General features: G+C 40.5%; 1 protein-coding gene across 9 annotated transcripts; it reads left to right on the forward strand.

Moving 5' to 3' along the window:
• Positions 1-5645: 5645 nt before the first annotated feature.
• LOC607986 (myelin associated oligodendrocyte basic protein) lies at positions 5646-59882 on the forward strand. Of its 9 annotated transcripts, XM_038570499.1 has the most exons (8): positions 5654-5805; positions 5905-5989; positions 14556-14633; positions 33174-33383; positions 33665-33931; positions 45962-46181; positions 57190-57273; positions 57379-59882. In XM_038570499.1, the coding sequence occupies exons 4-6, from the start codon at positions 33178-33180 to the stop codon at positions 45999-46001; spliced, it is 513 nt and encodes a 170-aa protein (XP_038426427.1). In that variant the 5' UTR covers positions 5654-5805; positions 5905-5989; positions 14556-14633; positions 33174-33177; the 3' UTR covers positions 46002-46181; positions 57190-57273; positions 57379-59882. The 9 variants fall into 9 exon arrangements, 7 of the variants coding, with proteins under 7 accessions (XP_038426430.1, XP_038426426.1, XP_038426425.1 ...); XM_038570502.1 differs by lacking the exon at positions 5905-5989 and having other exon boundaries at positions 5648-5805; positions 33665-33976; XM_038570498.1 differs by lacking the exon at positions 5905-5989 and having other exon boundaries at positions 5648-5805; positions 57354-59882.
• The last annotated feature ends 12207 nt before the right edge of the window (positions 59883-72089 follow it).

Raw genomic sequence — 72089 nt, forward strand, 5'->3', positions numbered from 1 at the left:
ATCCCTCACTGCTACATGCTGACATAAGAGACACTCTCCTTAACCAACTTCAGTCAGGTTCCTCTGGACCCTCTTCCTAATCAGGCCTCAACCTGGGAACTTCTGAGTCCATCTTTACACCAATCAATTTTTAAAAATTTTAAAAGACTTATTTATTTGAGAGAGAGAGAGAGAGAGCCAGGGGAGCAGCAGGAGGAGAGGGAGAAGCAAACTTCTGGCTGAGCAGGGAGCCAGATGCGGGACTCAATCCCAGCACCTCAGGATCATGACCTGAGCCAAAGGCAAGATGCTTGACCACTGAGCCACCCAGGTACCCCCTACTCCATATTTCTTAATTAAAATAACTTTTTATTTTTATTTATTTTTAGTAATCTCTACATTCAATGTGAGGCTCGAACTCACAACTCCAAGAGTAAGAGTCACATGCTCCTCCAACTAAGCCAGCCAGACACCCCTGCACTGACCAATTATTTTTTAAAGACTTTATTTATTTAATCATGAGAGACACACAGAGAGAGGCAGAGAAATAAACAAAGTGAGAAGCAGGCTCCTTGTGGGTAGCTTGATGTGGGCCTCAATCCCAGGACCCTGGGATCATGACCTGAGCCATTATCCCAGATGCACAACCACTGAGCCACCCAGGTGCCCCTTGGTTAAGTTGCTTTAACCAGAAGTATCCTGTCACCCAAAATTACCTCTTGGTAATTTCCTATCCATTGGCTCCTCTGACCTCCTTGTTGGCTATAAATCTCCACTGGCTATGTTGTATTTGGAGTCGAGCCCAGTTTTATACTGAGGTCTCTTTCCCCCTATTGCAATATTTCCTGAATAAAATCTGTTTTTAACACTGTTGTTTGGCTCTGGTTTTCTTTAACACATGATACTGACACATTCTTATTCTGAGTCTTTCTTTTCACTAGGATCCTTGCATCTGGCTACCCTGTGTCCACCTTTTCCTTCTCTAGTGGTAATATTACAAGGGGTAAATCCGCACATGGGGTGCAGGCAGCTGGCCAGCAAAGGCATGTCTTCTACAGAGTGAGTTTTAACACAGCAAGTTGGACAAAACCAGACCCTTAATTAGGGAACACAGTGTACATTCTTACACAGGTCCCCACTGGCCAGAACACAATTGTGACTGGGCCCTAACGTAGTGCAGAGGGAGAGAGAGAGATTGGGTGTAGAGGTTGGGAACACATAGAGGCTTTGTCTGAGCGGCTGGCAGCTCAGTTGGTATCATAATCCTCTGTTCACCATTGAAAGCTGGGCACTGTGTAGTTAAAAATCTATAAGATCAAGGTCAAAGTCTTGGAAGAGACAGATTTTCTCTGAAAGTGAAGATTGAAGGGCAAGTGAGAAACCATTTAGGTTTGTTTCTCTGAGGTTTGATCAACGATTCATTAGTAAATACCATCTTACAATAATTAAATGGTCTTACAGCTATTTATAAAACTTACCCTCTGCCCCTCCGTATTTCTACTGGAAAAACAGTATTATTGTCATGAATCTGAAAACCTCTAGCTTGCCTTTTATCCTATTAGTCAAAAAACAACGTTTACAACACATATTTTGATACATAATTTGTTGGGAAGCAACAATTGTCTCACTGTGTATATGACTTTATGTACATTTCAGTTTTTAGGTGAAATATGGGGATGTCATTATTTTCTATAGATAATTTACTCATTTTATACTAATTTTCAGTAATCCCCCTAACAAAATATTTGCCATACTCTGTAATCCATTGTATGCTTATGCTTGACTATGTGCTAGTATAAAATAGTATTATGTCTGACTGCTAATGAGTCTAGGTTTATTTTTAGAGTGATGAAAACATTACAGAATTAAGTAGTGGTGATGCCCCCATAACCCCAGGGTCCTGGGATCTGGCCCTGAGTCAAGCTTCTTGCTCAGCAGGGAATCTGCTTCTCCTCCTCCCTCCTCCCTCTCTCTCTCTCTCTCTCTCTCTCTCTCAAATAAATCTTAAAAAAAGAAAAGTGACAGGTTAGGGGCACCTGGCTGGCTTAGTTGGTAAAGCATGCAACTCTTAATCTTGGGGTTGGGGGTTTGAGCCTCATGTTGGGTGTAGACATTGCTTACAAATAAAATCTTTAAAAAAATCTATTAAAGAAAAATGGCAGGGTAACTACACATGCTTATTTTATCTAGTCTCCCTTCCAAAAAATTCTTAAATTATAGCAGTAAAATGTGTATTTTAGAAAAGTAAAGAATTAAAAAATATTTTATTTAAGAGGTGTAGTTGAGAATTTTTTAAAGGCTTTAGCCCTTCAAGAGAAGGAGACACCCCAAAAAAAAAAAAAATGAGAGATTATAGCCCACTTTTGGGACATAGAAAGTGGGAAGAGAATGATAAGTGACTTGGCAGAGTGGAAACAATTCCAGTTTAAGTGCTTTCAGAGGCCATGACCCAAAAAGCAGGCCAAATGTATATGCTACCAGCCATGGTAGAAAGCAGGGCAAAGGCTTGGTGAAGCCTACATTCAGAATGGATTTCAAGTTTCACTGCATCAACTTGGTCTGGTCACTGGAAATTTATTATGGAGAAATTTCAAGACTCAGAATCTGTGGAGAGCAGAGGAGAGATGGGCATGGCTTGGAAAGGGGACACATCCATACAGTCATGCGGTCTCTTGCTTCCCTTGACCACAGAATCAGTAGCAAGATATTCAAACTCCCCTACCTTCTCTATTCCTTCTAAGCTTAAAAGCAGACTACTCTTCTCTGAAGGAGCTGAAAGACCCTAGGGGAAAATCTTCCAGCTACTTGGATTTTGTGGGTTTTATTTGTATTAAGATTTTATTTATTTATTCATGAAAGACATAGAGAGAGAGAGAGAGAGAGAGAGGCAGAGACATAGGGAGAAGCAGGCTCCATGCAGGGAGTCCAATGCAGGATTTGATCTTGGGACTTCAGGATCACACCCTGGGCCAAAGGCAGCCACTAAACTGTTGAGCCACCCAGGCATCCCACTACTTGGATTTTGAAGTCTGCTCACATAAAGTCCTATGTGGCTGCCCATTCCACCACTCATCAAGCCCAATGCTTGTACTTGGAGCATCCAGTCACCTCTTGAATGCCTAACAGACACAAAGGGACAGTGAAAGATGACCAGACAAAGGAAAAAGCTTTCAACAAGAAAGGGAGAGATGAAAACAAAAGAAGGTTGAAGGAAACTGGGGTAAACTTACTAATTCAATTCAAGGAACAAAGCTAACAAAGAAGCAAACAAACAACAAGAAGTAAGCAAAGAACCCTAACATAGTATAATTAGTATTTTCTTAGAGTTTAGAGAAAAGACCATGTGCTTTGAAAAATGGAAAGTCAGCAAACAATAATGAGGTGTTAGAATTTAAAAATCTAATTCCAAAAGAAAATATAAAGTTCAATAGGATGCATATAATTAATAAAATAAGAAAACTTCATCAAAGGTAGAACCAAAAGTTAAAGAACTGGAAGCTTCCTAGAGAGAAAAATGAGGAACAATTGGAGGATCAATTTAGTTTTCTGTCATTACTTTTCAATAGCCAACTAATAAAAGTTTTCAGGCAGAAGCAAGAAAATGAAAGGGAATAAATTAATAAAAATAACAGAAGGGGCACCTGGGTGGCTCAGCAGTTGAACATCTGCCTTTGGCTCAAGATGTAATCCCAGAGTCCTGGGATCGAGTCCTACATCAGGCTGCCTGCATTGGAGCCTGCTTCTCCCTCTGCCTATGTCTCTGCCTCTTCTGTGTGTCTCTCATAAATAAATAAATAAATAAATAAATAAATAAATAAATAATAAATCTTAAAAAAAAAAACAAAGCCAAAAAACAACAGAAAAATTACAAAATACAGTGTTGTAAATTTCTAAGGGACAATGATCTACCAAGTAGGGATGAAAAAGACTCATATCAAAGGAATGGGGGACTTCTAGCACATTTGGAGTTGAAATAAGATCATGAACATTTCCAGAGATTTTTTAAAAATTACAAAAGAATGGGAATCTGAAAGGTCTAGAGCTTTTCAACAACAGCAGTGGAAGAAACAAAAAACAGAAAAATAATATACCCAGAGTTCTGTGGAACTCTAATTTTCAACTCAGAATTCTATACCCAGACAAACAGGCAACCAAGTGGTAAGAATAGAAATAAGCAGTTTTCAGCATTCAACCACCCAAAAATACGTAACCACTCATATACATATATATGACATGGAATCCAGGGCACAGGTGATCCACTACAGCAAAGCAAAGAAAGGAAGGCCCTGTCCTACACTGGCTTTGAGAGCATCCAGTTTAAAAACAGAACAAGAGAATAGGGAATTTCAGAAGACAATAGATGGAAATGATCATTTGATGTATTGGAATGCTTGAGAAAATTATTGATGGATATTTGAGAGATCTGCTGGAATGTTTGGGGAAAAATGAGTAACAAATAAAAAACTAAGCAAATTAAAATAAATAAATGAAAGCAAAAACAGGACAGCTATTAACTCCAGGAAAAATAAAGTTGTAAAGAGAGAAATAATCACAGTTGATCACAAGTTTCTGCAGGAAATAGTATTTGCATATTTATAAGACTATAGATACTGACCTAGCTACATTCAGTGGGTGAAGGAGAGAGCAAAGAATAGAGGGCAAAAAACCCACACCCTCTTCAAAAAGCCAAAAGCCTACAATAAATAAATACATAAATGGCTGTTAGTGGAATTATTTAGCAATGTGGAAATAAATATAGAAAAAAATAGCTTAAAAAAGTTAAAAGTTAAGTGCGGTTGCCTTTGGAGTGGGATTATGGAGTGGGATGAGATAGCAAAAAGGGCTATTGTTTTTCAACATAAGCCTTTTAAAAATTGGGGTATAGTTGACACACAACATAAGTTTTTTAATACCATTATAAATAATCTCATGCATGTATTATTTTGATAAATACAAAAACTATTTAAAATAGTACATATAGGGATTATGGTGTATTGGTTTGCTGGGGCAGCTGTAACATAGTACCACCAACTGGGTGGCTTAAGTAACAGAAATGTATTTTCTTACAGTTCTCAAGGCTAGAAATCTGAGATCAAGGTGTTGGCAGGGTTGGTTTCTTCTGAGGCCTCTGAGAGAAGGTCTATTCCAAATCCTTCTCTGTGACTTGTAGACGACTGTCTTTTCCTCATGTCTTCTCATTGTCTCTCCTCCATGCATGTCTCTGTGTCCACATGTGCAGACACTGGGTGAAGGGTGTGTGGGTTAGTAGGGTGAGCTGGCATGTTGGTTTGGTTGGACCTGGCACATCGTTTGATGTGTGGAGTTGGTGAGGGGTGAGCTTTGGTGAGGGGTTTAACATGGAGTGTTGATTATGTTCCAACATAGAGGACCAAAATATGTGACTGTGTGTAGAGATATAGTGTGGATGTGGGGTATGTGTGTATCTCTCTGTGTGTATATATGGTATGGCTGTAGCTTAGTTTAGCTTTTGTTTAGATTTTCCTTTGCCCTTTGTTTTAGTCTTTGTTTTTGTCTTTGTTTGGCCTTTGTTTTGTCTTTGTTTCACTCTTTGTTTAAACTTTCTTTGGCTTTTGTTTGGTCTTTCTTTAGCCTTTTGTTTAAAGTTTGTGTGGCCTTTTTGTAGTCTTTGTGTAGCTTTTGTTTTTAAGTGGATCTTGGCTGAGAAGCCTTCAAAAATACCTTGTGTAATGAAAAACCCGGATATATAATCTCTCCCTATATATTCTGTGTGCATTGAAGTAGGCTCATCACCCCCAGGGACCTGGTGCAGACCTGGAGCCTGTTTCACACGACTGCTACTTGAAGGTAAGGGAATTCCATAGGTTTTCATTTTACTTCAGATTGTACTTCGGTTCAAGTGGTAACTGCACATTTTTGTATGGGCCATTTCATTATATTCCACAGGGAACTTGCTATTATAGCGGTCAAGACTGCGAGAACATAAAATGATGGAGAAAACAAGAGCAGAAGACACCAAGGTTATTCTAATGTGAGCAGAAGGCCCCTTCTGGAATGTTCCAGCTACAGTTTGGGAATTGTCTGAGCCTGGGGAGAGATTCCAAACCCTAACTCAGATTCTTTCAGGTTTAAAGCTTCAGGGACGCCTGGGTGGTTCAGTGGTTGAGCGCCTGCCTTTGGCTCAGATCAGGGTCTTGGGATCAAGTCCCTCATCGGGTTTTCCACAAGGAGCCTGCTTCTCCCTCTGCCTATGTCTCTGCCTCTCTCTGTGTGTCTCTCATGAATAAATTAGTAAAAAATCTTTAAAAAAAAATAAAGCCTCATGTGTCTGGAGCTAGATTTGTGGAGCTATTGGCTTCTTCTTTTTCTATTTCTTCTTTCATTATTTGTCATGATTTGAAAATGAGTTTTTCCTTCTTATCTAGAAGCAACATCTTCCCTCACTTAGCTAGGTTTATGTGTGGTGGATATTAATGGAATAAGAAAGTCTAAGTCTTGTTAGAATTTTGCTCCCTGTAGATTAGAAACCTTAAATGGAAAGATGTTAATGCTCTGTCTTGTGCAGAATCTCTTAGAAACCAGAGTTTTGGGAACCCTGGGTGGCGCAGCGGTTTAGCGCCTGCCTTTGGCCCAGGGCATGATCCTGGACACCCGGGATCGAATCCCACGTTGGACTCCCGGTGCATGGAGCCTGCTTCTCCCTCTGCCTATGTCTCTGCCTCTCTCTCTCTCTCTGTGTGACTATCATAAATAAATAAGAATTTAAAAAATTAAAAAAAAAAAAAGAAAGAAACCAGAGTTTTCCAATGTTGTGGTGGGTAGAACAAAGAAAGAAAAGATTTTGTGTCAAGGCAATAAAGCAATGAACTTGGCTAAAATACTAGGAGAAAAATAGGGAAAATAATTTTTGCTGCTTTGTGGATGAAACAGAAAGGAAAAAACAGATTGGTGTTCGATGCATAGCTTTGCTGTTTTATGTTTATTTAGATTAACAAGAGAATGCCTTAGTGAGTGGATTTTAAAAATTGTTTCAGGGGCACCTGGCTGGCTCAGTGAGTAGAACATGCAACTCTTGATCTCACGGTTGTGAATTTGAGCCCCACATTGGGTATGGAACCTATGTAAAAAAAAAAAAAAATTGTTTTAGATTAGCAGAAATATCACAAACTCTAGGAACATTCCAGATATACCCAGATCACCCAAATGTTGACATTGTTACACATTTGCTTTATCATTCTCTCTCCTCTTTCTCTCTATACACATATACATATTATTTTTTCTGAGCCATTTGAGATTTTCAGATATGATCAAAATCAGAGAGCCAACATTAGAAAACAGACATCTAGGTTTTGTCAACTATTCCAGGTATCAGCCCCAGATCATGCATCACTTTGGTCACCACATGTCTTATTGTCCTTTATTCTGGAAGACACCCGAGACAGCCATTCTCTTTCATGGTCTTTACAAGTTTGAAGAGTATAGGTCAGTTATTTTGTTAAATGTTGCTCAGTTTGGGCTTGATCTGATGTCTCCTCATGATTAGATTCAGATTATGCAGTTTTGGAAGGAATATGCTTGTATTTCAGGCCATACATCTCCAAATTTATACTGGAATCTGATTGTACAGACTTTTTAACTTGAAGTCTGGTTTCTGTAATGGGTAACTAGAATTTTAAATGAATACCTAAAATCTTACAAGAAAACATAAAAAATCTAAAATCCAGAGCTTTTACAGATAATTCCCAAGTATTCACTAAAAGTGTATAAACGGTGGTCTTTTGTTAAAAATGACAACTGCAACAATATGTACATGAAGTTGATAGGAATAAAGTGAAGTATTTAATATTGACTCTTTGCATGTGTTAGATTCATGTCTACTGCTTTATTTATTATTTAAAAAATATTTTATTTATTTATTCATGAGAGACACACAGAGAGAGGCAGACACATAAGCAAGCTCCTGGCAGGGATCTCAAAGCAGGACTCAATCCCGGACCCAGAATCACACCCTGAGCCAAAGGCAGACACTCAACTGCTGAGCCACCCAAGCATCCCATGTCAACTGGTATATGAGTGTTCATTTCATGAATGTGATCATTCTTTTCTAAGCAAAATCATCTGCTGAAAACAGGTATAGTTCACAAAAGAGTGGTCCTGGATAGCCACTCCAGGCTTGCTGACAACCTTTAGCAGGTTGGCAAGGTGTCGAGAAGAGAACAAACTTTTGTTTGTAAGTGGGAAAGCTTCTGTTTGGAGGTAGCTGGCAGTTTTATCGTTCTGAAGGTAGACACCAACTTCCTAGCAGATTTCCTTTGTTTTAGGAAAGTTATTAAAATAGACTCTTAAAAAAATTAAATAGACTCTTAAGATTTCCAAATATAAAACATCTATTTTTTTTCCCTAGAGGAAACAATGAAGTCATCATAAATATAAATGTAGGGCAGTTGGTTAACTTGTTAAATGGTCTTTTTAGTCAAATAAATGTATTATGGTTTTGATGGGACTGTTCCCTGGATGAAGTAGATAAATATTTTCTTTCCTAATATGGAATTAGATAAGAAATTTGGAGTTCTGCTCATGCTACTATTTAATGTTGAGAAACTCAGCTTTTGGGAAAATGTAGCATTAGCTATTTTGATTGCCTTATCTGGTCCATAGGAATCACCCTGGAGTTTGAGGAAGTGACTTTTACTTAAGGATTATACGTTCCCATGATGAACCATTGGATCAGAAAATGAAGGTGTCCTTTGGTCACTCACCCTAAAGAATTGGAAGCTAGGACCAGGAAGGTTTGGAAGGCCAAAAGAACATGTGGATGGAAAAAAAAAAAAAAAAAAAAGAACATGTGGATGGGAATTGAGTTGTTTTCCACAACCTGGAAGTCTGCTAGGCTGGAATTAGGGTCCCTTGTGGAGTCTCCAAAGGTGACCTCTTATTGGCTTGGCAGGCCTCTCTGGTTTCTGTTACTCTGTTACCTCTAACACATTCGGTAAAAACTTGATGGTATTAGCTGTGGTTAAAAGACCAGTCTGTTTTAAATGTACTCAGGATTTTGTTTTCATTCAGGCATGATGAGGGCAGCAGATTAGAAGATGATTGCCATTGAAGATTGACACTCACAATTCCCAAAAGGAGGATGCATGCCTGACCATGCAGAGCCACATGAGGAAACACCTGGATTGACAAGGAGCCAGAGGGAATGAGGGGAAAGCATGGCAAGAGCTTTGTGGGGTTTTTTTTTGCAGGAAGGACTGGGCAAAGCAGGGTAAATAGACTAGGTAAATTTAGGATGGGCTAGTTTGAATAATTTCAGTGGGTTCTGGCATAAAAGGACTGTCCTGGGTTGTCTGGTTCCTAGCCATAAAGTGATTAGCACAGAGGAATGTTGGCTTAATCTGTGGGACCTTGGTGAAAAGGGTAAGTGGCAAGTGTAGGCTCTGGATTGGCTGGTTTAAACATGAAAGTTACATTCATAGGGGAGTCATTTGTTGTCCCTAGGAATTAGCTAGCCTGGGGAAGGGCAATGTATCTGGGATCAATAGGCCTCCAGGTGCCAGAGCATCAAGAATAGAGAAAGGAAAATATAGTTAATACACAACAGCCACATTTGGAGTGAATGGGATTGGCAAAAGTAGGGCCGCATTCAGACTCTGAAGCAACAGCATTTAAGATCCAAGGACATTTGGTGTAGACAGGTCCATGGAATGTGTATCTATTTTTTATGCCAGTTCAAAAATTAATTATGAAGATAGAGGGATGGGTCTTCAGTGATCCACAGCAGTGAGGATATTAGCTTGGATGCAATATTATATTAGTTTGGAGGATATTACACTGTTGTGTAACAAATTACTACAAACTGAGTGTTAAAACCATGCCCATGTATTATTGCACAGTTCTATAAATCAATTGTCCAATAGGCTTGGTACTCTGCTTAAAGTCTCACAAGGCTGAAACCAGAGTGCTGACGGACTAGCCTCTTACTTAGAGGCTCTGGGTGAAAATCTACACCCAAGCTCATTCTGGGTGTTGGCAGAATTCATTTCCCCATGGCCCAGGTCCCTGGACCCCCATTTTCAGGTGAGCAATGGTGGATTGTATTCTTCTGGTGCTTCAAATATTTCTGACCTCTTCCTTTGTCCTAGTTCTCTGATTCCAGCTAGAGAAAATTCTTGGCTTTTAAAAGACGTATGTGATTAGACTGGGCCCACTCAAATAATGGGTAATCCCCCTATTTTAAGGTATATCTGCAAAGTGTCTTTTGCCATGAAAGGTTACATAATTCATAGGTGTCAGCAACTAGGATTTGGAAATTGCTTGGAAGGGTCATGTTGCCTACCACAGAGGGTTTATGATTAAATATTGAACACTTGATAAAGGTGGTATTTGCCAAAATCTCCATTATAAAATTACTATTTTTTGTTTTTAATTAATATTTATTGGGAGGGAGATATTTTGAGGTACTTTCATATTTATAATCCCGCCCTCTGTCTTCCTGTGAACATAATTCAGGTTTCTACCTGAATCTGTGTCTCTTGAGTTGCAATTCAGATTGCCCAAACTTATGCATCTTTGCTTAAATTTTCAGGGAATTCTTTCTTGGTCAACACCTATAAGGAAAAAAAAAAAAACACCTATAAGGGGTTAATATCCTAACTACATAAAGAACTTGTGCAACTCAACACACACACACACACACACACACACACACACACACAAGAATAATCCAATTAAAAGATAAGTGGAGGGTCTGAAAAGGTGTTTTTCCAAAGAAGGCATACAGATGGCCAGCAAGATGCAAGTACCTTGTTTCTCCTCAAACTTTCACCTGCTGTTTTTACCATCCGTTAGTGAATATTGCTTGCAGAAGTTGTTACTGTGGTATTCTTATGATGATTTTTTATTTCCCTCATTGCTTCTACATTTATTAAATGAGAATTATTCCTTTTGCTTTAGAGTGAGGGGAGGGGCAGAGGGAGAGAGAGAATCTTAAGCAGGCTCCATACTGAGCACAACCCTGAGCCAAAATAAAAAATCTTTACTGACTGAGCCACCCAGCCACGTAGGCACCCTAGGATTATTATTCAAGGAAGAGTTTCTCTTCATTTACTTTGATTTTTTTAGATTCCACATATAAGTGAAATCATATAGTATTTGTCTTTCTTCTCCTGTCTCATTTCACTTAGCATAATACCATCACAAATGACAAGATATTATTCTTTCTTATAACTGAGTAATATTCCATTATATGGATATGTACATACTACATCTTCTTTATCCATTCATCTATCGAAGGACACTGAGATTACTTCTATATGTTGGCTATTGTAAATAACGTGGCAATAAACAGGGGTGCATCTATCTCTTTAGATTAGTGTTTTCATTTTCTTCAGGTAAATACCAAGTAGTGGAATTACTAGATTATATGATATTCCTTTTTGAGGAACCTCCATACCATTTTCCACGGTGGCTGCACAAATTTACATTCCCACCAACAGTGCACGACGGTTCCTTTTCTCCACATCCTCACCAACACTTGTTCTTTCTTGTCTTTTTGGTACTAAATATTTCAACTGGTGTGAGGGGATATCACACTGTGGTTTTGCATTTTCCTGATGACTAGTGATGGTGAGCATCTTTTCATGCATCTTGTTGACCATCTGTACACCTTCTTTGGAAAAATGCCTATTCAGGTCCTCCACTTATCTTTTAATTGGATTATTCTTTTTTTGGGGGGGTGGGGAGCGGTGAGTTGTACAAGTTCTTTATGTAGTTGAGACATTAGCCCCTTATAGGTGTTGACCAAGAAAGAATTCACTGAAAATTTAAGCAAAGATGAATATGTTTGGGCAATCTGAATTGCAATTCAAGAGACACAGATTCAGGTAGAAACCTGAATTATGTTCATAGGAAGACAGAGGGCAGGGTTATAAATGTGAAAGTTTACAAGTGCAGTTCTCAGTCAGGGTTGTTGGACAAAACAGACTGAAACTAGGTCAGCTGGAATTGGTTGTGTTAATTTACCAATGAGGGATTGAAACTTGTCAAATCTCATTGGTTCCTTCTGAAGTGAAGAATGGGAAAGAGTCCAGTGTCATGGTGAAGAGGGAGTTAAGTCCAGGCCCAGGGCTTGCAGTTGGCAAAAAATTCACAGTTCCTTGAGGAGAAGGTGCATAAACTCCTCCTTCCATATGACCTCCTGGGCTATTTCATTCTTTTTTTTTTTTGAGATTTTATTTATTATTTATTTGAGAAAGAGGGTGAGAGCACAAGTGGGAGGAGGAGCAGAGGAAGAGAGAGAGAGAGAGAGAGAGAGAGAGAGAGAGAGAAGCAGCTTCTCTGCAGAGCAGGGAGTCCGATGCAGGGCTCAATCCCAGGACCCCGGGACCATGACCTGAGCTGAAGGCAGACACTTAACCAACTAAGCCACCCAGATGCCCCATTTTATTCTATTTTAAAGATTTTATTTTTAAGAATCTCTACACCTAACGTGGGGCTTGAACTCATGACCCTGAGATCAAGACTCTTGAATGCTCTACTGACTAAGCTGGAGGGAGGGGGGCTCCACCCTATTTTAAAAGAGACTCTCCTAGCTAGGTTTGCTTGCTCTATCTTGAAATCTTTTTTACACCAGATATATTATTTGCAAATATCTTCTCCATTCAATATGTTGACTTTTCATTTTGTTGATGGCTTCCTTTGCTGTGCAAAAGCTTTATATTTTGGCGTAGTCACAATAGTTTATTTTTGTAATTTATTTTTAAAAATTAATTTAAATTTCAAAGGAAGAGGCTCATCTGATTTGACAGAGAAATCTTACAATAATTTTTACAGTTAGTGATACAGAGTTGTCAGTTGCATGATTACTATGATTAGCTATTGACTAAGACAAATTATCAACTAAGACAACTGTGGTATTATGATTTATTTATTTATTTATTTTTAATATTTTATTTATTTATGACAGATACAGAGAGAGAGGCAGAGACACAGGCAGAGGGAGAAGCAGGCTCCATGCAACTGGGAGCCCGATGTGGGATTCGATCCCGGGTCTCCAGGATCACGCCCTGGGCCAAAGGCAGGCGCCAAACCGCTGCGCCACCCAGGGATCCCGATTTATAAGGAATATATATTTAGTCATGCAAATGACCAAAATATATTTCTGTCGTGTATTTGGTTTTTGTCTATGGTTTCTGGTGCATAGCTCCTAAAACCTTTGAAATTTCCTACCATGGGGGCATAAAGATATCTTGTGTTATGTTAATTAGATAAGCTTGGAAAACCCTTAGACAACATAAGGATGCAAGGGTGGGGGTAGGGGGCTGAAGGTGATTAGAAGGATGGAACTCTTATTCCTACTTCCTGACCCCTGAGGAGGAGAGGCTGGAGGTTGAATTGACCAATGGCCAGTGATTTAGTCACTGACAACTGTGTAACGAAACCTCAATAAAACCCCAAGGGGTTGGTGAATGCTTGGAAATGCAGGGAGAGCCACATGCCTGGAGAGGGCAAGCTCTGCCTCCTTTCCCTATACCTCATTCACTGTATCTTTTCATCAGGCTGTTGATATGTAACTAGTGTTTCCCTGAGTTCTGTGAGCCAGTCTAGCAAATTAAGGGAACCCAAGGAGGAGATTGTTAAAACCTTCAAGCTGTAGCTGGTTGGTCAGAAGCACAGGTAAGAGCCTGGGATTTGCCACTGGCCTGGAATCTGAAGTGGAGAGTAGAAGGCAGTCTTGTGGGACAGATCTCTTAACCTGTGGAATCTGATGCTATTTCCAGGCAGATAGCATCAGAACTGAGTTGAATTCCCTGACACCCTGCTAATGTCCCAGAATTACTTGGTGTTGTGTGCATGGTGGTGGTGGTGGACACACCCCTCCTGCACAACACTGGAATCTGGTCTAGGAACTTTAAAAGAACCAATCAGAATGACAAGTTTCTTTTGCAGGTTATTTTTCTATCTATAAGACCTCTTTGTTCAAACAGCACTTCCAAGATCTGATATATAGTAAGAAAGGAGGGGGCAAATGGTTATGGATGGTCAGTCACACATCTCCATATTGCATGGGAAAACAAGATTGATGTGAAATTCTCAATTTAATGTCTTATCAAATTGGATTCCTTCCTTGAGTTTTTAATGTAAAAAATGTGTCTCTCTTCCAGAACTGTATAGAAGGAGGACATTCCAACTCCCTTCTTGAGATGCTTTACTTAATTACCATGACTTGCATTTTTAAAGGCAGACTCTGAAATTTCATTTATTTTAGGACTTTCATTCATTAGTGTTATAAGTAAAAATCTGATTTGTAGAGCTCAGATTTACTAGAAGTGACTGAAGAATGTTTACTTAATGGCAATGAATGAACTACAGCATTTTTCCTCTCTAATGATAAGTTAGTCTTTAAAAAGTTTGCATGCGATTTTGTGATTATATTCTCTCCCTAGCCCCCAAAGAACAGATAACATCTAAATTACATCTCACAATCCTTTCTAGGATGGTGAGAGTGAAGTTCTGTCTATAGTACATATGAAGTAACTACAACTCGAATTACCAAAATACTGAATTAACCAGAATACATTCTACTGCTTCACTTTTAGGGAAAAAAGGAGCAAATGATACCAAGACAAGCTCATAACAGAGATCTAATCAGCAGATGTGTACGGATGAAAATACAGGTACAAATGAATTTCTTATATTCTTTTGGATCTCCATCTAAATCGTAGTATAATGATTACTAGTATTCAAAATGTTAAAGTAGAATGTGGAATCAGCAAAAGATTGAGCAATCAAACTTTCAATGAGAGTTAAACACTTTAGAAAAGCTTATTCCAGGTGTTTCACAGTACCTTAGGTTTAGGGAGGTGGAAATATGAAAAAAACCACTTCTCTGCATTCGAGGAATGATGACCCCAGACACTATTTGTCTACTTTTGGCAAACTCATGTACTATGCATGGGGAGAAGAGCCATTCTATGAAAAAGAGACTCCCTTGATCTTTATCTTTAAATTCTACTCAGAAGATTCCTTCTATTTCTTTGTCTTAACTGAATCTAGACAATCTTCTAAGAACAAGGCTTCATCTGTCAGCCTTCCAAATGGGGGGACATTTCCCCTCCAAGTGACTCCAGAATTGAGTGTGCCAGTGTCCTCCCCATTGCCACATTCAGGCCATTAATCCTTTCCTCTCTAGCTAGTTTTCCTTGCTTTGAAGCTTGTGCTCCATTCCTTGTGCTGGTCTTCACCTGAACTCCAGTCATGCCTCCTCCACTGGTGCTTCTCTGGTCAGCTCCCTCACCCCTTCACACCAACCCCATCTATCAGCCCACATGACTTTAATGTCCCTATGAATGAACAATTCACCACTCCAATGAATTACCGACTCTGCCTCATCCATTGCATGTTATGGAACTTGGCAATACTTGAAACTACTCCATTTCTGAATCTAATGGTGCAAACATCTCGTATTCATTCATAATCTTCTTTTCTTTCAACTTGCTTTGTTAAGTACCCTACTACTTCAAGTGGACCTTCCCTTCCATCTCTACATCCTCTAATGAATCTATTCATCAATTGCTCTTTTCTACCTATTTTCTTTCTATTATTGGTAGATTTTGGGATCCATCATGCCAATTACTTTGCGGCAAATTCACTCCTAACCCTAGATGAACCCATGCCTTCTCTTGTCTGCATCCTGGCTGCTGAAAACACCCGAGGAAAAACACAGTGAGGCAGACTGCTACCACTACACATTAGTGGTCAGTGGTGACCCCACCCAGGCCATCAATACTACCTGGCAGCTTGGTCTTCAAATGTCTACAGATTCTCTGTTAAATCTGTTTTATTTTTCACAAATTCCCAACTTTCTCATTCTCAGCTATGTTTGCTTCCTGTTTCACTGGAAAAATGGAGTCCATTAGATAGGAACTTCATACAGCCAACTGCTTTCCCTCTTCCAACAAAGGCTAACCCTTCTGCATGTGCTCTGCAATCCATCTCATCAGGGTTTTCTCAGGGACACTAATTATTTTCTCTTTTATTTTATTTCAATCTCTTCCTCTCTTAGATCCTTCCCATCAGTACTTATGTTGCTATTAGCCGTCACATTATAGTAAAAAAAAAATAAAAAATTCTGGAAACCACATAATCCTCTAGCTACCACCTCTCTCCTGCCCTTCATTCTCAAATCTCTGGCCTGAGTTGCCTACAGTGTCTCTCCATATTCTTAGCTCTAATTCTCTTCACAAATCTTCCCATTTACCTTCTGTCTCATCCACTCCATGGAAACAGTTCTTGTTAAAGTCACGAGTTATCTCCATATCACTTAATTCAATGTACTCTTTTTTTTAAACTTTTATTTATTATGTAATCTCTACTTCCAAAGTGGACTTGAACTCAGTACCCTGAGATCAAGAGTCTCAGGCTCTACTGGCTGAGCCAGCCAGGAGCCCCTCAATGTCCTCACAACACACCACCTCTCAGAATCATTCCACCAAATTGACCACTCACTCTTTTGAAACCTTTCTTCCCTTTGGCTCTCATGATATCACGCATTCCAGTTTCCCTCCCTCATTCTGACTCTTCCCCTCACCCTTTGACAAACACTCCTCTTCCACCTACCCTGTAAATGTGGGACGGCTCCCTGACACAGTTCCACCTTCTCCCCACTCCACATTCTGCCACCAGGCAATCCCCTCCATACCCCTGGCTTCAACTGCTACCTATGTTCCCACCAACTTAAGTTCTATCTTCCACCCAGACTTCTCTTTTGAAACATTCATTTGACATCTCCATCTAGATGTGCCTCAAATACCTCAACCTAAGTGCACCTAAAACCGAACTCATGATTCAGCCTCTTCCCCTAAAACTTCTCTTCCAGTAGATGCTTTTACCACTCACCTAGTTCCTTGAACTATATATACCTTGGGCTCAGCCTTGACTCCCCTTCCTGCTTCTTTGAATAGACGAATGATTTCAACATAATATAGTAAATATGAAGATGGAAGCATATAAATTGCAAAATGGAACAAAGATAAGTGGCATTTCATCCATCTGAGGAAGTCTACCAATGTAGCTGCTAGTGAGTGACTCAGAGTGGCCTTGGACCCAAAATTCAGACAAAAGCTTAGTCAACAATCTGGTGCTTATTTCAGCTTCCCTTATAGCTGGTTCTTTTCTTTGTCTTCCTGAGACTAATGCCCTTGGAGAACCCAAGGCAGTTTAGCAGCTCTCTTTGCCGAGCTGTCAGTGGAGCAATAAATCAGCCCATCAGGTAATCTAGCTTTCCCTTTTTGCCCTCTTGCTGTGAACATAGGCCAAATTAACATTTAGGTTTTTCTGTAAGACAATGCAAATCTGGAAGATTGGTTACCTATACAGGGAAAAGGTGAGCAGGGACCAAATCACTAGGAGTCTTGTTTGACTTCTTAAGAAGCAAGGACTTGCTTTGTAACTGGGAGAAGCCTCTGAAGTTTTAAAGTAGGAAATGGATACATGAGGAGATAAACTCATGCCTTTGGTTCTTTCTCCTGGAACCTCCTGCCCCTTATTTATAGAAAATTGTGGAATTTCACATCCGAATAAAATTCTAGTGTAAGTTCACCAATCCATACAACAGTGTATTGCATAACTTTTAGAAAAAAGAATGTCAGGTTATGAAAATTACATTCAGAAAATTATTGTACTTCTTACATGTTTATCTGGCTCCACTATAATAAGCAAAGTTTTTACTCCCCAAACATTTGCAAAATATATTATCTATGTGCTAAGGATACCAACCTTGGGTCACACTTGTTCCTTTTCCTCTAATAGCTGAATTCAGGTAGAGTTTGTTGTCAGAAAGGGCTCTGCACAAGTCTATGGGATAGTGGCCACTGTACTTTGTCCTTGTCACCTGGCACAGAGCAATGAGGGCTTTGTTCGCTCTCCAGATGGGTTGTCAATCCTTAGACAAATCGAGGCACTTTTATGCTGTTATTTTAAAGCCTCAGCAGCTCCCCAACTCAGTATTGGAGTTTGGCAGGATGCTGCTGTCTGTGGGAAAGTACCCTGATTCAAAATAAATATCTCTAAGAAATTTTCCATTACCTGGAACCGGTTTCTTAGTTCAAGAACCCACTGTTCAACATTCACGCTATTGATATGTAAACATTTTGGTTGCTAAGGAGATAGACAAATGGATAAAAGAGGTCAAATGGATAAAGACATCCTCAGAGAAGTCATGTAGTGACAACCAAAGTTTACTTCCTAGGCATAGTTTTACTGCTGCGGACGATCAACACGGAAGGCACAGCCTTTTATTGTGTAAATCTACACTCAGAGGAAAGCATTGCCCTCGGCCTGGTTTTAGAAAGCATTAAGGGTCTCTAAGGAAGGTGGTGAATGTGAAGTTGAATTTGCGTCGCAGTGATACTTTCTTTCCTGGCGGAGGAGCTGGGGCTGAGTAGAATTTGGAAAGCTATATGGTAGGTGAAGGATGCCCTGGTCTGCAGCGAGCGAGACCGCTGAGCCTCCGGGTTTTATTCCAGAAGCAGCTCTTCGCAGAGCAGTGGGCACCTGCGGGAGGCCCGGGCTCGGGGCCGGGGGCGGGTCCTCGGGGGAGCTCCAGCCCAGCCCAGCCCCGGTTCCCTGCGTTCCCGCCCCCTGCGCGCCTCCGGGCCCGCGGGTCCGCGGCCTTCTGCTCGCCTTTTAGCTCTTCTGGTCCCGTTTTAGCTCTTCTTTTTGGGTCGGTCGGAGTGGGCGTCGATTTACATTTCCTTGCTGTCATTTCCTGGAGTCCTACGGAGTTCAGGATATTTGCATAAGATTACCGGCTTTTAAAGATACTTCCTTTATATTTTTTGTGTGTGCCTGTTTTCATATTTTTAAAAATTTGTCATTTGTTTTCTCTTTAACACTCTGATTATGAAACCTTGTACTTTTATATATTCCTATATTTTTCTCCTATAATGGCACCGATCTTTTACCTTGTAACTTCATGGCATCTTTTGTTCTATAAAATCATAATCTTTATGATTTGTTTTCTTTCTCTTCACATCTGCTGTGTTAGAAGCCCCACAGACCAGCCTACCTTAGGTGGGATCCTGGGGATCCATTTACTAGCTCTGTGTAGGTTCTTTGACTTCTCTGTATCTTTGCTTTCTCACTTGCAGGAAGGGGCTACTGTGAGGTTGTGAGGATGACGTGAGTTGAATGCACAAAGCCCTGGAACAGTGCGTGGCTGGTATCTCTGGACAGGTGTTTGCTATTGTTATTCCTACCCGGGTTATTAGTCTGCTTTCATTTTTCTCCATTTTGAGTAATCTATCATTTTCCAGTAAAAAACAAACAAACAAACAAACAAACAAAAACCCCTCTGTTATGAACTATACTATGTTATACCTATGTGGGTCTGTTTCTAAGCTCTGTCCAATCCCCTTGATCTACTGGTCTATTTCCAAGGGCAACACTCTATTGTGTGTGTGTGTGTTTTAAGGTTTATTTATTTATTTTAGAGAGATAATGTGAGAGCAGGGGGAAGGACAGAGGGAAAGTGAATCCTCAAGGGGACTCTTCACTGAGGGAAGAGCCCAGGTGGTCAATCCCAGGACCCTGAGATCATGACCAGAGCCGAAATCAAGAGTCCCATGCTTAATCAATTGAGCCATGCAGGCGCCCCAATACTCTATTGTTTTAATTAGTATAGCTTATGATAAGAGTCTCTATGTGGTAGGATAAGAACCTACGCTTATTCAAAATTGTCTTGGCTTAACTAGGTCTTTTATAGCTTCATAAGAATGATGAAATCATCTTGTCAATGACATGAACATTTGATATTTATTGGAATAGCATTACGTTTATAGATTTGTTGGGGGATATTCAGCATATTTACATTGACTGTTTCTTTTGCAGCCTTCAAAAAAGATTTGCAAATTTATTCACGAAGGTCTTGCATTTCTTTTATTAGATATATTCTTTTTATCTGAAGTTATCCTGTGGTTTTGTGGTCAGCTTGAATGGATTCTTTTATTTTACATTTCTAATTGAATCTTCCTAATCTATAAAAATGATTTTGATTTTGGAATATTGATCTAGTGTCCAGAAATCTGGTTGGAAATCTTGAAATCTTCTTTTTAGTTCTAATTAGCCTGTAGAGCTTCAGTGTTTTGTTTTGTTTATTGCACTGGTTAGGATTTCAAATACAGTGTTGAATAGTAGTGATAGCATCCCTCTTGCGGTGTCTGATTTAGATGAATGTTTCTAAAATTTCACCCACAGTAAGCTGTTATAGATGTTTTGGTAGCTAGCTTTTAATAATATTAGGACCATCCCCTTCCCCACCTTCTTTGTTAAGAGTATCTATCACGATTGGATTTCGAATTTTAGTTAATGCTATGTTACTGATCTTATTTCTCCCCTTATTCTGCTAATATGGTAAGTCATACTTATGGACTTCCCAAATCTAAAACATCTGAGGTTTACCATCTCTAGTTTGCATTATGAAACATTTTACCTATCAGGTTGGCAAAAATCTGAGGGTTCAATAATCTACTTTTATTGTTGACGTGTTGGGAAAATGGGCTTTATCATACATTGTTTGTAGAATAAATAATAATTTGTACCAATCCCACGGAGAGCAAATTGGAAGACACCTATCAAAATCTGCAGAATTACAAGTGCACAGATTCTTTGATCCACTGATCCCACTTTTAGAGATACATCCCTCAGACACTTGCACGTGTGTGACATGATGGGTGCACAGTTTTATTCAGTATGGCATCACTTGTAATAATAACAGATGGGAAACCATCAAACTGTTTACTTGTAGGAAACTAGTTTATGCTCTGACCTTTAGCAAGTTAGAGGCATCTGTCATGCTTCCTTCCATCCTGCCATGTGTCATCATCAACATTAGATCCTCCTTGGCAACTCAAGATTTAACATGTTTGGTACATAGTAGGTTCTAAGTTAATATGTTGAATAAATGAATGTTCAAAACGGTACCCTTTCTCCCCTCTTTTGGAGCTTTCCCCACCTCAGTAAATGGCTCCACTGGGGATTTGCTCAAGCCATATGCCTGGCAATCATCCTTGCCAATGGACCCCACATCCAACCCATACTCAAGTTATATTTGATTTCCAAGATCCATCTTTGTTCCCCTGCCTCAATTGAAGTCCTTGCCTCTGTCATTGGTCCCTTGTTTCCTTCCTATTTGCCTCCAGTCTATGTTGCAAGAAGCCTGAGTGATCTTCATGGAACATAACTAGGAAGACTTACCTTGGGATCCCTGGGCGGCGCAGCAGTTTGGCGCCTGTCTTTGGCCCAGGGCGCGATCCTGGAGACCCGGGATCGAATCCCACGTGGGGCTCCCGGTGCATGGGGCCTGCTCCTCCCTCTGCCTGTGTCTCTGCCTCTCTCTCTCTCTCTCTCTCTCTCTCTGTGTGTGACTATCATAAATAAATAAAAATTAAAAAAAAAAAAAAAAAGGAAGACTTACCTCCTCCGGTCCAGATCTTTCAATGACTTACATTCTTCCTATCCTTTAGTTCACCTTCAAGGCCCTGCCTGGCCTTTCCGCACCTCATCCTGCCACCTCGTGATGCTCCAGGTGTATCCTTGCTTTGTTTTCTAAGCAAATCAAGTGTCGGGACTTCTGTCTGAATTCTGTCCTTCCCTGTGCATGGCTGACTCCCACTTATCCTTCAGATCTCAGGCAGAGATCTGCCTTAGCCTCCCATCTTAGCTCCCCCCACTCTAAAGGGGTCTCACCACTATATTCTCTCTTAGTACCCCACTCCCTTCCTCCAGACCCCTCATTACATGGCAGTCATACATTGGCTATCCTGTTCTTGAGATGGTCTAGTGAGTCTCCCTCCACATTCCCTGAGCTCTGCAAGTACCCAGACCCTCTCGGTTTTGTTCAGCCCCCGGCACTTCAGCGTTCAACAGCTGTTTGAATGAATGGCTGAGTGTTAGTGTTGTGTTTGGCTGTACTTACTTCAGTCTTGTTCTGTGTATAATTTTTACATGTGCAGCCTGATGTTGCCTGGCCCCTCTCCCACCAGGGTCACCTGGTCCCCTCTGTCATTTATGATCACAGATTGTTTCCAAAATTCCTCCTGATGCTCCAGAGGGAGCTCACCAGCCTGAACATTTGCCCAAGTTTGCTTGAGGACCAGTATCTCATCTCTTCAAGACAGTGTCTGAGCCTGCAGCCACCTTGCTAGGGGCCTTCTGGTTCCTGTACCAACCCTGGCTGAGGCCACAACCACTGGAGATGTCTGGGAGTACCTGAGACACTACCACATGGGCTGTCAGCTGGCTTTAGTTGCAAGGGCCAGCTTCCTCCAGTTGATGCATGCAATAAATAATCCAGCTTCCTGTGCCTTTCACTTTGGTATTTTGAACATATTTTCTATGTTAATACAGCTTCTTTCACTTTGTAAAAGGGCTGCCTAATATTCAGTCAGCCTTCAAATGGCTACTTAATATTTCCATGATTAATCAATCATAAGAATATCAATAATTAAACAAAAATCAAAGCCTTGCCAATTCCATTGTATTTGTACAAAAATACTAAGATTTCCTTGACCACCTTCTCCTTTCATAAGCTAGCCTAATTTAAAAAAATGTATAGAATAATGAATGTTGTACTTTTTCTGTTGTAACAATGTCTTGAAAGACTATCCCTTGTTTCTTGGGGAATATGCAGAAATTAAGTTGGGGATTTTCCTACCATCTCCCCAGAGAATGTCCCTCCCAGTAAGTAAAAAGCCATTTAGTATTTCCCATCCATATTCTTACATTATTACTGGAAAATGTGTTTTACTTCTGTCTCTTCTTCTAGAATGAAAGGTTAAAGATTTTATTACTCTCAAGGTCTTTGCTTTTCAGAGAATAAATGTTAAATTGTAAAATAGAGGCAAGGTTTGACAGAAATTCATTCAAGATTTATAAGTATTTTAAGCACTTGAAGTTTATTCTCCATGCTTTTGAAATAATTTTGTATTTTATTTTTATTTATTTGTTCGTTTGTTTATATTTAAGATTTGATTTTTGAATGATCTCCACATGGGTCTCAAACTCACAACCTTGAGATCAAGAGTTGCACGCCCCACTGACTGAGGTAGACCAGTGCCCCTAACTTAGTATTTTAAAAATTGAACATTTCATGTTGTTCTTGAGACAAGTCTATGAAAATTGCAATTCCTGGTTATTCCCATCTCTTCCTTACTGTTTTCCTAATCACTTGAAGGCAGATAGGGTGGCAGTAGGGGATTTAATGAGAATTTATAGCCATAATGGGGAGGAGTTGGGTAAAGGAGAAAAAAGGCCTAAGAAGAGCATGTCCTTATTTGCTTAAGCCTTCTTCACTTTGTGAATTTTTTTAAAATTTTTATTTATTTATGATAGTCACACACAGAGAGAGAGAGAGAGGCAGAGACACAGGCAGAGGGAGGAGCAGGCCCCATGCACCGGGAGCCGGATGTGGGACTCGATCCTGGGTCTCCAGGATCGCGCCCTGGGCCAAAGGCAGGCGCTAAACCGCTGCGCCACCCAGGGATCCCCACTTTGTGAATTTATGGAGGAACTCTGCACTCCAGGAAGCTTATTCAAGGTAGGGGGAGAGAAAGAAAGCTAAGAAGCAAACATTCATGTTCTCTCTTTTCTCCAGATGAAGCCTCAGAATCATGGCAGGGGCTGTGGTATGGTGCGGTGGAATCATCCAGATAGGTTTGAAATTGTGTATACGCGTGTGGTGGGTGATGGGTCCTACTGACACACTTGAGTAGGAGCAGTGAGGACAGGTTGCAAGCCCCTGGCGCTGCCCATCTAGTGTGGCCCATGAATCAATGCACAGCTTTGGTTGGGGAGCTTGTCTAAGCCAATGGTCCCAAGATAGGACTCTTGATTCCCCACCTGTAACACATGACACACACAGGAGCCAGAGGTTGCCTCAAGTAGATATGGAGGAGCTGAGAGGACAGAGTAGGGGGCTACTGAATAGGGACCCTGATGACCAGTGGCTTTGCTGGGGTTAGCAGTAACTTGCGTCATTCATGCTATGGCATTCCATGGCCAGCAGACGAGGATACTACCCAAACTAGCCACCTCTTCCCTCATAGCCATGAAGACCACCAGCTTCCCCATACCCTTATCCACCTTTAGAAGGATCAGAGGGAGGGCAGGAATAGTTCTGTCAAGGAGCTGAACTTTAGCTGACCACTTATAAGAAGAGATAATTTACGCCAGAAATGATCAAGGCAGAATAAATTCAGAAGTTAGTTTTGTCTCTCTTTTCCCAGTTAGTATTCAGTGTGAATAGGCTTGTAATACTGTAATTATATAATTATGAAATGAAAAAATGAAAAAGTCCTTTTTTGGGGGGTGCAACAGAGTTGATTTTGTATGGATTTGAAATTTCTTGCTAAAAAATGAATAAAAGATAAAATAAAATTTCTTGCTTTGTTATTTTTAAAAGATTTATTTATTTATTTATTTATTTATTTATTTATTTATTTGAGAGAGAGAGGGAGAGAGATCGTGTGCAGGGGTGGGGGTGTGGAGAAGCAGAGGGCGAGAAAGAGAAACTCAAGCAGATTTCTCACTGAGTGTGGAGCCAATGCAGGGCTCGAACTCTAGACTCATGAGATCACCACCTGAGCAGAAACCAAGAGACACTTTACCAACTGTGACACTCAGTGCCCCATCTTGCTTTGGTTTTTAATTAAAATTTCCCCAAGTTTATGTTAAACATTCCATTCCTTAATCCATATAACACATTACATCCTCGGGACTGATCATTATCTTCCTTTGGAGTTTTGCTTTCTGAAGCCAGAATATTGTTCTCACTGGTTTTGGACCATGAGAGGGTGAAGGGTGGCCTCCTGTCTCTCCCATGGTGAGTTCCTTAAACAAGACAAGTGCAGGCCCTTGCTCATGGCTCTGACAAGAACTGAAGGATTGTTCTGTGTTTCCCAAGTACTGACTTTCATCCACTCTTCACTGCACAGAGCCTGTACCCATTTCCACATTTGACTTCCTGTGATGCCCTGTGGATGTAAGGAGTACATAGCTGCAACATGTCAGCTCACTACTTGCATTGTCTTTCCTTACCAGAGGACTGCCTAAGACAAGGGCCACATGCCAATGCTATTAAATAACTACCTCACCTCCCTATTCTCTTTTAAGAAAACATAGTGGAAAAGAAGGAAGGATGGATAAAAGGAAGGAAATCGATTTTATATTTAGGGTTCTAAAGCCACCTGCAGTCTCTCCTTAGGGAATAGTGAAGCTATGTTTAAACACAGCTGGTGGTTATATAGAGATGCTAATGCCATTTCTAGAATATGTAATTGGATGTGTGTGTTGACTAAAGCTTCCTAATTAATTTGCATGAATTAAGAAAAGATGTAGTGGGTTCACAGAAAAATTTTTTTCTGAAGAATCCAGTTTTATAACTTTCAAGGTCATTTGGAAAGGTCGCTTTCTGTGTTACCTTCTCATTGAACATACACTATTGCCTGAGCCAGAGCAGAGGTCCTTGTGGGGACATCTGGAGACAGGCAGCACTTGTGGGACACATCCTTGTTCAGTCATTTTAATCAAGTATCGACTGAACACTTGTTCTGAATCAGGCATTGAACAAGATTCCAAGGGCAGAATTTTTAAGAAAGCAGTGAAAGGGTAAGGGTAACAAAAGCTTTCAGATGCTTTCCCAGAATTATGTATAGTACACAAGGTCAGGGCATGAAAGAGGAAGGAGTGATGGTTTCTCTTTGGGGTAAGGGAAGGCTCTGGAAAGATTTGAAGAAATGACTTGCTTTTGGGCAAAGATGATGGAGGTGTTTGCTGTGCAGTTGTTGGATGGGAAGGAAGCAAGGGGAAGGAGCCCTATGGACCAAGTGTGAAATAATCCTACCTACTAGGAGCTGGAGACAGCTGGGTTGGGCTGGATGCACACACCAAAGAAGAGTCTCTCTTTCTCTCTCTCTCTTTTTAAAGATTTATTTATTCATAGAGATGCAGAGAGAGACAGAGGCAGAGACACAGGCAGAGGGAGAAGCAGGCTCCATGCAGAGAGCCCGACATGGGACTCGATCCGCGGTCTCCAGGGTCACGCCCTGGGCTGCAGGCGGCGCTAAACCGCTGCGCCACTGGGGCTGCCCCGAGTCTCTTCTTTTTTTAAAGATTTAATTAATTAATTAATTTATGAGAGAGTGAAAGAACACAAGCAGGGGGAGTGGCAGAGGGAGAGGGAGAAGCAGACTCCCTGCTGAGCAGGGACTCCCCCCCACCCCCAGCATGGGGCTTGATCCCAGGACCCTGGGATCATAACCTGAGCTAAGGGCAGATGCTTAACCGACTGAGCCACCCAAGCACCCCAGGAGCATTCCCTTCTTGAATAAAGCCTTATCATTAAAAAAAGGTCATCTCCTTATGGACTTTTGCCTGCAGCTCACTGTCAGAACATGATCACATGGGGAGCTGTACATGTTTAACTGGGTATGTCATGGTACCAAGCAAAATCCAGATTTGTTATTGAAGGGAAGAATGGATATTGGGCAATCACCTAGTCATATTGACTGTGATGAGTTTGCTGTTTTATTATTATTATTACATGATGTTGGAGCATTTACTCCTTCAGGCCTCAATTTCCTCATCTCTAAAATGGTGTGAGTAGGGACTACCTAGAAGGATTATTTTGGGAACTAGAAATGATGGATATAAAGCATCCAGGACATAGCAGGTATTCAATAAATAGTGGGGTGAGGTTCATGTTCCCCTCCCTTTGGTTCCTCTCTTTTACTCCCTTCTTCTCCTTCTTCAAGTACATGCCTCACTTTCCTCCTCTTTAGTTTTAGAGTATATAGAAATATCTGGAAAGCCTGGAGACTGTATTTTAGTTTAAAATTAAAATTCTCCATCCTGCCAGATAGTTCATGTTGTCTTTGCTCTGCAATTAGGTGACATCTTTTGTGAAAACATCATGCGGTGTTCATAATGATTTGTCTTCAGCCACTAACATCAAAAAAGATGTAATTAATGCTTGAATTAAATGTCATCAGAAATAACCCACTGAGATTCATTGAGAATGTGTCTGAAGGAGTCAGTAGAATTAGATAGGTTGTTTGAATTCTCAATGAAAGGGAAATAGAATTTATTAAGTGAGTAATTTACATAAGGTACAGTGTTAGGTTCTTTACCTACTTTATTTAATATTTTCAAAGGCCTCTTGAGTTAAGCATTATTATTATTTGTTCTTCTCTTCTGTTATGGACTGAATGTTTGTGTCCCCAAACTTTGTATGTTGAAATCTAACCTCCAATGTGATTGTATTAGGAGATGGACCTTTGGGAAGTAATGAGGTCCTTAGGTGAAGCCCTAATGAATGGAGTTAGTGTCCTCATAAGAGACCCCAGAGAGCTCCCTTGCTCATTCCACCATGTGAGGACATAGCAAGAAAAATGTCATCTCCGAATTAGGTAGGGGTTCTCATCTCGCAATTTGATATTGGATTGCTTGACTTCTAGAACTGTGAGAAATAAATTTCTGTTGTTTGTAAGCCACCCAGTTAGATGAAGAAACTGAGCATATTTTTTAAAAAAGATTTTTATTTATTTATTCATGAGAGACACACAGAGAGTGTGAGAGAGAGGGGGGCAGGGGAGAAGCAGGCTCCACGCAGGGAGCCTGATGGGGAACTCGATCCCGGGTCTCCAGGATCAGGCTCTGGGCTGAAGGCACGCTAAACCGCTGGGCCATCCGGGCTGCCCGAAATTGAGCATATTAATTTGAATTGTATTTGCTTGCTTGTAACTGAAATAATAGTAGTTTAAATGAGGTGCAAGTTTGTCTTGTCTCTGTGTAAAAGATATTCAGTGTTCATGAAGATATAGATTTTTTAGAGGCTAGCCAGTCTGGCTCTTGGCTGATGCACAGAGCCAAGTTGTAACCCAGCTATCCTAAGACCAGAACTTGAAGTCTTGACCACAATGCAGGCTGCATCTTGCAGGTCGATATATAAAAAGATCCAAACATTTAGGTATTAGGCAGCCTCCATATTTAATTTATAATTTATTATGAACGTGTGCCATGAATGGTTTATTTATTCAATGTCATATTATCTTTTTTAAAAAATTAAAAAGATGTTTAATGTTCAAGAGTTAGTCCTAGAACAGCAACTCCATAGTCAATGCACTCAGTCTTCTCCAGTCTTTCTGCTCTTCCGCTGGCTTCCCCTGCGGTGTTGAGCCATGATCCAAGATGGCTGTTGTGCCTAAGAATAGATGCTAGATGGTAGTTTGTGCACATTTTTACCTTCACTAGACAATCCTAAATTGTTACATATTAGTTATAGAAAAGATCGCAATCTTTTCAATCACATGTGGAACATTGTAAAGTATTGACTATGAACTAGGCCACAAAGCAAATCTCAACACATATCACAGTCATTATTGCACAGGCCACTTTCTCTAACTAGAATGCATTTAAATTAGAAGTTAATGTACAGTTGAAAATTTTGTGACAGATTAAAAAATAATGGATGAATCAAAGAAGAACTCAGCTATATTCAAAATGAAGTGAAAATGACTTATAGTCATATTTCTGGTATACAGCTAAAGTTGTACTTAATGGAAAAGTTCTAACCATAAAAGCATATGTGAGAAGTGTTTGACTCAAGAATAGAGGAGGAGCACGAGGCTGGCTCAGTCAGAAGAGTATGCGACTCTTGATCTCAAAGTCATGAGTTTGAGCCCCACAGTGGGTGCAGAGATTACTTAAAAAATAAATAAACTTCGGGCACCTGAGTGGCTCAGGAGTAAGTGTCTGCCTTCAGCTCAAAACATGATCTCCAGATCCTAGGATTGAGCTCTGTGTTGGGCTCCCAGCTCAGTGGGGAATGTGCTTCTCCTTTTCCCTGTACTTATCCTTCTTCTTGTGCTCTCTCTCTCAAACGAATAAGTAAAAATTTTAAAAAAAAACTTAATAGAGAAAAAAAGACACAAGCCGAAAAAAAAATGAAGAAAAGAAATAATAAATGTCTACAGAAATTAATGAACTAGAAAAAAATAGAGAAAGAAACAAGCAAGAAAACCAAGAGCTTGCTTTTGAAAAGAATAATAAAGTCGGATAACTGCTGGCAAGATGACTCAAGAAAAATGAGACAAGATGCAAATATATGAATTATAAAGGGGGTTGTAACTATAAATTTATCACGGATTTTAAAAGCCATAAGAATACTATAAATAATGTGTATATCTGTAAAACTTAAATAAAATGAATGGTTTTTCCAAGTATATAAATCTGAACAGTATGTAAGATATGATCCTGCTTTTTATTAACTATATATTTATATGTAACTATTGTAAAAGGAAAAAAATGTTCAAATATTTTGTGTTAACTATGGGATACAAATTTAGGAATTTTTATTGTTTTTATCCATCCAAGTTTTCTAATTTTCAACAGTGAATGTAGATTTTATTTTATTTATTTTTTAAATTTTTATTTATTTATGATAGTCACACACAGAGAGAGAGAGAGCAGAGACATAGGCAGAAGGAGAAGCAGGCTCCATGCACCAGGAGCCCGACGTGGGATTCGATCCCGGGTCTCCAGGATCGCACCCTGGGCCAAAGGCAGGCGCCAAACTGCTGCGCCACCCAGGGATCCCTGAATGTAGATTTTAAAACCCACTAAGGGCTGGTTGGGAAGGGATGGAGGAGGGTCACACTGCCTCCAGGACACTCGGAGTTTATATTCTAGTGTCCTTTCATGGGCCTCTTGCTCTGGCAGGGACACCATGCTGTATGATATTCCCCAACCCATTCTCTACTCTTCCTTCTGGAGTGAGCTGTTTCTCCAACTTACAGGCTTTCTCACCCTGGGACATAGACCCTTGCATCTATGCAGCCATATCCCGTCCTAGGCCCATTTCCAGTCCTTCAAAGTCCAACCTTTCTGGGAGAAGAGGGTTGAGCACAGGAGGCACAGATAGTGATGGGTCTGGTCAAAGGACCTGGGATGTTGGAGTCACACAGATATGGATTTATATCCCTTGTTTGCCTCTTTCTGGCTGTATGGAGTTGGTCCTGTTCCTTAGCTTCTCTCATCTTTAGTTTGTTGGTGATGATGCTATGTTCTAAAATGAGGTGAAGTGTATGAAGCAACCGCCATGTAATGGATGCTCAGAAAACGTGAGTTCTTTCCTCCACTGTTTGCCTGTGGTTATAACTAATTTACTAGTAAGCTTGGAGTGTTGGGAAAGGATGATTCGCGTGTGTGTTGCTGTTGCTTAGCACGTGGGGCTTAGTATTCCTAAGCTGGAGCATTGTTGGGGGGCAGAGTTGGAGAGGCAGGGAGTATACGCAATTAATCAGATACCCCAGCAACTAAATGCTGGGTTTCTGCTAGCAGGAGAAATAGTAGCCAGAGACTTTCCATAGACTATAAACATTTTACTAGGGGAAAGGGGGTATGAATTTTCATCTGCTTGCCCAGGAAGAATGTCAAGGTCCACAGAAGGGAACTGCTTTTCCTTTAGGGAATCATACACGGAGGATAGCAGGAGGTGAGACTGCCTCCTGCTGGACTTGTTGGGGGAAGGCAGAGGGTGAGAAAATTCCTGCAATGAGAATTTGAGAACTTTTCTCTGTGCTGGGGGAAGAGATGGCTGGGTGAAGGTCTGGCCTATGCATGGAGTGAGCCAAGGCATCAGTCAAGTGGGTGGGAATTGAGAATTCAGTCAGAGCAGGAATTCAGAATCACAGGTCTTACTCCATGCCAGTCATTTTTAAAAATTTAGGGCAGGTGCTAGATTTTCTGCTATTTGTGATGAATGCCTGAACCATTTGGGAAAAGAGGATTCCAGAAAACTGGAGAAATTGGTGGATGTCTGGGTTGGCCATGAAAAGTTGAGTAACATTGTCTCCATGTGCTAGGAGTCTAAAGAAATGACTCCTACAGGGTTAGTTCTGGAGTGTTTCATCGCTTCCCACTAGAGCAGAGACTTGCACTGAACTTTGCCACATTGTGCAGAACTTGGGTAAGAGTTTGACAGATCTTTAAGAGTCTTGGGATGAATCAGACCCTAAAAATCAACTTTAGCTTCTGGTTGGTTGAAAAATGCCTGTCTGCCCTAAGGGTTTCTTTGGGTACTCTTGACCATGTCCTTCTCTGCAAATTTGGAAATTCCTCTTCTAAGAGGCTGTTCCTCCGCCCACCTCTCTGGCTGCCTCTGTTGTTCCTTTCCCTTGCCCCTCTCTCGGTAGTTTGAACATAGTGACTCCTCCTGGCAGCCTTCCCCAGCCCAACTCCTCGCTCAGTTCATACTCACCACATCCATTTCCAAGGCTGTGCCTCTTCCAGGAGTTGAAGGACTCACAAGTTGACAGCCATAGCTGCTGTGTTTTGGGTGCCCACTTCCCCATGAATGTCCTGAGTGCCTTCAAGTCACCATATCCCAGACAATGAGATGATCTCCCTCTCTCTCATCTATTTTGATGACTGATGGGCTGATGGCCATGACAGGGCTCCCAGTCCCCAGGACTAGATCCTTCACGATGACAGTTAACTCTTGTCCTGCCTCATCACTTGCATCTGGCCACCCTTGCTTCTCCCACACTGCAGTGCCGACAGAGTGGGCTCTCAGGCAGACTGTAGTTGACCCTCTGTGTCTTTCTTAGGTATCAACCATTCCCATCCCTCCACTAACTCTTATCTCTGACTGTCCAAACCCTTACGGTGAGATGTGATGTTTGTCCCCATGATTCTCTACCTGCTTCCCCACCCCAGCATATTGTCCTTCTCCTGTGAGCCCTCCAGGCCAATTTACCCACACATTCTCATGTTGCAGAACATGCTGTCTTTGTATCCCACTTACTGACATCTATGTAATATTCCTCCTCTACACTGTAAGCTCATTGTTAGCAGGATGTTAATCTGAACCATCCCCTTAACTCCCTCAGGATCTGGTACAGATTTGGGCTCAATAAGTGGGTTTTGTGGCTGTCAACACCCCTTGTGCATCCTTGGCTGCCTGTCTACCCAGATTGTGGATAACTCTCTTGAGGACCGTGATGATTCAGCTCTGTGTCCCTGACAGCAGCTGGGCACTGTGCTCGCTTGACCTAAATATATAAGTGTTTAACTGAATGGTTGAAGATGACCCCATTAATCACTTCCTGTTTATGTTTATTGTACCTCAAAGAACTGCAACATTAAAAGTTTTGGATAAAGTGGTTTTGGATAAAGCGGGTGAAACTTTATCCAAAGGATAAAGAGGGGTTAGAGATGGAGAAGGGATTCTAGGAGAATGTAGTGTGACAGGAGAGGAAGCCTTTAGATGGAGAGAGGGATCAAAGAAGACAACTGGTTTGATAGCATGGAGGTCTCTGGGAGGCTATGGAAAACCATTTTTCTTTGGAAGGAAAGGAACAGAAGCCAGATTGAAGTACAACCAAGGGAGCTCGATGTCATGACCCTGAGATCATGATCTGAGCCTAAGTCAAGAGTCAGGCGCTGAACCGACTGAGCTACCCAGGCTCCCACAGTGAATTTTGACATGCATGTGCACCCAAAGCGATCCCTCTCAGATCCAGGCTCAGAACATTCTCTGGCCTCAACAGGCTCCCGGTGCCCTTTCCTAGCCGGACTTCACCTTCTCCAAACATAGCTATGTTCTGATTTCTAGAACTGTAGACTAGCTTTGCCTATTTTTGAACCTCATGTAAATTGAATCAGGCAGCTTGTATTCCTCTGTGCACCACTTTTTTTGTTCAAGATTATGTTTATGAAATGCAAACATGTTGATCGTTCTTTTTCATTGCTATGTAGTAATTTTGTATGAATGTTGATTATAATTTTAGTACCGAAATAGTATTATTATATTTTAGAGAAAACGCCTTTCCTAAACCTAGACTATTATTTTGCCACAAATATGCTTGATTTTGTAATATTTTTCTTACACTAAATGGGTCATTAAAACATAAGTGAAAATGTGTCCATTTTCAGAAAACATGATTAAAAACTGTGCAAATAAAAATCAATAAACTCTTAATTTAGTTCCTTTCCATAGAGTTGGACAAGAAGTTGATCTTCTAGAGTCAGGGTGTAGGACAAGGCTGCATGTTAATATTGGACTATGGGAGTAGCAGGGAGTAGCCTCCTTGAGTAGAAAGCTCCCCGCCTCATGTGCTGTCTTATTTCTCCCCACTGCTCCTTGCTCCAATGATTTCTAGTGAGATGAGTCAAAAAACGACTAAGGAGGGTCCCAGACTCTCCAAGAACCAGAAGTTTTCAGAGCACTTCAGCATACATTGCTGCCCGCCATTCACCTTCCTCAACTCCAAACGTGAGATCGTGGATCGGAAATACAGCATCTGTAAAAGTGGCTGCTTCTACCAGAAGAAAGAAGAGGACTGGATCTGCTGTGCCTGCCAGAAGACCAGGTAAGTGGTCTGCGCTGCCCCGGGCATCTGCCGGTGCGGCCTGCGGTCTCTCGCTCCACGCCCCCGCCTGCTCTGCTCTGCGATTTCTGGGCTGCTCGTCCCCGACGCCCTGCAGTCCGCTCCCCGTTAGACTAGACTCTGCCGCTGGAAGGTGCTGCAGGGCGATCGGAAGGTGGGAGGGGGAGCAGGGCCTGCCTCCCGGTTTCCAGCTCCTGTCAGCATCCCTTAAGCAGCAGAGGAGAGCCATGGCTCCAGCCTCCAGCTTCTTTTGGCCCCCTCAGCACCAGCCGCCGTGCAACGTCCCCTCAGAGGCCCAAGCACCAGCCAGCTGCACCCCCCGCCGTGGTCAGAGCACCGGCCAAGCCACGGTCCCCTCCGGCCAAGCCACGGTCCCCTCCGAGGTTCGAGCGTCAACCACGCCCCCGCCCAGAGGTCCGACCACCACCAGCCAAGCAGCGCCCCCCTCAGAAGTCCAAGCAGCCGCCGCGCAGCAGCCCCCAGAGAGGGCCAGGCACCAGCCGTGGGGGGTCCCCCATCAAAGCTTCTAGGTTCTGGTAACACCATCTCTTCCCTTTTGTTCCCCCAGCCCTAAGGTTAGTAGCTGCCTCATGTATTTACTAACATCTGGGTTACCTCAATGGTGCTCTCTTGGCCTTGCCAAACCTGTGTCAATTCCCTGCATTAAATCCCCTCATTTGAATAACTAGTGTGGCTTGTGTTTTCCTCATAGAGCTGCGGGTACAGTACTTCCGATGGCAGTATCAGTTGCTTCTTTTGTCTAGGAGGACTTGATCAGTTGATTAATTTATCAACTCAGAGATCCACCCCAGTAATAGATTGTGTAAATGAGGCCCTCCAACACTGTGCCTCAGAGAGAGGAGGAAGGGTGATGAGGGAACTGGTTCAGCCAATTCATGCACCCATCCTCCTGACATTTCATCTGATGTTAATCTCAGTGGCAAGATCCTTCATTCATTCACTTATTAAGTCATTCAACAAACTTGATTGCATACCAAAGAGTTCCATATATCATACAGGGGGATGGGACTATAGCAGTGAACAAGCCAGGTTGTGACTCACCAGGTTGAAACAAGAGAATAGTTGGTCACTATGTGGGGCGTGATTGCCTTAATATTGTCATAATCAGCAAGTATATGGAGCTATGGGAACCTGGAGCAGGGCTCTGCCCATCTGGGGTCTCAGAGGAGGTTAGGCTAGGGTAAGCAGAGAATAAAAGGAGGTCATGCAGGGATCCCTGGGTGGCGCAGCGGGTTAGCGCCTGCTTTTGGCCCAGGGCGTGATCCTGGAGACCCGGGATCGAATCTCACATAGGGCTCTTGGTGCATGGAGCCTGCTTCTCCCTCTGCCTATGTCCCTGCCTCTCTCTCTCTCTGTGACTATCATAAATAAATAAACATTTAAAAAAAATGTTTAAAAGGAGGTCATGCAGAGACAAAAGGTGAGCCATAGACATGTTTTTGTCTGTCCCATCTGAGACTGGTCAGCTTTTCTCTTTTTTATTTTTATTTTATTTATTTAATTATTTATTTATTTATTTATTATTTATTTATTCATTCAGAGAGAACGAAGAGAGAGGCAGAGACACAGGCAGAGGGAGAAGCAGGCTCCATGCAGGAAGCCCGATGTGGGACTCGATCCGGGGTCTCCAGGATCACACCCCGGGCTGCAGGCGGCGCTAAACCGCTGCGCCACCAAGGCTGCCCCTCTTTTTTCAAATAGACTTCATTTTTAGGTCAGTTTTAGGTTCATAGCAAAATTGAGTGGAAGGTACAGAGACTTCCCTCCCTGCTCAAACACATGGCAGGCCAATCTTTTAGTCCTTTTAATATTTGGAAATTAAGCTGTTTTGCAGATTAATAGTGGGCACTAATTATATTTGAGATTTTCATACCTACTCTGCTTAGCATGTTACTGTGTGCGCATGTCATGGGCTGTTGAATGACTTACAGGGGAATCAACTGAAGAGCATGTTAAAGATTCCCCCGGAGAATCTAATTCCTTGGGTCACCAATGAGGTCTGGAGATCTGCATTTCCAACAAGCAGCACCTCCACCCCAGCATAGTGACACAGGTGGTACACCCTTTGAGAAGCACTGATTTAAACCATCCATAAATAAATGATCCACATTATCTGTAATGTTCAGTAAAGACACGTGGAAGGGACCACACGTATGACGAAAAGTGAAAGCATTAAAAAGATGCAAGATAAGTGAGGTTAATTTGTGAAGGAGGTAAGAGGCCTCCAGTCTCTAACCCTGGAACAGGAAGTTGCATGCTAAGTTAATTAGTCATTAACTAGTCATTAATTAATTAACTAGTCTCCCAAGGGGCCTAAGTCCAAGAGGGCTGGCCAGGTAAGATAGGAAGTGTGAGAAGCAGGGGAAACTAATTAGATACAAGGCATGTCATCTGTGGGGGTGCCTTCAAGCCACCATTTGCAGCGAGTTGCGTGATGGCTGCTTGGATGGCTGGGGGTTCAAGCAGTACACAGACAGGAGATGGAAGACCGTTAAGGCCAGCTTTATCTGTCTGCACCCAGCCTGCTGGTTTTATTCACCTAAACTCCAGAGACATCCTAATTAATGTTGGCGTCACTTGATTTCCTGTTAACTGTTCTCAGTGGGTATCAGGCCGTCTTTGCCTCCTCAGTCCTCGTTGCTCACCCGGGATAGGGGACCCAAAAGCCTCCGTTTATAATGTTCCACTACATAGAGGATGGACCATTGGAGTTCTTCCCGAGATACTTATTTTTCTTTCTCAGATTTCCAAAGGTTCTGAGGAAAAGCATTAGAGCCATTGCTTCACCATGTTATTTATTCCCTCTGTTGATACTGGTTAACTATCCCAAGTCAAAGGGGTGGGAGGAGTGTTAATGGGGAAAAAATTCACTCTTAAGCAGAGCTACTAAATTGCACTTGGAGAAAGGGTCAAAGAAGAGTTTCTGAAACAGACTTGCTTTCTGAAATGGTGCCATTCCTGAGTTCTGACCTTTAAAGATAAAACAAAAATTGACAAAGGCCTTTTGAATCCTTACTAATTCCCTTGGATAGATCTCAAAAACCAGAGAATATTTATATCTTAGGACCTGATTGGTATAATTCCATGCAGCCTAATTGAACATGGTAGAGTTCTTGTATCTGATAGGAGGAAACCCTGGCATCTCCCTCTTAATTTATTCTACTCTCAATTCCTCAAAATTTTAGGATTTCACAGGTCATCCTTGCCTTTAGTGTTAACACATGTTTCCTGGGCCAACCTTCTTTTGGTTCCTTGGTGTTTTGCTTTAGGAGCATGGGATCTGTGGTTTTGTGACTGATTTGGGGCAAGTCACACAACTTTGAGCAGTGTGATGTATGCCTTTGACTCATTCCTTCACAAAATGTCTTGTACCAAATTGAGCCCTGCACATCAGAAACTTGGAGGACCAATCTATTTCTACATGTATTTGCAAACTTATTCATCAAGACTATGTGCACAGCACTGCTCCAAGCTCTGGGCAATCAAAGGAAATGATATATGCCCCTGGACCAGCTGCTCGTGGTATTTATGAGTGCCCCCCGCCCACCCCATGTGATGCTGCTCTTCCCTCCAAGAATCACCCCAAGCTTGGCTGCTTCCATACTGCCTGCTCCCTGCCTCGTCCCTCTTCTCCTCCAGCCACTTTTTTTGCTCTCTTGTCTCACTTCGGCAGATGATAAAATCAAAGCCCAGGAAAGTAACTGATTGCTAGAGGGTTAAGGTTCTAAGTGGCTTCACGTTCTCCACAGAATTTGGTCTTTTGGAGACAGAGTGCTTTAGTTTTGACTCTCAAATTGAAGCAAGCAGGGTTTGGTGTTTTACTGACCATGCATTGTCCTGAGCTAGACATGGTAGTGCATTGCTTCTAAAGGTTAGGACAAGTACACCCACTGAATGACTACGTGCTACGTGCTCGTTACATTGGTAATGGAGTAGAAACCACTCTACTTTTCCTTTGTACTGTAGAAGAAGATATATGTGTCAAACAACAATGCAATTATAAACACTTACGTACTTGATGAGCTAGAATTTACTTCTGAAGAGCACTGACCCAGAGCAATTACTCTGATGGTCTGAGAGTGTGCACTGACAGAACCAGGTATCGGGGCTAAGATTCAACTGTCAGGGGTACCTGCCTGCTTTTTAGGTGTGCAGGCCCAAATTATTTCAGACTTTTTCTATGACATGACTTGTCCTCACCTTGTCCTTCCTGATGCCAAAAGGAACACTGCATTTTGTTCTTCTGGAAAACCGTGGATCATTTTCTCTTTCCTTGTGCAGGACTGACTAAACTTCCGGCCCCTTTTCTGAGCTCTCTTTGTATTTACAGAAGCAAAAAACCTACTCTGTACTCCTTTCTTACATGCTTGTGGAAAAATCCCAGCCAGGCATGTATTAGGCTTAATTGCATCCCAGTGTTTATGCCCCGGCGATCTATTTTTGGTCTCTCATCGGCCAAACAGAATCGGAAATTCATCATTTCTCAGATGATGTCAGGGTTAGGGAAAAGGCCTGAGCGCTTTGCTCTTTGATCAGGTTCTGGCTCTGCCTGCCTCTCAGGTCACATTATTGCTTTTATGAGTTTCGATGACTGAACTCTTGAGTTTTGCCCTAAGTCATAAATCCCTTCCTGTCCAGAAGCAGGCTTCTATACACTGTGCTGGTCCCCATAGCACAGGGCCTGTGCAGAGCAGGCATTCGCAGAGGCCTGGGTTAGCTAGAGAGGCCTCTGGTCTGATGAGCTGTTTGTGCTCTTCCATTCTGATGTCCTTAGTCTGGAGCACATGGTTAACGACTCTCTGTAACAGACTTAATGCCATTGTTGCCCATCCTCCGGCCACATTCATTCCACATATCCCTCACGTAGATCAAGCTGATGATCCACGTGTACTACTCTGGCTTCCAGCTGCTGAGACAAGTCATGGATACAGAGAGCTGCTGAGTACAGCTAGGAAAAGCCTCTAGCCTTAAGGGTTGGTGCTAGCATGAATGGATGAGCACGATGGATGAGCACCTGTGTCTCTCCAGGCTAGTTTGCCTCCACAAGCCCCAACATGTCAGGATATGCATCTGTCATTCAATCCTTCCTGTCAGCCCCGGAGGAGGAAGCATTTTTTCCTGATCAGATCAACCCTTCCTTCCTTCCACTCAAGTGTGATCTGTGTGATCTTCTTTCCTCTACTCGCGTTTCCTCCAGGGTCTTACTGTACCTCCCTGACAACTTTAGCCTTTTTCTAGTGTCTAAAGAGAAAGCACTTCAGCTTTTAAACATGTCCAGCTATCTCTTAATGACTGAGTTCACCTCTGGTCCCTGTTTTGTCTCTCCTTTTCTCAAACAAATTTTTAAAAAATAGTGTAAATTCATCACCTTAACTTTTCTATATTGCATTTACTTTTCAACTTACTGTGCTCTGATTCTTTCCCATAGCACTTCACTGGAATTTCTCCTGTGCAGATTCCTCCAGGAGCAACCATTCAAGGGCAGGCAGTTTGGGAGGCAAAGGAAATGCTGAAGGAACGGGGAAATGAGGAAGGGAAGCAGCTAATAGAGAGTGTGTTATCAAACCAGTTCTCACTGTGGGCTCCTGGGGCTTAATCCTGCTAGGGAGCCCTAGGAGCCAGTGTAGGAGTGCACTCAGTTTTCCTATCCAATCAGCAGGTGAAAGAGCTGGGATATTTATACAACCAGGTCCTGTCAGTCATTAGTCAATCAATGCTACTTTAAGGGTAGAGATGTTAATTCATTGACCTTCTGGCCTGCCAAGCAAAGTGGGCTACAGCAGCAGGAAATAGCCCACAGGCAGAGAAAGGCATCTGGAAATTTAGCCAGTGTGCACACAGTGGTAAGAGCAAGGGGTCATAGGCAAGGCATCAGCAGCATCTGCTCTAATAGCTTACCTATGGTCTTTGTTACTTTACTTTTTTTTTTTTTTTTGAAGATTTTATTTATTTATTTATGAGACACAGAGAGAGAGAGAGAGAGACAGGCAGACAGGCAGAGACACAGGCAGAGGGAGAAGCAGGCTCCATGCAGGGAGCCAGATAGGACTCAATCCCGGAACCCCAGGATCATGCCCCAGGCAGGAGGCAGGAGCTAAACTGCTGAGCCACCCAGGGATCCCCTATGTTACTTAACTTGATGAATGTTGAGTCCAATCTTTATATCAGTGATGCTGTCTGTTAAATTTGTTGACTACTCACTCATTCAGTTATTAAATTCTCTGTTCTCTTGCCTTCAGTGACTGTCCTGTTTCCTGATTCTCTGTGTGACCTTTCCTTCTGTCTCTATTGTGAATCCTTCCTTTTCTGCTAATTGTTAAATCTTGGAATCCCCTGGGGTTCCATCCTGAGCCTGTTACTTGGGTGATTTTTCCTTCTCTCATGACTAGCATACTGATTGATAACTTTCAAATCTTCCTCCAGCCCTGACACCAAACTCACGTATGGGCTTGTTTGTCCAGCAGATCAACTTGGATGTTGTCAAACCTGACTGTCTCCACTTGACTTCTTTACCATGAAGACTTGTTCTTCCTCTTCTCTCAGCAAGTAATGTTACTGTCTCTCCTTCCACACATGTTGAAAACCTTAGCACCATCTTAACTTTCAAACATCCCCCCAACAAATGACTGCCAATTTTACTCCTAGGGTTTTTTTTTTCAAACTGTTACTTAGAGCACTCTAAGAGCCAATGGAGAGGGGTATAGACATGAGGGTGAGACTGAAAACAAAAGAGGGAGAATGGAGATCGTTGATAGAGTAAGACTCCTCCTTCACAATATGTGTGGAGGGACTGGCTTTCGATGAGAGCAGGAAAAGCCATTTGGTTTTGCAAAGGAGAGAGAGACCCATTAATGGGCATTAAGATGGAGGCAAGTTCTACCCAAGGATGAGAGAGTTGGGGGATTGAGAAGGTTAGGGTAGGTTTTGAGTACCTGAGACCACACTGAGGCAAGTACTGAGGGCTAACTGAGCTCTGATCCATGGAGCCGTTTCTGAATCTTTTATTCTTATGGAGTTTATTCTCCAAAGAGGGAAACAAATTATCATCTTCACAATTGCCATTGGAATCATCCAACTCCACATCAGGTCTGCTTTTCTTCTAGCTTACTTTGTCAAGTGTCCCCACAGCAACTCTTCCTAAATTTCACTAGGCATCTCTACTACTCTGACCCTTGTTTTTCCTTCCCCATTCATCAGAATCCCCCCTTTTCCCCCCCTGGTAGTTTGATTTTTGTATTTATTATGTTGTATAGTATTGTATTATAATTATTCAATTTATTTAAACCAAAAAAAAAAAAAAACTCAGTTCACTCATTTCTCCTGTCCCCTACTCCCTACTCTCCACCTTTGGCTACTATCAATCTATTCTCTTTATCTATGAGCTTGATATTTGTCTTTCTCTGTCTGATTTGTCTGTGTAATGCCCCCCACCCCCGCCTTTTTTAAGATTTTATTTATTTATTTATGAGAGACAGAGAGAGAGAGAGAGAGAGAGAGGCAGAGACACAGGCAGAGGGAGGAGCTGGCTCCATGCAGGGAGCCCAATGTGGGACTTGATCCTGGGTCTCCAGGATCACACCCTGGGCTGAAGGCAGACACTTAACTGCTGAGCCATGCAGGCATCCCATGTAATGCCCTTAAATATATCCTTGCTGTTGCAAATGGCAGGATCCCATTCTTTTTTTATTGCCAAATAATATTTTATTGCATATATAAACCACAATTTTATTATCCATTCATCCATTGATGGACATTTAAGTTGTTTCCATATCTTGGCTATTGTAAATAATATTGCAATGAACATGGAGGTGCATATATCTCTTTGAGTTAATGTTTTCATATTCTTTGGATAAATACCCAGAAATGAAATTGCTAGATCACAGTTTTAATTTTTTGAGGAACCTGTATGCTGTTTTCCCCATAGCGGCTGCACCAATTCACATTCCCATCAACAGTGCACAAGGGTCACCTTGTGTTCTCCACACCTTTACCAATACTTGTTATTTCCAGTCTTATTGATAATAGCCGTTCTAAGATGTGTAGGTGATATCTCATGTGGTTTTGATTTGCATTTTTCTGATGATTTGTGATGTTCAACATCTTTTCATGTACCTGTTGGCCATCTGTATGTCTTCTCTGAAAAACTAGGTACTCATCTTCTTTCACCACTTTCCTCCCTTCCCAAATGAGAAGCCATGGCTCAACATTTTAATCTTTTTCAAAAATACCCTACACCCCTCTAACCTCTGAATATCTGTCTTATATCTTTGGAAAAACTTTAACTTTGGATAAATCCAGCCATCTGTCTTCACCACGTCTGTTTCCAGGCAGTTGAGTCTCATTGGAAAATAACCTACAGCAGGGCAGTAGTAGTTGGGTGTAAATAGGATTCTGCTCATCATATCACCTGGCACTGTTAATTTTGGGGCAGTCATGGTTCAATTACTGCATTCAGATAAAGGAGGAGATCATGGAACCCAAAAATGTCATGTATATATGTGAAAAACACTCACTCACCACCACACATACCAACATATATCAGGTTTATTGAGATATAATTGGCATGCAGCAGGATTTGACCTTTTCGGCAAACAGTCACACAATCATGTAAACACCATCACAGTTGAGACATTTTCATCACCTCTTCCTCCCACCAAATTTCCCTCATAATTCCTCTGCAGTCAATCCCCAAGCCCCTGACAACCACCAATCTGTTTTCTGTCCCTAGAGTTTTATAAGTCTAAAATGTCATATAATGGAATAATACAGTATGTAACCTCTTGAGTCTGGCTTCTTTAACTTAGCATAATGCATTTGAGATTGAATCATGTCATTGTATTAATCAGTAGTTATTTCATTTTTATTGCTAAGTAGTATTCTGTTATATGCATGTACCTATTGTAGTTTTCCATTAACCAGTTGAGGGGTATTTAGATTGTTTCCAGTTTTTGGTGATTATGAATAAAGCTGCTGGAAACATTCATGTGAGTGTAAATTTTCTTTTCTCTTGAGTAAATAACTAGAACTGGTATTGCTGGGCCATATGGTAAGTATGTGTTTAAATGTGTAAGAAACTGCTAAATTGTTTTCCAAAGTAGTTATATTATTTTGTATTCCCACTAGCACTGTGGGATGCTCTGCATTCTTGTCATCTTTTAAAATTTTATCCATTCCAAAAAGTGTGTAGTACTATCTCATTGTAGTTTTAATTTTGTATTTTCTTAATGACTAATGATGTTGCACATATTTAAATGAACTTATAATAAATCATCCACCAAAGATAGGTGATATTTATTAGATAAGTGTGTGCTCAATCTTTTGCCCATTTTGGAAAGTGGATTGTTATTTACTTATTATTGTGTTTTGGGAGTGTAAAGAATATATCTGGATATATTTTTAATGTATAATCAAATATAACAAATTTAATATATTTATCAAATATATGTTTTACAAATATTTTCTTCCAGTATGTGGCTTGGTTGGCTTGCTTTCTCATTTTCTTAAACTGTCTTTTGAAGAACCAAAGTTTTGAATTTTACTGAAGTACAACTTATTGATTTTTTTCTTTTTAAGATCATGCTTTTTGTATTGTATGTAAGAATTCTTTGCCTAACCCAAGGTCACAAAGCTTTTCTCCTATGTTTTCTTCTAGAAATCTAAAACTTTAGGTTTACATTTACATTACTGTACATTTTGAATTAATAAGTATGGATCGAGGTTCAATTTTTTTTTTTTTTTTGCACATGGATATTTAGTTGTTCCAACACCATTTGTTGAGAAGATTCTCTACTGAATTACTTTTGCAATTTTGTCAGAAATTGGTTGACTACAATGTGTGAGTTTATTTCTGGACTTTCTATTCTATTCTGTTAATTTATATCTTTTCTTTACCAATTCTATTACTATAGCCTTATAGTAAGTATTGAAATCAGTTTAGTGTGAATTCCCCAACATTGTTCTATATTTTTGGAATTGGTTGTGACTATTCTAGTTCCTCTACTTTTCCATACAAAATTTAGGGTCAGTGTGTCAACCTATGCAATATATCCTGGTAGAATCGAATGGGATTATGTTGAGTTTATAAATCAACTTGATAAGAACTGTAACAGTATTGAATCTATGAACATGGCACATCTGTCCATTTAGGTCTTTTTTTGTTTTGCCTTTTCAGCATATGGATTTTGTATATAATTAGTTTGCTTTATAATGAAACATTTCATGCTTTTAGTTACTATTAAAATAGTTCTTTTATTCAATTTCAATTTCCAATTGTTTGTTGCCAACACATAAAATATAATTGATTTTTGTATATTGATCATGTATCTTGTGATCTTCCTAAACTCAGTCTAGCTTTTTCCAGGGGCAGACGCTGAGATTTTCTACAATGACAATCATGTTGTCTGTGAATACAGACAGCTTTTTTCCTCCCTTTTCAATATCTATGCCTAATTTTTGTATGGTTTACGCTACTATTTCACTTAGAACATTTCCTTCTTGGAGAAATATTTTTAATGAGATTAAGTCCTTGCAAAATTGGCTTTCTGAATCATTAAAGGGGGTAAAGCCCAAATTACATGCTCTGCTACGTGGACGGACAGTCTTTATAATTTTCATCATTCAAAGCTGTGCTACAATAACATGACTAAGGCATTTTATATAGGGTTTGACTTTTGTGTAATAATGAAATAATGTTGTTTTCCTATTTTCAGTTTGTCAATGGGGATGATGTACAGAGTATTTCATGTAGGCATAGAACTCCTCTCCTGTGTCAGCAGAATCATCGTTATTATCATTGTTAAGGAACCTTGGCGTACCCCTTTGACTTAGCCTTCACACTTCTTGCTATCAAATGGCCACCTCACCCCTGGGGTTGTCTCCTACTTCCACTACTACACATCAGACACAATAATGTACATATTCCTTGCTGGAACATTCATGAGTCAGGACCCAGGACTTTTACACTCATATCCCTGGGGACTGACTCAGGGGTTGGCTGATGTTATTGACTGAATAAGACCTATAAATACAACCTACCTGTCATTCTGGCAATGGGAAGGGCAAGGGCTCTGACATCAGGTTTGAGTCTGAACTCTGCTGTCTGGTCAAAGTTATTTTTTTAAAACTGTATTTTTCCCATTTGTAAAATGATGATATTATCTTCCTCATTAGTTATCAATGTAAAGTGCATAGTTCATCATCTTATACTTTTAGATGAGTGGGTATTATTAGAATTTTTATTTAATAGATACTTTGTGTCATTTAATCTTCCTCCACTCAGTTGCTTCCTCTGGTTGAATTGGAGTTTATGGGCTATTGCTGCACAATTTGGCCATCCCAGTGGCATCCATCCCAATGGCTGCCATTGCCAGTGGAGGACTAATTAGATAACAAGCTGGTCACACCATCTAAGATGCCACAGTGGCTGATTGCAGTGCTGCCTGCATAGGATTATGCCTGGGATCTGAGGGCTTCCATGTCAGTGCCAACACCCAGGGTTTCATATATAACATAATTTATGGGGGGTTCGCTTATGAACAGGTTGTCATGTCTGGAGTTCGTGGAAGAAATCCAGAAAATATAGGGATTCTCTTCTTAAATTTCCAGGGATGCATTCCAACCTTCTCAGGCTACAATTCATTCTACAAGTTTCAATAAAATATTTCTTCTTTTATTTTTCTTAGTATCCAGCCCTGTTAGTTTGATATATAATTTGGGGTTTGGGAAAATGGTATTGCTAACACCTGAATGTGAATCTTATTTCTAATCCCCCCCCCCGCAGTTATGGGAAATGTTATGTTTCTCTTAAGTTTAGTTTTCAGTGTAAAAGCATGGCACACTCCTAATGCATGTATCTTCGTGGGTTTTTTTGTTTGCCTTTTAAATTAAATTAAGAACTTTGATGATGTTCTAAAACTATTTGACAAGGCCTCATTTCCAAGGTGATCACATAGAGTTCTGCTATCTAAATAAATTGTGGTTAATTTGCAATCCCTCAGTTGGAGAGCAAGCTTGCAAGAAATTGTTGTCTGGGTCCACATATTTATAATGCTTTTACTGGGTGTTGTTGATATCCTGAACATAATCTGTTCCCCATCAAAACAGGAACATGTCAATATGGTCACAATTTTATAAAGTGAGTTCAAATACCCCAAAAGTATGTATGTGTACAAACATATTTTTATGTCTATGGGCAGTAAAACTAGTATTTTTTTAGGAGTGAGATATTTTGATTTCCTTTGTGTTTTTCTGTATTTTTAAATTATTTGCAATGATTAAACAGAAAAGCAATAATTATTGTACATAAAAACAGAAGAACTTCAAAAGAATGTCTATCTTAGGCTCAGGCCAGGAAAAAATTATATATGATTTTGGCCAGATACTACCAGAATTATGAAATAAGAAAAAGAATTTAAGGCTAGATTTCCCAGAAGAATAATAACCCCAAAGATAGCCTACAAATTCATAATTATGTTAACTGAGCACAAAGAGAGTGTTCATCACTTAGAAACACTGGATTTTTGTTTCTCTTTGTAAACCAGATTGAAAAGGAGGACCAAGACTACCCCACGGAAAAAGTGAGGGAGGACTTTCAAGCGAATGGGCCACCTCAGGACCTGGACTCACTGCTTCTTGACCCACGTGCCTTTGGGCAAGTTATCCAGCTTCCAATATGATGCGGGCGCAGACACCTGCTGATGTGGCAACTGCCAATGCCCACAGTCCCCTTGGTTCATGGGCTGCCAGGCAGCCTGCCTGGAGGTGAGAGGGGGCATCTTTGTGCATCATGTTCTATTGGTGGGTCCCAACAGCGCCCCTTGGGCCCCAGAGCTCAGTGCGTGGATTCTTTGGTCTCAGCTGTGCTCCTTTCTTTTCCAGAGCATGCACAGACCTCCGGGGTCTTTGGATCAGGATGGTCAAGTTCCAGCCCTTGTGTTGTCCTCTAACCTCTCTTCCCCTCAGTCTCTGGCATGCTGTTGCCTAGTTTGACATTTGACTTTCTTCTTTGTAACTAATCCTCTGCCTGGTTCCTCTCTTCCTTGGATTCCATGTGACCTCCTTAATCAGTTCCTTGTATTAGCACACAGTCAGAGGCACAGTTGGTTCTGGGGAAGATCCAAGTCCTTTTGAGTAAGTTATTAGGCTAGCTGATGAACCAGATATGCAAGGAAATTCCCAAAAAGGGTAGGAGTTGTCTAAATCCACGTTAGATGCAGCTAATGTGCTGTGTCAGAGCTGAGAGTAAACTCATGAAGAAGTAGATCTCTCCCACTCCCTAGATCCCTGTCTCCAACCTCACACAGGGATTTGTGTATGTCTTCTTCTGGTCCATGCCTGGGTGAGAGCAAATACTCTAAGACACTGCCTTTGAGCCTTATCCAATCCATCTGGACAGTTCCAACTCCAGAATTAATTGCTTCAACTAGTTGCAACCTTGGGCAACTACTCAATGCCTTACCCCTGACCCCTCTCCTGAAGGCTTCTGGAGACAGGGTTGCTAAGAGGGGCCATCTGTGAGGCAGAGATGTTGCTCTCCCATGCTCCCACTTCAGGACACAGGCATGTGGCCTGAGGGCCCTTCATAGGACCAGAAGGGGTACTCAGAGTTGCTATTTCTAGGCCACAGTGCCCCAAATTTCCAGGGAGAGCTGAGTCCAGGTCCCTCTATGCTGTTTCTGACTGATGCATCTAAATACTATAGTGGGGTCAGGCAAAACAGGAAAGGAGCTTGGCCTTGGGGAGAGGAGAATTAGGGGGGGTGGGGGTGGGGACAAGGCTAGTTAAGGTAGATAAGCAGTCCAAGACCTCCCTCCCTGTGTGGAAAGTTATCCCGTCATATGTCCAAGTCTGAACCCAATTATAATGGAGTAAGGTTATGGGTTGACTTCTCATCTCTGATTTGCCCCCACTATCTATAGCCCCAGATTCTTGGGAAGAACTTTGATCTTGAATATGAGTCCTCAGTCAGGGGCATAGGAAATAATGTCCTGACTCTTTCCTGGCTACACCACACACACACACACACACACACACACACACACACACACACACTTGTTTGGTGGGGGTTGCCCCTGGCTTAAATGGAGGACTCTCAGATCATCTTGTCCTGTGGATTGGTGTATGTGTTATGTATATGTTGGGGAACTTGGCTTTGGGGGAATAGTTTTGGGCTCTCATTTTCTCTCCCAGGCCCCTCCTAGTCTCACTCAATTCCATTCTTCCCCCACCACCCCTGCCACCGGAGGACCCACTGAAGCTGATCACATGGGAAGAAGGCCACACCACTAATAGACTCCCTTAAGGGGCCTGACCTTGACTTAGGGTTTCACCGTTTACCCAGCAGCAGCCTTGCAAGAACCTCTCTTGGACCACTTTCCCTACTCATCTCAGAGTTGGGGGATAGAAGGAGGAGGGTTGGAATGGGCCTATTTGTCTTGAGGCTCTAGTGGGATCCACTCCAGAAACTATCTTAGCTTGTTTTAATCCCAAGTCCAATGCCTCCTCACCCACACCACCCTCAATACTTTTCTACTTAGGGAGACAGTAGAGCATGGCTCCAGCTCCTAGAGTACAAGACTTATTGCCTTTCCAGGTTTCATTTACCCCACATGTGGTTCAGAAGCCCTTTCCCTACCCAGAAAAATGACACTTTTCCTGTCTTCTTTCTATTCTTCCCTTCTGTGGGTATAAACATTATGTTGTCATAGCTACTCAGTGCTTGTGCTCATTCGGGACTCTGTTCTTGCTATTCACACTGCATGTGATGCTCTGGTCCAAGATCTTTGAACTGGTGACTTTAGCTCAAATATCATCTCAGAGATGTTCCCCCTGGAAGCAAACTATAGTTTCCATAGTTACTCTCTATCTCACCACTTTAGATTTGTTAGTTATGTTTGTCTTTACAGCACTTATCATCTTTGGGAATTATCTTGTTCATTTATTTACTTGTTTATTGTTCGGCTCTCCTTCTGCTCCTAATGTAACCTCCATGATCACCAACACCTGTTTCCTGCTACATCCTCAGTTTTCAGTACTAGGAAGAACTCAATAAACACTTGCTGATTGAATAGATGTTTGGTTGTTGTTTTTTTAAATAGGAATGATTTTTCAAAAGTTTAGATACTTTTGAGAAGCCAAAGGTGTCTATTGTATTTAGCAATAAGGAACGATTGGTGCCATGTTAGGGCACTTTTGGAGTAAATAGGAAGTCTGGAACAGGAATTTGACTATAGAGGGAAGCAGGTAGTCCAGTAGTTGGGGTGTTCCATGAACTCAGGAGATGGTTGAGCATGGTGAAGGCTATTGGAAAGGAAGCAGCAGAGTGGGTGTGCAAAGGAGGAGGAAGTATTGAGGAAGTCAAGAATGCAGGAGGTGGGAGGGGGAATCTGGGGCACAAGTGAGGGTATCAGGCATGGAGCAGAGGTCCCTTTTCAGTGGAAAAGGGGGAAGGAGGGAAGAAGGATGTTGATTCTGGTGGGTTTGCAGGATCAGTGGGAGGAGCTTGAGGCAGTTCCTTTCTGTGGCTTTGATTTTCTCTTGAAGTTGGAGGTGAAGTGACCTGTTCACAATGGGATTGTCGGTGGTGTCAAGGGTCAGAGATACAGGGACAGTGGAGAGGATTATAAAGAGATCATTTCATTTCAGGTCTTTGGAATCTTTAAAAAAAACCTCTTTTTCCAGAGGACTTACATTAATTAAGTAATTAATTAACAATTCAAGGCAACATTTTGCCACTAAATGGTTGCCTACAACTTCATATTTAGATGTAAATCCTAGATCTAAACTTAAGTTCCATATGGTCTCAGATGGAAGATGGAAGATGAAAGAATTAGAGAAAGAAAGGCAGAGTCTAATCTTAAGGAATAAAGAATCACAAGGAAGCTTTCACTACGGGAAGCTGCCAAAATCCTCACAAATCACAGAGAGATGAGACTGTACTGTGAGACAGTAATTTGCTGAATGTTCATCTGGACTCTTCCAACACCAGAGAGATATGGAAACTCAGACCAGGAAGGGTCCTGGGAGGGCTTCTGGACTCCATAGCACATGTCTCGATCCCACTAATAACACCATCAACAGGCACTTATTATCTCTGCTTAAACAAAATGCAGGTTCTTTTTTTTTTTTTTAATGCAGTGTTCTTAATGAGCAAAGGTGATTCTGTTAACTCAACAATAGAACATACATTTATAACTTGGAGAGATTTTGCATGCTCACTCTTCTTGTTTGTAACATACATACACACTAGTAGGAATGTTGGCTAAATATAGTGATAAAAGTAACTTCTTTTCATTAAATATCAAGTATGCATCCATTCTACACTACATGTGTTTTGGGTTTGTAAATGGGAGAGGTTGGCCATGGCTGCCATGGCCACTGAAACTGTGACCTTGGTCTTTTTGCTACCATGCTGCAACCTAGAAGTTTCCAAACAGAGATTGATGGAGCCCGGGATACATGGGGTACCATGTTGTGAGATGAGAGGGAGGTGGAGCCAACAGGACCCCAAGCTGCAGTTCCACATCAACTAAGGCAGCTTTTAGGGTCTACGCTGACTTCTAATTTTATGTAGATGAAGGCTTCCACTGAGGTTAAAGAGTCTGACAATCTCCATTGTCCTGACCGAGAGCAAATTCTGATACAATACTTACACTAGTGATTTTCTAAATGATTTATTGAATCAAAGAGTGTACTATTTGGCATTACATCATAGGCTTGCGTGTTTCAGTGACAACTTATTTCCCGTTAGGCAACAAGTTACCCACCACCAAGTTGAGTGTTTTGACTTTTGATGGCTAGGTTTATCCAAAGCATGGATGAGCAAAAGTACACAGATTAGCAAACAGTCCTGATAATTATACCTATACTTAATTTTTAAGCAAATATATAAAAGTATTATATTCAACATGGTACTAAAAATCCACTTCTGTCGCATAAGCTATATTAACTAAATAAACTACATTAATAATACATAAAATAGAATGGAGAAAATGGAGGCTATAGTGTAAGTGGTGGTCTTATAATAGCAAATCAAGTATCTATCAAATTTGAATCATTTGGTTCAAAAAGATCTGTGAACAATAAACTAAGTTCTAAAATAGTGTTAAATTTTAGTATCAAAGTAATATTAGCCTTGGATTTTGAAGTACATGCACTGTCCCAAGAGTCCATTCATAATGTAAGGCTAGAAGCCTGTGGGACTCAGTGGTGATATGTGGGAGGCTGGTGCACTCCGCTTTAGAATCCAAAGGCTATAAATATTTTGTAGAGAGAAAGGTAGATAATCTCAAGTAATTAGGCCTAGAAAGAAGATACTTTTAGATGAAAAGGATTTGGGTTTCTAAGATTTCCTTTAGTTAGGGGATGTAAGCTCACCAGCAAGAAAGGTTGGAAGTATCTAAGTTCATGTTTGAGAAGGTGGTGATGGCAGTTGGAAGTCTTTCATCTGTTGAGTTAATAGATATTCTTAATAAATATAGGAAGTTATTTGCATTGGCATTAGCCAAACCAGCCCTCACTGCAGAAAGTAAGAGATTTTGGGCCAGTCTTTTTAAAAAAACATTTTGTTTATTTATTCATGAAGGACACAGAGAGAGGGGCAGAGACACAGGCAGAGGGAGAAGCAGGCTCCCAGTGGGGAGCCTGATGAGGGACTTGATTCCAGGATCTCAGGACCACAACCCGAGCCAAAGGCAGACACTCAACCACTGAGCCACCCAGGCATCCCAGGGCCAGTCTTTGTTAATGAAGCCACACTAGGGCCAGCATTAGAGGCAGATATATTATCAGATAATGCAAATGGTCCCTTGGCCCCTGTGATGGTCCATGCACAGCCCCCTGTTGATTAATGCTGAAATGGAGATATTCCTATTGTGCCCACCATCAAAGAGGTTGGGTAATCTATCATTCAGTGGGTGCAGGATTCAGTAGACATTCTGGCAACTTTTCATCAATTATATTATGTTTGCACAAAGATCAGAGGGTAAAGTTTTTCCTGACACTTCATAGGTTGCCCTACCCAGGTGGCAGGCCATTCATAGCTAATTTACTTCTAGGAGTGCTTCTTCCAAAGCAGGAAAAAGGTGAATGGCACAGTGGGAAGTAGCTTGCTCCAGTAGTCACAAGGAGTGTCCCATGGGAGACAGCCTGGCTTCCAGGATCTCTTATTGATAGGAGTTATGTAGTGATCTTCCTGGATTTGGTTTTACGTCGGATCTCTGAAGTACACTAAGCTCTGAGTTTGCTATTTACAATTTCTGTCTCAGCAAGGCAGCATCTCTTTTCCATCCAGGAATAAATCTTAATGCATCAAAAAGAAAAAGTCTAGTATCGTAGGCTTTCTTTACCCTCACATGGCAGTCCAATAGATTTCTATGCAATCTATTTTCACTGTGCTCACCCTCATTTCTCGAATTCTCTGTGAACATCCCCTTCTGCAACTGACAACCTCTGTTCTTTCTCTCTGGCTTATGAGCTTTCTGAGTCAGACCCTTTAACAGAATCTTAGTTTTCTGCTGATGGAGATCATTAAGGATCTCTACTGCCAGGTGCAAGATTTTGTCTTTAATTTTCAACTAGAGCTTTGGCTTACAAGCAGAAAAAAAAGAATAATTTTCCAACTTTTGTCTTCCAGCTGATGCCTTGCTGACACCTCATTATTTGACTTGGAATGTAAATGGTATCGGGTTTTCTTCAACTCTTGTTAATGTGGATTTTGGTACCATCTGATTTCCCTGACTCTTTATCTTCTTACTGTGGTAATCTACCAACTAACTCTTATTTTTAAAATGATACTGTTTATTACCTTCCCTGTGAATTTTCTCCTCTGATGCAAAGACGAAGAACAAGTGGTTTCAGCTGCAGAGCACATTTATTCAGAACTTCAACTCCATGATTTTGCTAAGCCACAGCTCTTTTCTGATACTTGAGATCTTCCCTGATTTACTTGCTGATCTCAGTAGGTAGGGCTAGGGGGGAAGGGACAACCAGGGGCAGGAGGAGAACATAGCTTTCCACTCTGCCCCCTCCAATGACTACACCTTCCTCTTCTCCAGCTCCTGTCTTTCTTCCATCTTGCATCTCTTTCCTCACTCATCTGCTTTCCAACAATTTAAAATCACAAAAGAACTTGATTTTTAGATTTCTAGCAGAGCTACCAACAAGCTTCATACATTTTTATTGCTCTGGGTTTCATACTGTCCTCCTCAGATCTTGTTCTCAGCTGCTGAGATTCTGCCCAAACCAGCAGGACTTTGAGTTACACAGATTCCCCACTGTCAGGTGACCAAGAATGATCTAGATGGGGTGGTGACCCAAAGCCAGGTTCATTCTGACTCCAAGTCCCTCCAATTCCAGTTTATCTTGCCTTCTCACATGGCTTGGTGCCAAGCTGCCACCATGTCTTGCAAATGTGCTCATCTGAGTTAGGATGGTTGCATCACAGCTGTCTACCTCTTTAACTTGCTTTCATCTATTGTTTTATTTTTTTTTCATCTATTGTTTTAATTTGCTGATACTTGCATTGTCTCATGTCTCCAAAAGTCCTCAGTCAAATACTGGAACTTAGGTTCTCATGTGATACCCACCCCTTTCTTCTGGTGTAATTTTCACTTCAGTGAACTCCTGGAGTCCTAATAAGAGAATCTCTGGAGTCCAAAGGAATGCTGGGAGCATTTGGCACCAAATGTATATGTGGGTGGCAGAGCAGGGGCGGGGGGAGAGAGATTCTTTCCTTTTTGTGGCTTCTTTCCTTCTGCTGCTTCTTGTGTCCTGGGGGAGGTGATTTCTTTCCCTTACACTCTTTGTCTTCCCCTTGCTCAAAATCATATGCAGGTAGAGGTAGAGGGTAAACCTAGTGATGCTTCTTACCCATACAGATGGAGGTCTGGTTGGCATGCCATTCCAATTTCCTTTCTTTTCTGACTTGCAAAATTCAGGTTGCTGTGAAAATGAAAAAGTGTTAGTGTACATATACCACCCAACAAATCTTCATATAGCTGCTTTTTAAGCAGCTCTGTGTTCTGAACATTTTTAACCCTCTCTGGAATATAACTGATTTAGAACAATGTTATTTAGTGACTTTCTCATACAAAGATGCATTATGCCAACCAACCTGCTTATCCCAGGGCATTATTTATACAAGGGAAGAATAAGGCTTGTGTGCATATGCTTTCTTCCTAGATATAGAACTCATTTTGTCTTAAAATCTGAGTCCTCATTTAAAATTTTTAGAGGGCTACCTGAACCTTGTTCTCCATCCATGTTTTTTAGGAGCCTTCCTTCCTTCCTTGGGACCCAAGAGCACTAAACACTTTTGTACTTGTATCTAAAAGATCAAAACAAAAGTGTCTGTGTGCAAGTCCAGGGATAAATGTGCTCATCTCAAGTATCCCTGGACAACAGGTCAATATTTGCTGACTGAATAAATAATGAAAATATATTGAAGAAGAAAAATCATTTACAGATTTATTGAGTGTTGTAAAGTCTCAGAAGTGAAATTTCCAACCATCAGGGCTTTAGAGCCCAAGATTACACAACTATTTCAGAGGATAACAAAGTGCCCTAAATATATGCTACCATTTCCTCCGTCCATACTGGACTGGGCTCACAGGTGCATCACTGAGCATACTTTGTGTTGGTGAGTGCTTGCTCTATTAGCTAATGGTCTTGTGATGGAAGGGTGTGGGTATGGTTCTGGGCCATATCACTTTTCCTCTGCCCCAAACAATATTTCTATGGGTATTCATACTTAAATTTTATATGCAATTAATATTTATAAAATAAGATTTCATTTGAATATGTTACCTCTTTGTATAATCTAATATATATCTTGATTTTATAAAATTAATTATCTTGTTTCTAAATATATGTTCAATTTCTTGATATTTCTTATCTTGTTAACTACATTTTGGTTATTTTACAAAATTTCAATACATTCATGTAGGAGCAAATATAGTAATTAAATTGTTGGTTTTTAAAATAGTGGCTCAAAGAAAGTTTCATGAAAATGGGCAAGAGCACTGGATTCTGGAAAGAGCATTTATGAGCATAATAAATATTGAGCTGGGACATGGCTTTGTTTCTCACTAGTTATATGACTTTGGACAAGTCATTTAAGCCAACTTTCCCTTCTCAGGCCTGTCAAGCCGACCAAAAGAAGATAAATTTTTTGAGTCTAAAGGATTTAGCAAACTTACATGAAAATAAACCTTCAGAAGGAATATTATAAAAAGTGCTAGTTGACAGTGTTCAGCTTACCCATTTTTAGTCATGTAGAACTTCAGGAACCTAAGTATTGTTTATTTTTATTTTTATTTTTTATTTTTATTTTTTAAGATTTTATTTATTTATTCATAGAGACAGAGAGAGAGAGAGAGGCAGAGACACAGGCAGAGGGAAAAGCAGGCATCATACAGAGAGCCTGATGTGGGACTCGATCCAGGGTCTCCAGGATCAAGCCCTGGGCTGCAGGTGGTGCTAAACCGCTGCGCCAGGGGGGCTGCCCGGAACCTGAGTATTGTGATCAAATAGAGTCTAGTGGTTTGTTTATTAATATAGGACAGTAATTGGAGCCACACTGGACTGAGAAAAGAATGTGTTGGTCTCTGGACAGAGAAACTTGCATGTACTACCTGTACCGCTAACTGAACAAACTGGGATCCCTAAGGTGGGGCAGTCTTGAGGAACGTGAAATACTTGGTTAGACAAAACACATTGCCTTGCCAAGTGTTGTTTGTAACCCTGAGATGGAGCTAAAGGGCTCTGGACAAAGGATGGGGCTTTCAGGACAGAGGAGACAGGAAAGAAACTCCAAAGAAGACATATGAAGAGACAGACTTTAGAAAGAGAGTAAAGTAGACTTGATGGCAAAATCCAAGTATTACTGAATGGATTGTGAGATAGTCTCTGCTCCAGTGTCTCTTGAAGACTTCGCTTTTTTTTTTTTTTTGAGTAGGATTTTTTTCTTATTGGGATGCATTTTTTCTTATTGTTGAGCATGAATTTAAGGAGCACTTGGAGCAGAGTTCACCCCAAATTGCTGGGTCACATTTGTTTTTCCCACAGCAGTGTATTATCTGCTCCAAGATACCTGTACCCACTCCGTTTGTTTATGATGATGGTATGGGCTAACCCCCCTCATATACAGTGGTGGGGTCTTCAGCTTACTGGCAGGATTGTAGGACATCAACTTTAACATTAAACCCAAGAACTTTCCAGGAGAGGAAAAATGGAGAAATGGGAAGAGAAAAGAAGGACATAGTGAGTAGCCAGCATTTAAAATATTCCTACTTCAGACAGAGAATTATAACAGGCACATTAGGAAAGCCACTTCAAAAATTCAGCCCATATGGGTGCAGAGGTGGTGTGACTAGGAGAAGAAGAAGTGATTTGGGGGTTAGGAGATCCGAGTTCTGTCTCTATATCTGTCACTAACCAGCTATGTTGCTCCACGTACCTCAATTTGTGGTCTTTGATTCACCCATCTATACAAAGAAAGGGTGTCTTTCAGAAAATTTCCAGGTCTGAAATTCTGTGATTTAAAGGATTTTATCTATTTATTCATGAGAGACACAGAAAGAGAGGCAGAGACATAGGCAGAGAGAGAAGGAGGCTCCATGCAGGGAGCCTGATGCGAGAATCAATCCCAGGACCCCAGGATCACTACCTGAGCTGAAGGCAGATGCTCAACCACTGAGACACCCAGATGCCCCTGAAATGGACTATGTTATCTTTAGTTTGAATAAAAAGAACACAACACAAGGATATCAGATTCAGAGTCTCTGTGCTTGTGAGGGAGTAAGCACACATTGAGATACTCCATTTCCTGGGTTAGAAAGTTGTTGGTAGGTTGGGCCTATCAAAGTTCATCCACTGATGGTCAGTGCTTTCATCTGGTGCCTTTTTTGGTTGCCTCTGTCTCCCATCTCTCACAATGGCTGGGCTATATTTTTCCCTGTCCATACAGCCTACCTGCCCTCTACCACTCCTATACCTCCAGTCAGTTAAACAATGAACTCTGACTAGAATCTTTTATTTTTTTTTATTTTTTATTTATTTTATTTTTTTATTTTTTTAATTTATTTTTTATTGGTGTTCAATTTACTAACATACAGAATAACCCCCAGTGCCCGTCACACATTCACTCCCACCCCCCGCCCTCCTCCCCTTCTACCACCCCTAGTTCGTTTCCCAGAGTTAGCAGTCTTTACGTTCTGTCTCCCTTTCTGATATTTCCCACACATTTCTTCTCCCTTCCCTTATATTCCCTTTCACTATTATTTATATTCCCCAAATGAATGAGAACATATAATGTTTGTCCTTCTCCGACTGACTTACTTCACTCAGCATAATACCCTCCAGTGACTAGAATCTTTTAAATCTCTCTCTTTCTTTCTCTTTCTCTCTCTTCCTCCAAAAGCTTCCTCTCATTACTCTCAGATGGAACAGACCAAAAGAAAGAAGATGCATGGAAAGAGAGCTCTTTCTGTCTTTCTTTGTTTATATACCTACTCTTTATATCTATCTATCTATCTATCTATCTATCTATATATATATATACTCTTTGAACAAATCATGTGACCAGAGGGCATGAAGCTCCAAGACTGCCCAGCTTCTGACACCTACCTAACACTTCAGTCAAGGACCAATATCTGTTTCTGAAGAAGGTGGGGGACGCCGATTGAGGTTGTGCAGATACAATGGGAGAATAACATAGAATTCTAGTGTGATAGGTTTTTGTTTGTTTGTTTGTTTGTTTGTTTTCCAACAGCCTTGTGAAGATAACACCCTATTGTCTTCTGACCTCTGTCACTGCCAATGAGAAATATGTTGTCAGTCTACTTGTCCTTCCATTGTAAGTGAATTGTTATTTTCTCTTTAAGAGTTTTCTCTTTGTCTTCATTTTCTGAAGTTTCACTATGTCACTAAATATAGTCTTATTTTTATTTATTTTGCTTAGGATTCAAGTTTCTTCAATCTGAAGATATATATCTTTCTTCAGGGATCCACACAAAGAAGATATTGTTGTATAACCATCATAATGACAAAATTTAAAAATTATCAGTGTTGGCAAAGATTTGGGAAAAATTCTGAAAAGCCACTGATGAAAATTTATAAACTATTATAACACTTCTGGGGTGCAATCTGGGTATGCTAGCAAAAGGGGATATTGTATAACTTATGATCAAGCAATTATAACTTTAGGTACCAATCCTGGAGAAAACTTGCATTCATAGGAAAAGGAGGCACAAATACATCTATTCAGTGAAGCATTGTTGGCTATTGGAAAACAAAAGAGAGAAAGAGAAAGAAATTAATAAAAATGTCCACTAACAAAATGAGTAAATCAACAATGGTATATTCATAAAATAAAATCCTTAACAAAACAAAAACAAATGAATCACATATACCTACACCAGGTAGACAAATTTGTAAGACAAATGAGGAATATAAAAAGCAAATAGTAGATGGTAAATGCAATCTGATGCCTTATGCGTGTATTTTAACCACGCACAATACTGTAATTTGGCAATAAGCAGAAACCATGACGTCTCAAATGCTCTCTATAATGGAATAGAATTAAAAAATGACAACAAAATGAAAGCCTATCCAAGAAATATCTATCCCCCTGGAAATCAGTAGGAAGATTTGAAATAATTCCTGCTTTGAAGAAGTAACAGAAATGAAAAGCTATATAGAAATGGTCAACAATATTAGCCAGACACAAATGTGTATGGACGAATAAGTGGGAGACTAATAATTAGCCTGGGGTCTCTCCAAGGTTACATGTCTTAGAAAACAGAACACTTGCTCATTTTGAACCTGGGTTGTGCTATGGCTTCAGCAGGTTTCTGACATGTGGACAAAGGACTAGAGTTAGAATATGCCAACCCTCCTAACCTTCCTGTAGTAATAAGTAGGAAAGCACAGTAGAAGATAATGGAATGTTGTAGAATGTGGAGGGATGTAAAATGGGCAGTATAAGTAGAGGGAAGCTCAGAGTACAGGAAAGCAAGGGCATCCGAAGCAGTCTTGTGCTGGGGGTTGGGTGGCCAAGCACAGGCAGATGCCTGAAGCTGCAACAAGGCCCTGGCTCTGTGTCTTTGAGTGAGCAGCAGCAGACCCAGCCAAGTTTAAAAGGTAAGTGGGAATATGGGGCAATGCCAGAGAAAGTCTGCTCAAGGTGGGGCTGGGGAGAGAGGGAAGACAGAGAGTAGGGAAGAAGAATGCTAGACTCAGGTGCGATTCAGCTCAGAAGGCCATACCTCCGCAAAGCGGAATCAGGCCAAATACTGTCCCAAGGTAGCTGGAACGTGGGGCCAGAGCATCTGGCTTCTTTACTTGGGGAGGCCGCTTCTCTGGGCAAGTGGCAATAAAAAGGCAGGGGAATTGAACTACACAGAGCCTTCATGTAGAAATGTTTCTCCTGCCTAAACTCAGGTGCTAAATGAACAACAAAATGAGAACCTCTATTATGAACACTTTTTAATGATGAAATATGTGAGGCTGTTACATTTCTGGGAATGACACTGGGGCTCCATAACAGACCACTAGAAAGAACAAATTAGTGAGCTAGTCCCACTCAGACCCAATAAGGAAACTCAATATTCCTTCCACCCGTTTTGGATTTTGACAAAACCAGACTTCATGCTCAGAGCTCTATCCTCCAGATAGATACACTCAGAAGATAGTTATTATGAAATGCAAAATTGAGAAGGAAAGAGCATGGTAGTACTAATGCATGTAAAAAATTGGATATTAGCATGGAAATGTTAATAAGTAGAAATTACTGAATTCTCTGTATATGTCTGTTGTGGAAATAAAAGCCCTGGGGATGGATCAGAAATATCTGGAAATTACTTGAAACTGGTGGATAACTAAATGGATATTATAACTAAAATGTGCTATAATCCAATTGTATTTTTTTTTTTTTGTCTTCTAAGGTTTGGTTCTGGCAAGCACTATGCAGTGAATATTGCAAAAATTACATAAAGCTCCAAAAGCTATTCTATGTAAAGTTCTTAAGTGGGGATTCTTGACCATAATATTTGGCATAATAACTCTGATAATTCTGTATGTTAATGGGTTTTATGTTCTGATATTTTGACTGGTTTGGGAAAAACGGAGTTGTCCCAAAGCTGAACTCAGAGTTGTCCCGGTAAATGCTTAACAACCGACTTTTTGGGTGGAAAGCCCTGATCCATAGTGTTTGTCAATTTCCATGACTTAAACACTTTCACTATGGCTGATTGCAGGCTGTGAGAGTGACATCACTGAGAGCAGAATCGGGGATGATGTATGCAGCCGACCCTTGTAAGTTGGTGTACCCACTTGTATCCATGGGCATGTGTGAAATTGCAGTTTTTTTATTAAAAATTCTGCCCCATAGATATACAAAGGCACTAGTGGAAGAACAAATATAAAGGGAAAATAAAATAAATTCAAATTGGGAGCTCAAACGGAGATAATTGACAGTGGATTTTTTTTTAATTTTAAGAAGTGGTATTTGTGTATTATTTGCATTTTACTATTATCTTTTTTTATGCAAACAAGGTATCAATGTATCACACTGACTGAGTGCTCTGAACTCTGAGTTTCTTTGGTGTTCCCCTAGACAAAGGCTAGGACTGTTTCCCTTCCAGATGTTGGTGTGAAGGCAATGATCAAAAAATTGATGGAATCTGTGCACTATGGAGCCAGTTTCAGGATGGCTGAGCTTATGGTCAAGACAGAAGAAAAGATATGGAGCTTTCTGAATTTGGGGGAGGCAACACTGATATTTAGACCCACGGTTCGGTATGATAATACAATTTTTTTTTAAATTAACATTAATGAAAACAAGGAAAATTAGTTGTTGAATAATTGAAATGGATTAATAAACTCTTCTATCAGGCAAGAGGAACTTATTCAAATGGAGGTGAATTGGAAATATCAATAAGAATTCTGAACATTTTTTAAAGGAGAGTTTATCTGTTCATCCCTACAGTGATTCATGCTGTTGGACATTTTTGCTATCATCCTTCCAAATTCCAGTCAGTATGTGAAACAAGCTTATTTGTAGAACTAGTGCCTGTGATTTCTAAAACCATTCTCTAGTGAAAGACAAATGCCCTTGGAGGAGAGTTGATTTCATATTTCTGGGCATTGGGGGAAAAAAAGCAACATTAGTTTGTGGGTCCTAGGTGTTGAAAGAGGTGTCAGTGAGCTGTAAGTCCATAATGATATAAAAAAGATATAACAAACTTACCTGAAAAACATACCTGATTTCTGAAATTTTTTCTTAAAAAACTATATATTGATTAATACAAATCATGTGAGGCCTACGCTTAAGTTTTATAACCAACAGTTGGAAAATGCCAGATCCTGTTTTTCCCTATAAAGAGAAGGACCTGTAGCAGGACACAGTCAGAAACGGTATCACACGACATTATCAATATTCCAAAAATCTCTGTGAAGTGTGATTTATTTGATTAGCCAAGGATGCCAGTGGATTGAAAGAATCAGGATGTCTGGTTATTCCAGGGATGACCTTTAAGAGTTGTTGCTCTTATCTTTCTAGCAGTAAATCACAATCTTCCTTAAGTATTGCTGGCAGTGGTTGCACTGTGGACAGAGGCATCCCCTGAAAGCTGTGCTGAGTTTTATCAACTGGCCAGCACACGTGCCCTATTGCAAATTATGTCATGTTGGCTATGGCCATTTATTTAATAATGATTTACTCTGCACAGGCAGGGGCTTTGTATCCTCTTTATTGTTTTTATTACTATGTGGCTGTGTGCCTCAGATGGCCAATCAGAACCAGCTTCTCTACCTTCAGTAGACCTGACTAGGACTCACCCCAAGGGGAGAAAATCCTACAGATGTCAGAAAATGTTAAATGGACACTGATGAAAAAAATTTTGAGTGGGCAATCTCAAACAAGAAAAGCATGTTGGTGAAAAGGTATCAAAGGCATTTAAAAAGTAAAAGGAAAATGATAAAAAATAAAGGGAAAATATGCCACAGAATATGAATTTTAACTGAACTTTAATTTCTAAGATTTTAAAATTAAAAAAGTAAGGGCACCTGGCTGGTCTAGTTGTAGGATCATGCAACTCTTGATATCAGGGTTGTGAGTTAGAACTCCACATTGGATGCAGAGATTACTTAAATAAATAAAGCTTTAAAAAATAAATAAAATGAAAGAAGCAAAAGAAATAAGTGAAGGAACAGAAAATAGAATGATAAGGAGTAAGTTTGGTCATAAATATATAGGAAAAAATGCTTGTGCTAAAACCCACCAAAAGCCAAAAGTAAGTGGGAAATGGGTCAATATAATGCCAGTTGATGTCTGTAAGAATTAAAGGTATGATAAAACAAGTGAAGAAAAGGTCATTTAGCAACAAGTTATTGCCTATGACAACATCCTGTTCCTTGCAAAATTTGTGTCTTAGACTTACACTATGGTTTATGCAAAATTGGAATAAAACCAACTAACAATAGACATCAACAACGGATAGCTAAAAGCCCAACATATGCAAGTAGGAGGTCAAACCACTTTCCTCAAAGGAGGTGGTGGTGGAGGTGTGCTTTGAGCAAGAAGTCAGCAGCTCCGTGGGACAGTCTGATGGAGGTGTGGTAGAGGTACTTGGTGGAAACTCAGTGAGATTTAGGGAGGAGTAAGGAAAAGAGGGTTTTGGCCTTGTATAACACATGAATCCAAAGGTAAGGGGCTTCAAGCCTGTCAGCAGTGCCGATGGTCAGCATCAATTACTTGGGATTGCCAGGTTTGCCCTGCTTGATCTTCTCTGCTCTGGGGGTCACTGTGAGGGTTATAAATCAATTGGGATTCAGAGTAAAGAAAAGGGCCTACTGCTCTAACCAAACTGTCCTTGTTCCTGAGGGACCCGTAGAAAGAGGATATAAAAAGAGGCTGTCAGTATACAAACATCCTTCCTTTACTGGCTCTAAAGATCCAGTCATAGAGTTTGTGGCAATATAAGGGATACTGCTTTGGACTCCACTGAACATCTGCTGCCTGGATGTATGATAAAAAGGAAAAAAAAAAAAAGATAAATCCAGAAGGCTCTATCTCCAGGCCTTTGGTAAGCAGGAAAAACAGGACCTTTGCAGATGGTGAACACCAGCTTGAAGAGAAGACTGATGTTTCAAGAAGGCTTTCGTGGTAATTGCTGAGGAAGGCTGCGTGGTCAGCCTTACTGTGAACACTCAGAAAAACTTAGGGGTATTTCCTTCACAAGGTGGGGATTGGAGTCGTTTTGGAGCAGAAATATAAATGTTATCTCCTTTCTCCAGTCATAGGCTGGTGACTCCATAGTTCAAATAAGGTTCCATTTACAAATTCACTCATTCCTCCTGTAATATCCTACTTTTCTTGCTTTGCTTCCTTATTCAGACTGAATGGATTTTTATCATATAGTTTTTGTAGGAGCAAAGGGGAAGATAATCCACTTCCATGGGATTAGTTTCCTTGCAAAGTCTGCAATAGATGTTCATTGTACCCTAGAACTCAGCCATTGAGAAGGTTCCAGAGGAGGATCCAGCACAAGAGTGGAGGGGTTGAATGCTTCATACTAAAGAGAATGCAAATATAGACACCTGTAACTTCTGTCTGTGAGCTGGGAGCCATAACACAGGGGTAGGATAGAATATGATGGAGGCCATGGGGAGACTCTTGGAGCAGGGAAGAAGCAGAAAGGTGTCCCAGACCATGGCTCAGAGCTGCCCTAGGAACAGGGGATGCTACTGAGGAAATGGAAGTTTCTGAAGCTGGTCTACTGGGTGGAGCATACACTTGTTCACAGATTCTTAAGTATAAACCAACTCAGCATACACTGGGCATTGTTAAATGTTTATTCACAACTAGTAATGCTCTAAGTGTGGTTTTTAGAATAAACTGATTTTTTTCCCATGCCTGGCCAGCCACTTACCCATCAGCACAGACCATATAGACACGTTTCCACCCTTCCACTGACATGTGTTAAAGATTTATTGAGCTATGTCCTATTAGGTATTTCATAAGATAACGTTATCTGATTTAGTCATAATGCAGTTCTTTAAACACTATCATATTTTAAGTGAGAAAAAATTAGTTTCAAAGACTTACCCCGAAGTCACACAGCTGATATTTAGAAGATCTGAAACTCTGACACTCATACAAGCTCCACTTTTCAGCCCTTTTTTTGGTAAATCTCAATGAACGGACACTGCCTGGTGTCCCCCTCTGAGTCGGCCAGGCCTTGGGGGTCCTTCCCTCAGGGATAGGTGATACTTGCTGTGATTGCCCCCTGCCCCATGTAAGTGGCCTGTTTGCTCCTATATGCTACTCCACACCTTACATCCAGATGGGGCAAGACCAAAGGTCAAAGGCAACAGCTTCAGATGGAATTTGTATTGAGCAAAACTCTGGTTCTTACCCTTTCTGGCCTTGCTCCTGGTTTATGCCAGAGCCTAATTCCCCAAGGTGTGCTCCATCATTTTTCTCATTTGTCTTAATAAAAAGTGGTCATCATTTATTGATAGTTTACCATATGCTAGACACTAAACTTTAGGTATATTTAATTTTCATGCAACCCTTTTAGACATATAGCTTTATTATCCAAGCTTTATAGAAGAAGAAAGAGACCAGCCCAGAGACATTGATAAGTTGCACAAGACTCCATAATTAGTAAGGAATGAAGCTGGGATTTGAACCCAGCAGCCTAGATCCTGGATTTCTTGGCTTCTATATTGACCTGCCATCCTGCTAGGTTCTTGATTTTGCCAACTTGCTTGACTCCAGACACTGACCATAGTTCTTCTTCCTGGTTGCAGCTCAATGACTCACAGGTAATGTAGGCTCCTTAGTCTCTGGTTATGGTCCTGTGTTATTTGAACAAATAAAGTCCTTCAACTGAACACCTCCTGCCCCAGAAGCTTCTTGAGGCATATGGTAACACTGCCCAAGTATTCTGGGTTTAACATTTTGGAAAGTCAGTTATTCCCCTGTGCCAACTTAGATCTACTCCAATGTTGAAAACCAAGACTAACCCATGCCCTGAACTATTTGCTGGATAAACATCTGCCTAGACTATTTCCTACTTGTTAAAAGATCTGCTGAAATTCAAATAGAAAATGTGGGTTTATTGTGTTTTGTGTCAGTCACATGTATTATTTGTGCTATACTAGGCTAAAGTGACAAACACATCATGACTAGTGGCTCAAAGACAATCAAAATTTGTGCCGTGGCTCAGATGACAATTTTGGGCAGATATGTGAATCAGCTGGACTCCTCTCTTCCACACAGTTATTTAAGGCCCTAGCATAACAGAGGCTCTGCCATCCTCAGTACAGGGCTTCTGATGTCATTATAGTCATGTCCTTCTCAGTCAAGAAGAAAGAGGAAGGAGTATGGAAGATTTTCACAAGGAAGATTTTCATAGACCAAGTAGCACATATCATGTGTATTCACATCCTACTGGGTGAAATTAAAACAAAGGCCTCCAGCTGCAGGGAGGCTAGGGAGTGCAAGCTAAATGCATGCCCAAGAAGAAAACCTGATTTTGGTAAACAGTAAACTATTCTTACCACTTTCCACTCCTAATAAGTAATAGTCTATACATTCATAGTTTAACTTTCTCCTTCAGTTTGCTTTTCTGAATTTTCCTGGACTCAACTTTTATATATTTATAGTTTTCTACTTTATTGAGTGTGTCTGTTCTTTAAGTCTGTGGAAGGTGGCAGAAAAGAAATTAAGTAAGTGATTAATAGTACAAAGAATGTACAGCGAAGTATAAAATGATGCCTGTTATATATGGAAGGGAAAATGGGAAGATAACAGGTTGTTTGGGTTTCGAAGAAAAGGCTACATTTGGGTAACATTTGCCAAGATTTTATAGGAGCTAAGTTGTACCATGAACATTGTTCACTTCTTTATTGGTATTTCTATCATTGTAATCTGGATAACCTGATACCCTTCATGTGAGCAGGCCCATTATAGATGTAGATGACTGAGAAAGCAGACATTCATGCTTACCTGGAATTCTACTTACGGATATTTTCATGAAGATAGAGAAAATTAAAACCATTATATTTATAAACATTTCATATAATAAAAGGCAGGGTCTTTCTCATTTACCTTGAAATGTTATTTATCACTAATTAAAGTATGTCATTCTAACTTCAGACTTAAATAAAGATTTCTTGACTTGAATTTTCTTACTAAAACTTGCCAAATTAATTATTGGAAATTCATATATTGGGCTAATATATAATATTGAAAAATAATTAAAGTTTTGTTTGATGTTATTGAATAATCTCCAAGAAATCTGAATGAAGAAAGTAAGGTTCAGGAAAGTTTAAAGAGAAAGTCCTGGTTTATATTCATAGCAAAGCCTGCTCATTTTCAGATGAAGGGAAATGAGAAGACTGGTAGATGTGGGTCACTTTTGTTCTCTTCTCAAAGAGAAAGCCAACTCTTTGTTGTGTATGTTTTGTCTTGAGAGGACCCCATAATTAGGTTTCTAACTCAGGAACTAGTGGAAAAGAAAAAAATAAAAAATAAATCTCTTTAAAGAAAAATATACTTGGAATTCCAATATAAACTTATTTGTTTGAGACAGTAATCCTCTCTTGTACATTATAAGGAAGCAAGAGATGAGGAGGGAATGTATTAAATATCACTTAAGCAAAAAAAAAAAAAAAAAAAAAAAAGAGACATAAGATCTAAGTTGCAAGAGATCAGGGCTGCAAAGGCACCTGAAGTAAGTTCAGAGGCTGCTTAATGGAAGCGAGTAGGAAGGTGGCCATATGGTAGTAGATTTCAAAAATGTACTTCCTGTAGGTGAGGATACACACAAAAGTACTACAAAAGCATTTCTTGCACATATCAGGAGCTGACGGATTTGGGAAATAGAAGTGGGGACTGAATAGAAACTATGTCAGGGTAGGAGAAGACAGGCAATAAAAATGTATGGTAGAACCTTATGCATTAAGCACAGGGTTACATTTTTTGTTATTAGAAAATACATGATCTTTGATTCTGGACAACAACAAAGAAAATGTATGAGGGAAAGCAAGCAAAGGCAAATCTCAGAAAACATCAAAAAAGCCCAAACCCCCACCACCCAAAAAAACCCTAAAACTTAAACAACAAAAATACCTACTTGCTGAAAACAAATAGGAAAATCCAACTAATCAATGCTAAGAATAATAAAAAATAGTTGACCAAGAATCATGGAAAGACAAAATAATTTAAAAATGAGCAAAACTGATCAAATGAAGAATAACAAAGAAACTTGCAAGACAATAGATGAACATTTTAACAAAATATTTTGTCTTGAGTTAAAGAAAAAAGAACTCTTAAAAAAATCAATTGCCCCCATGAAGGAGGACTACCAAGCAGAAACACAAAAACCCAAGGGAAGAGATACGATGTGAGCTGTCAAACAAAAAAGGAAGAAAATTAAAAAGCAGTAACTCAGTATAAAGTAATCTTGTAATACCTGTTGGATTGCAAGATCCTTGAGAACTTTCCCAGGTGTAATCCGAAATCAGCCCCCAAACATGGAGGGCAGGGAGAGATGAAGAAAGAGGCTGGCCAGCCACTCCAGGTTGGTGGATAGCAGGTTTAATAAGGAAGGGAACTTACATAGGAGGCTTGTCTTGGTAGGCAGCAAGACAAATGGATCTTGGTACCTGTTTGCCAAACCTTAAAAGTTTATAGAGGCCTTAGAGGAGTTCAGTCACACATACCCTGCAGGTGTTCTCACCACATCACCATCTCAAGGCTATGTCCTTGGAGCAGCCTCTGGTGGGAAAGGGAAGTAGAACTCACATTCCAAAGACAGGGGAGAGGTAAAGAGTTCTGAGTGCCCAGGCTCAGCTCACAGGTCAGCCAGCAGTTATATCCTCTTGAAGACTTTCCCCAACACACTCATTTTTCTTTTAATTAGTAAATTCCATCAGTGAATATTTGTAAGAGTTCCAGCCAGGTCAAAACTGCCTTAGGTATCCCCAAGGAGGGAGGGACAAGTTCAGACCACTATAACCCCATCTTTCCCACAAACCTTCTGAAGAAGAAATACACACAAAAAATTAACAAATGCACACTGCAAAACTCAAGAAAGTAGAAAACACATAAGGTTTAACAATATGACAGACCAAAGGCCAAATATATTTGTTATATTACTAAATGTAAATAGGTTCAAATCACCTATTAAAAATATTTTCATATTAAAAATATGTAGATGAGACTACAAAGCAAACTATATAAGAAAAACATCTAAGATAGAGTGATTCAGAAACACTAAAAATAAAAGAAAGGGCAAAGGTATATCTGAAACATGCCTCCTACTTCAACTAAAAAAAGACAAGGAAGGTCACAATCTCAGTATCAAATAAGAATGTTAGTTAAAGCCAAAGACTATTAAGTGAGACTACTGCTTTTTATATAATAGCAGTGTGCACTTGATAAAAAAGTAACAAATATCTATTCACAAAAAAACCCACATCGTTAATATCTATTAAACTGAAATTACAGGATAAGAAAGCAAATAAAGATTAAAGTATAGTAATAGATGACTTTAACTTACTTCTCTCAGTCCATAACAGAGCAAGTAGGCAAAAGAAAGAAGCAAGGATATAGAAATCTTTTTTTTTAAAAAAAAGATTTTATTTATTTATTTGAGAGAGAGAGAGTATGCAAGTAAGAGAGCACAGCCAAGGTTCAGCAGCAGGGGGAGAGGGAGAAGCAGACTCCCCGCTGAGCAGGGGGCCTAATGTCAGGCTTCATCTCAGGATCCTGAGATGGTGACCTGAGCCAAAGGCAGCTGTTTAACTGGCTGAGCCACCCAGGTGCCCCAAGATATAGAAATCTTAATGACACAATTAGTGAGGTAGATGTAATTGATATGTACGGATCTATTATTCCTGAAAATATACATGACTATGGAAGATCAAGAAAATTGACGATTTTCCAAAGATATACAAATGGTCAACAGGTACGTGAAAAGACGCTCACCATCACTAATCGCCAGGGAAATGTAAATGAAAACCCCAATGAGATACCACATCCCACCTAGCAGATGTCTAGTCTCAAAAAGACAAGGGCTAACAAATGTTGGTGAGGATGCAGAGAAAAGGGAAAACCTGTGCACAGTTGCTGGCAATAGTGTAGCCACTGTGGAAAACAGTATTGAGGTTCCGCAGAAAGTTGAAAATAGAACTACCATATGATCTACCAGTCCGACTTCTGAATATATATTCAAAAGAAACAAAATCACTATCTCAAAGAGATCTGCACTGCTATGTTTATTGCACCATTATTCACAGTAGCCAATGTATGGAAACAACATAAGTCCCAGTCCAGGGATGAATGTTTATAAGTGTCACACACACATACACATATACACACAGGATTATTGTTCAGCCGTAGAAAGAAAGAAATCCTGCCAATTGTGACAATATGGATGAACCTGGAGGGCATTATGCTAAAAGAAATAAGTCAGACAGAGAAAGACAAAAATATTTTGTGGCATCATCTACATGTGGAGAAAAAAAAAGTCAAACTCATAGACACAGAGAGTGGGATGGTGTTTGCCAGGGGCTTGTGGGGTGGGGTGGGGGGGAAATTGGGAAGATAGGGAAATGCTAGCCAGTACAAACTTCCAGTCATAAGATGAATAAATTCTGGGAACCTAGTGCACAGCATAGTGACTATAATAAATAATACTGTTTTGTATACTTGATATTTACTAAGATAGTAGATTTTAAACATTCTCACAAAGAAAGAAGAGGTAATTAACTATGGAAGGTGATAGATGTTAATTAGCTTGATTGTGGGAATCATTTCACAATGTGTATGTGTATCAATCATTACATTGTATGTGATATATTGTATGTGATATCATCTTTAAACATATTGCATTTTATTTGTCAGGTATACCTCATTAAAGCTGGAAAAATCCTTAAGTTCCACAATGCAAAAGAAAAAAAAAAAGAAAAATAAGAAAAGAAAAAAGTTAATAATGATAAAACCCAGAAAGACTTTTTCATTTTCTCATTTGAAAATGCCACCATAGGGATCCCTGGGTGGCGCAGCGGTTTGGCGCCTGCCTTTGGCCCAGGGCGCGATCCTGGAGACCCCGGATCGAATCCCACGTCAGGCTCCCGGTGCATGGAGCCTGCTTCTCCCTCTGCCTATGTCTCTGCCTCTCTCTCTCTCTCTATGTGACTATCATAAATAAATAAAATTTAAAAAAAAAATTGAAAATGCCACCATAGCTTACTGAAAAACAAACAAACCTATAAATAAATAAAAGAGGGAGGGCCTGGCTGGCTCAGTCGGTAGAGCATAGAACTCTTGGTCTCAGAGTTGCGAGTTTGAGCCCCAACCTTGGGGGTAGAACCTACTAAAAAATAAAGAAAAAGTAAAAAATTAAAAAAATAAAAATAAAAATACCGTCACCATCATGCCTTTCTCAATTTTTGGGTCAAAGAGGAAATATAGGGGCACCTGGGTGGCTTAGTCGATTAAGTGTCCGATTCTTGATTTCCACTCAAGTCATGATCTTGTTTCAGGATTTCTTTTCCTTTATTGCCCATAGTTCTTGGTCATGCTACTTCAAAGAATGAAGGAGTAGACCAGACGAAAAGTGGTGGGCAGCAAAGCAAAGTTTATTGGGTGATAGTACAAAGCTCCTGAAGAGGGAGGGGAACCTAGCGGGTTTCCGTTGGAGTTTCTAAGTCTAGGGAGTTTTAAGAGCTCCTTTGTGGAACTATCTTAAGTAACTAGGGTGTGCTGAGTCATGCCAATCAGGGCTTTGATCATGTATCTGTCTACCTATTACGTTAACGTTCATGTGCTGATGTTCTTGGGCTGACATCTGGCGACTTAACTGCCTCAGCTTGTGATAGTGACATGAAACTATTTTAAGCAACCAAGGTGTGCTATTCAGGGCTTCGATCACTATTTGCTGATGGTCCTGTCCAAGCTGCAAAACAGGATGTTAGTGCTGTTTTGTCTTAGATGCCCTGACTCCATGTTTTCCTGTTGGGGATCCTGGACCTGACTATCTAACTGTCCAACTAACTCCTAACAATCTCGGGGTCATGACATTGAGCCCCACGTTGGACTCTGTGCTAAGAGTGGATCCTGCTTGGGATTCCCTCGACCTCTTCCTCTGCCTTCCCCCGACCCCAATTTGCCTCTTCTTCCCCCCAGAAAAGAGAAACTATAAGCCACAATTTCAATATTTTGAGAAACAATACAAATCGTAAGGATATAGCTAAAGCTGTCCTGCTATACAAGTTAACAGCATTAAATTCCTTATTTCAAGAAAAAAGAATAAAAGTAAATGAAATAAGCACTCTACTCAAAAATTTAAAAGTAAACAGCAAATAATCCAAAGAAATGCAGAAGAAAGGAATAATGACTACAACGGCAGAAATTGATGAAGTAGATGGGGCATCTGGGTGACTCAGTGGTTGAGTGTCTTGCCTTTGACTCAGGTGGTGATCCCAGGGTCCTGGGATTGAGTCCTGCATCTGGCTCCCTGAGGGAAGCCTGCTTCTCCTTCTGCCTGTGTCTCTGCCTCTCTCTCTCTGTGTGTGTCTCTTGTGAATAAGTAAATAAAAAATCTTAAAAAAAAAAAAAAGATTGATGAAGTAGAAAAGAGAAAACCTACTGTTTTCCCGAGTGGTCCACAGAAAGCTTAAATAATGATTGGGCCCCAGGCCAAAAATGTATTGCAAGTTTTTATCAAACGGAAGAAAAATATCAAGAGAATTGATATTACCACTTGCCAAAGAAAATTCATTGCCAATTAGCAACTTGCAGGATTCAGAAGAAAATGGGCTCAATTGACATTTATCAAATTTGTTTCAGTGCTTTGCCAGAGCACCAATACGATGCTAATGATGCTGTGGGCTGAGAAGGAATTCATTAAAAATCAAGGATCTAAATCACCTTTCCCAAGTTATTTTACAAATGCCAGCCCTTCGCCTCACTTAGTTATAAATAGACTGATTCTGTGATTGAATGGTTTTGGGCAAAAAACTATGTGTTAAATTTACAGGTTAATTTTATGTGTTAACCCAACTGGTCATGGAATGCCAGACTGAACATTTTTTCTGGGTGTTTCTGTGAAGGTATTTCTGGATGAGATTAGCATTTGAATTGGTGACTCAGTAAAGTGGATTGCCTATCCATTTTGCTTAAGGCCTGGAAAGAATGAAAAGTGGGGAAAGAAGAATCTGCCCTTCTTTATTTCTACCTCACTGTTGGGCTGGGACACCTCATCTCATCTCATCTCAAGCCTTCAGACTGGGATTTACGTGATCCATTTGCTTGGTTTTCAGGCCTTTGGAACTGGGCTGAATGATACCACTGACTTTCCCGGATTTCCACCTTGCAGACAGCAGATCCTGGGACTTCTGAGTCTTCACAATCATGTGAATGGATTCTTCAAAATTAATTTCCTTTCATATATATGTACCTCATTGATTCTGTTTCCTTGGAGAAACATGACCAATATAGTATGTATTGTATTCCATTTATGAGGAGTAATATTCTCATTAGAATGTTAGGAAACTCTGGGGAGGATTCTAGGATTTTACCTTTTTAAGCAAATAGGTTTCTACAGTATCTTCTAAAGTGATTTGCGCACAGAATCCTCTTACAAAATAACATCT

Source organism: Canis lupus, chromosome 23 (assembly GCF_011100685.1).
Source record: "Canis lupus familiaris isolate Mischka breed German Shepherd chromosome 23, alternate assembly UU_Cfam_GSD_1.0, whole genome shotgun sequence".
NCBI classification, from domain to species: domain Eukaryota; kingdom Metazoa; phylum Chordata; class Mammalia; order Carnivora; family Canidae; genus Canis; species Canis lupus.

Excerpts from the sequence above, each read along its gene's own strand:
- LOC607986 (XM_038570498.1), top strand. The coding sequence starts at position 33,178 with ATGAGTCAAAAAACGACTAAGGAGGGTCCCAGACTCTCCAAGAACCAG. Across the intron at positions 33,384-33,664 it reads TGTGCCTGCCAGAAGACCAG|CACCAGCCGCCGTGCAACGT; the intron begins GTAAGTGGTCTG and ends TGGCCCCCTCAG. Across the intron at positions 33,932-45,961 it reads TCCCCCATCAAAGCTTCTAG|ATTGAAAAGGAGGACCAAGA; the intron begins GTTCTGGTAACA and ends TTTGTAAACCAG.